A 70820-nucleotide genomic window follows, 5' to 3' on the forward strand; every position below is an offset into this window, starting at 1 on the left:
ACATTAAAATGTCAGACATTAAAAACTTCCCTAAACAGGGCTGCCTTCAGATGTCTTCTAAACTGTAAAGGCCAAACCAACATCCTGTTTAATCTACAGATAATAGTAATAAGGGCTACCTTTGAAGGTGACCCGGAAACTACAACTAATCCAGAATACGGCAGCTAGACTGGGGACTGGGAGTGGCCACCAAGACCATATATAAAACTGTCCTGAAAGACCTACACTGGCTCCCAGTATGTTTCCGAGCACAATTCAAAGTGTTGGTGCTGACCTTTAAAGCCCTAAACGGCCTCGGTCCTGTATACCTGAAGGAGCGTCTCCACCTCCATCGTTCTGCTCAGACACTGAGGTCCAGTTCCGAGAGCCTTCAGGCGGTTCCCTCGCTGCGAGAAGCAAAGGTACAGGGAACCAGGCAGAGGGCCTTCTCGGTAGTGGCGCCCGCCCTGTGGAACGCCCTCCCATCAGATGTCAAGGAAATAAACAACTATTTGATTTTTAGAAGACATCTGATGGCAGCCCTGTTTAGGGAAGTTTTTAATGTTTGATGTTTTATCGTGTTTTTAATATTCTTTTGGGAGCTGCCCAGAGTGGCTGGGGAAACCTAGCCAAATGGGTGGGGTATGAATGAATGAATAAATTTATTATTATTATTATTACCCCACCCATCTCTCTGGGTTTCCCAGTCTGATCCATTCAGCAACTTTCCCCCCACTGCTGTCCTGCAAACCAAAATATGCTAAACTCTCTCCTGTTCTTTCTGAGTCTACGGCTGCTTCCTTCCAGCTGGATCTGCATACATCATCCCAAAACACTTAACACGTGGCTCTGCCAAACTGCCTGGATGGTGTCCCGCTACCCCCGCTGCCCCCGCTTTTCATCCTCAAGACAAGGCAGAAAGAAGCTCGCTGCAGAAGCACCATCTCCTGGCTCCCTCTGAACCGCAGCAGATGGCAGGCCGGCAGGACGGCTTTCCACTTCAGTTCCACCGGCTCACACACTCCACCTGCCACGGTGACCCAGCCGCAACCAGGCCGGCCGATCTCTTTAGCTGAGAGCAGAGAGACAGGGCCACAAGGCTCAGAGTAGCATAGCAGAAGCGCCAGCCTTTAGGAAGGGCGGCAGCAGAGCGATGGAGACCCTGTAGAAAGTCCCACCTTCGACCCCCAACATCTCCAGGCAGGGCTGGGGGGAAACCTCCCTACCTGAAACCCTGGGGAGCTGCTGCCAGTCAGTGCAGACACCACTGATCTAGATGGGCCAGTTGTCTGCCTCAGTGTAAGGGAGCTTCCTCTGTTCAGCATTAGACACATGGACCCCAGGCGATGATAGCTCACCAACAGCAAACAAATAAATAAAACCTCTGTGTAGAAAGCAGTCTGCCTTTCAGGATCAGCTGCTGCCAGCAGAGGCAGGAAGAGGCCAGTTGCTCTCATGCCTCGCTTGTGGAAAACAGGATGTTGGGTTAGGATTCAGTAGGACTCTTCTCCCAACAACCGTGGAAGTGTAAGCCTACAAGAGATTTAAAGGTAAAGGGACCCCTGACCATTAGGTCCAGTCGTGACCTAATACAGCTTCCGGGTCATGCGGCCAGCATGACTAAGCCGCTTCTGGCGAACCAGAGCAGTGCACGGAAACACTGTTTACCTTCCCACCAGAGTGGTACCTATTTATCTACTTGCACTTTGACGTGCTTTTGAACTGCTAGGATGGCAGGAGCAGGGACTGAGCAACGGGAGCTCACCCCGTTACAGGGATCCGAACCGCCAACCTTCTGATCGGGAAGTCCTAGGCTCTGTGATTTAACCCACAGCGCCACTCGCGTCCCTACAAGAGGTGTAAACCACCTTTAAAAGCTGTAGGGAAAGATGTGGGCCCATTGACGATGAACCAAAAATCAAAGCACAATAGGTTTAAAGGTAAAAGGCAAAGGGCCCCCTGACCATTAGGTCCAGTTGTGGCCGACTCTGGGGTTGCGACGCTCATCTCGCTTTATTGGCCGAGGGAGCCGGCGTACAGCTTCCGGGTCATGTGGCCAGCAGGACTAAGCCGCTTCTGGCTGGCTTATCAGCGATGGGTTCCCTCTAACGTAAGCCAATTTAAAAAACCACAGAAGTCGTGTGTAAGAGCAATACCTTTATTAAGCCAAAAGATCGCAAAATATATCACGAGAGGTTTTGAGCTCTCCAGAACTCTTAACAAGGTTCTCATTCATAAACCTTCCCAAGAGGAATGTCTTTTTTTATAAAGAAAAGATGGAACCTGGTGTCAACATTTTTATAAGAACCTGCATTTAAAAACAAAAAAACTGCAACCTATCTAATTTGGAGGCATTATTCTAAAGGTCAAGCCCAGTTTTTAAGAGCTAATATAATCCATTCAATGCAACTGCTCCTTGTTTTTTCTTACAACCCTCCCATTCCTCATTCATCTATACAAGACCAGCATTGCTGTTTAGTCGTGTCCGACTCTTTGTGACCCCATGGACCAGAACACGCCAGGCACTCCTGTCTTCCACTGCCTCCCGCAGTTTGGTCAAACTCATGCTGGTAGCTTCGAGAACACTGTCCAACCATCTCGTCCTCTGTCGTCCCCTTCTCCTTGTGCCCTCCATCTTTCCCAACATCAGGGTCTTTTCCAGGGAGTCTTCTTCTCAAGAAGGCGGCCAAAGTCTTGGAGCCTCAACTTCAGGACCTGTTCTTCCAGTGAGCACTCAGGGCTGATTTCCTTCAGAATGGATAGGTTTGATCTTCTTGCAGTCCATGGGACTCTCAAGAGTCTCCATATTCACCTCTAATCTTATTTTCCAGAACTGGATTTTCCTTACTGCGCTTTGAAAGCACAGTGCAAACAAATAAATGCTTTATCAGCTCCTCCGCCCCCTGGGCCTCATTTTTGATCCTGCTGGGTAAACGCAAGTGGTGCACTCAAGTTTAACCAGGAATTGATGCTTCCGATTGTGATCCAGGGCTCGAAAACCTTACCAAGCCATCGTTTCTTACACCAACAGCATAGCAGAATGATGTGCCCAACAGATACACACACAAGCCTATCTCAGGCAGATAAACAAGAGGAATTAAAATATCACGGTATTAAAAAAAGAGGTTAAGTGTTACGTGGAGGGAGGGAGGGACAGAAATATTGTAATGGGTTGGGAAAACCCACCCACTTTCATATCTTACCTATTAATGCACATAGGAGGAAAGAGGAAGCAACTATCCTGAACGAGGGCTTTATTCTGCCCAGGGCTGCGCTCAGTAGAGGCTGGTGCATTAGGGCAGATGGGGCAATGCCATCCCAAAGCCTTATTTCTTACCACCAGCCCAGGGGGCAGCTCCCTCTTCTTTAGTCTCAGAGTTACCCCTGTAGACATCAGCCGTGGGGAGGGCAAAGAGCGCTAGGATCTGCTGGCTCTGCTTGCCATTGGCTCTCTGGCGCCATCTACCTTTGGGCTCCCTGCCTTCCACCCTATCGTTTTCTCTGGGCACCAGTCTTTGCGAGTGGCAAGGTGGAGGGATGTGGGCGGGCAACGAGAGGGGCCAGAGCCTCTCTTTCTCTCTCTGTCACCTTTCTTCCCTTCCAGCCTCCCCCCCCCACCCAAGGTGGCTGCTTAAATAAATAAATAAATTAAATAATTTATTATTTATACCCCGCCTGGGCAGCTTCCAACAGAACACTAAAACACAATAACCTATTAAACATTAAAAGCTTCCCTAAACAGGGCTGCCTTCAGTTGTCTTCTAAAAGTCTGGTAGTTGTTGTTCTCTTTGACATCTGGTGGGAGGGCGTTTCACAGGGCAGGTGCCACTACAGAGAAGGCCCTCTGCCTGGTTCCCTGTAACCTGGCTTCTTGCAGCGAGGGAACCGCCAGAAGGCCCTCGGCGCTGGACCTCAGTGTCCGGGCAGAACGATGGAGGTGAAGACGCTCCTCCAGGGAAAAGGCTGCTCCTGCCCGAGTAACAAAGCGATTGCTTGCAGAGGTCTTGGCTCCCCCCGCTCTCCTCCCCCCCCCCCGGCCATTTCAGCTTCTTCCCCCACCCTCCTTCCCAAATGAAATTAAGCACATAGATCCGCCTTAGAGAATCTCATGGGAGATGGTCTCCCCCCTCCCAAAAGAGGAACAAAAAAAACAAAAAGATGTTTGCTTTGCCCCCTCTCCCCTGGGAAAAGAAAAAAGAATCACACCAGCAAAACCAATACAGAAAACCTTTTTTTTATTATTATTATTTTCAGGCGGAATGTGGTGACTTCAGTTGTCAAACGATGGTATCTAGAGGGGCAATAAAAAGCAGACTTGCCAAAAAAGGGGGGAGGGGAGGAAATAACCTGAATTACAATAGTGGTGGGAGAAGGATCAGATTTGCCTTGAATAAATTTACATCTGTTTTTTATTATTATTTGCTCGCCAGCGCCTTCGCGACTAAGGAAGGATATGAACTGTGCGTCATGAGGGACAAAGTGGGGAGATGAGGGACGGAGGAGAGGTTGCCGCCTTTCGACAGAAAAAGAGTTTGCATAAAGAGAGCTCTCCCCAGTTAATTCCACTACAGCAACTGCCCAGACGTAACTGATGGGGAGGAGAAAAGCTGGTGGGGGCAAAATAAATCCCCAAAGCCTAGGATCCTTTGCATTTCAAATGCACCTTTAGAAAACGAAAAACCAAAAACAAAAGGCTGCTTGGAACATCAGGGGGAAGGATTCCACAAATAAGACAAACCACTGCCGACTCTATAGCAGCCAACACCTTGGAACTGGAGTTTTATATACATATATTTAAAAATTGAGGACTAGTAACTTAAAAGAAAGGGGGAGCGTGGGAATTCTCAGGTGTTAGAAGGAATCAAGGGATGACCCCATATTTCAACATTCACAGAAACCCGGTGGTATGTTTCTAGGCTGGGCCGCCACAGAGGCTACAGCTAGGACATACTTGCTTGAGTGACTGCTCCTCCGTGCCTTTTAATATTAAAAATTAAGGTGAGTCTGGCTGGCTCTCACGACAGCAGGTGTCAATACAGAACAGGGAGGAAAGGAGTTTGGGAGAATGTGGGGGAGCTGTGCGGTTTTAGCTTAGAATGACCTCAGAAAGGCTGGGCTGTCTTACTGGGAACCAGGCGAATTCAACAGCATTCCAAAGATTCGGGGAAAGGGGAAATTATCACACATACACCCCCCCCCCAATTAAAAAAACCCCGGAATTATACCATAACCTGGCGGTGCGATGGGTAAATGTTGTAGTGGCTCCAAAGGCAGAATTCTGAATTAAACAGAAAGGTAAGAGGAGGGGTTGGGTTATATATATCAGAAAATTAAATTCAAGTGAGGGGAAATCTCTGTGATGTTCCTAGAGTTCACCTTTATGCAAATCCATGGAGAGACAGAACTGCTGTGGAAAAGACAGTGTGTGTGCATAATTACCAGTTCCTCAATTCACAGCTTTTAAAAATGAAATAAAAGGAGGGGTTCAAAGAATTGATTTTTTAAAAAAGAAAAGAAAAGAGAGGACAAGGAAGACGGCCTTTTGACTAACCAGAAGGGGACAGAGATGGGGAGAGGGTGTTGTCACAAGACGAGCGTTGATGCTGGTGGAGCTCTCTCTTTCTCTCTCAGGTTTGCACACTCGGATCATGTCTTTGCAATGTTCGTTGATAAGAGTGGGGGGGGGAATTAAAGGGGAGGGAGACTCCCCCCCCCCCGCTCCTTCCCCAATGCTGCCAATTTAAATCGGAAGGCCTCGCGGCAAATCCATAACCCTAAGTTAACATTCCTGCTTCCATTTTTAAAAAAAGAATGCACACAACCTATGTTAATAAAAAAAATACCCCTTTCCTTTCACCCCTCCCCCCGCAGCCAAAAAAAAAAAAGGTAAAATAAAATAAAATAATAAAAATGCACAGCTTGCTAGACTTCGGACGGGCCAAAGGTCTTCTCTTCTTGGGGTTTGCAGATCCAGCTCCCGTAGCCCATCTCCTGCAGGGCCCAGAAGAATTGCCGCTTGGCACTCTGGTATGTGACGGCCGCTTCCTTGGCCTCCGAGTACACGGTCAGTTTCTGCAGGGCCTTGCGATCCATCTTGGCACAGAGCGATTGGAAGAGTGCAAACAGGTTCCTCTTGGAGACCCGGGACACGTCCAGTTTTGGTCTGAGGGGAGGAAGGAACGTAAAGGAAAAGGACTCCAGGAGGGAGCCTAAGTGTCTTGGTGTCCTCTTGGCTTTCCCACGGCAGTCGCCAGTGCTAGCAATTCAAACTGGACGACAGAAAGATAAGAATAGGCTTATCTTTCGTAAGAATGTGTCAAAACTGTTGGGGCCGTCCAGCTCGTATTACCTACACCAGTGACGGCCAAACTTGGCCCTCCAGCTGTTTTGGGACTACAGTTCCCACCACCCCTGGCCACTGGTCCTGTTAGCTAGGGATGATGGGAGTGGTAGTCCAAAAACAGCTGGAGGGGCAGGTTTGGCCACCCCTAACCTACACTGAAAGTATGTGCGAGGTTGGGTGTGTTCTCTGCTCTGCCTGGAGATGCCTGGGACCATCTTTGTGCAAAGGAAGTGTGTCTCCCCCGCCCCCAATCCACACCAGGCGGTGCTCTCCCCCCCCCCCCCAATTACTCACTTTTCTTATATCTCATCCAGTGTCAGTTTCGTTGCTGGCCCTGAGCATGTGGATGGAATATGCATGAAAACAAAGGCAGCCAAAAATCTGCTTCCCACACCCACTGGAAGCAGCGACCCAACCATGCCTGATGTTGCGGTTACCCCTCTACGCCTCCCCTCTGATAGCTGTGCCCCACTCTTACCCATCTACTTTGCCTTTTGTGCCATCCAGGACTTCAACTTCAGAGTCATCAGGGAGGCACCAGTTGACGCTGGATTCCTTTGTCTTCCCTGTCTGCCTTGCGGAGTCGTAGACGCTGACTCTGCCAACCTGTGTTGGCAGGCAGAGAGAGAGAAAGAGATAGCAAAGTTGAATATTCTGTGTGTGTGTGTGTGTGTGTGTGTGTGTGTGTGTGTATAAAGATAAAGGTATCCCTGATCGTTCGGTCCAGTTGCGGACGACTCTGGGGTTGCGGCGCTCATCTCGCTTTATTGGCCGAGGGAGCCGGCGTACAGCTTCCGGGTCATGTGGCCAGCATGACTAAGCCACTTCTGGCGAACCAGAGCAGCGCATGGAAAGGCCATTTACCTTCCCACCGGAGTGGTACCTATTTATCTACTTGCACTTTAACGTGCTTTCGAACTGCTAGGTGGGCAGGAGCTGGGACTGAACAACGGGAGCTCAATAACAAACAGTGTATCCAGTGGTTTTAACCAGGACCGAGTTTTCAACACTGCGATATATCACCAGCTAAACGTCATGTTAAGAGTGATATATCACGATCTCTGAAATAAGGATGGACCTAGGTAGAGGCACTGGCTGGCACTTTGCCTCCAACAGCAGAGGTAAGAACATGCCCTAGCAATCACTGACAGCCTTATCCTTCACGCATGTACTAATTCTCTTTTAAAGCCATTCAATTTGGTGCCTATTCCAAAGCAATCGTCTTCCAAAGCAACTACTCTATTCCAAACTTAAAAATGGAAAGCGTAATGCTGGTGGTCAACAAAAGAGGTTTAAAGACTGTCTCAAGGCAAATTTTTAAAAATGTAGTATAAACACCAACAATTGGGAAACACTTGCCTGCGAGTGCTCCAGTTGGAGAACAGCCTTTACCAAAGGTGTCATGGGCTTTGAAGACACTCGAACTCAGGGCACAAGGGAGAAACGTGGTAGGAGGAAGGGACGCTTTGGCAAATCCACACCATGATCAACTCGTGCCCGGAAACCAATGTCCCCACTGTGGAAGGACGTGTGGATCCAGAATTGGCTTCCACAGTCACTTACGGACTCATTGTTAAAACAGTGTTTATGGAAGACAATCTTACTTGGCTACGAATGATCGCCAAAGAAGATGATGATTCTGCCACATCTTGCAACAGCAAACTCAGCAGTCCATTGTGCAGAAGTACAGTGGTGCCTCGCAAGATGAAAAGAATCCGGTCTGTGATTCTCTTCGTCTAGCGATTTTTTCGTCTTGCGAAGCAAGCCCATTGACGGATTAGCGGATTAGTGCTATTAGCACTATTAGCAGTTTTTAGCGGCTTATCTGCTGATCGGATCAGCTGATAAGCGGCTTAGCAGCTTAGAAAAAGGGGGGGGGGAGGAAAAAAAACTAGCAGGAACTCGCAAGACATTGTCTTCTTGCGAAGCAAGCCCATAGGAAATTCGTTTTGCGAAGCACCTCCAAAACGGAAAACTCTTTCGTCTAGCGAGTTTTCCGTCTTGCGAGGCATTCGTCTTGCAGGGCACCACTGTACGTTATTTTGCCTGTCCTGAATCTTCCAACATTCAGGTTTGTTGGTTGGGGCCAGAGTCTGAATACTAAGGAGGGAGAAAAGACTCTCCTCCCATCAGTCCAATTTCTCTATAATGTCCCCCACTTACTTGCTTTCCCTCCTCCAAACTAGAATTATAGAATTGTAGCGTTGGAGAGCCATTCCCCAAGGGTTGTCTAGCCCAACCCCTGGCTATGCAGGAATCTCAGCTAGACCGTAAGTGACAAATATCGCAGTCGCATAGAGAAAGGGTCCAGACACCTATGCTTTGAGCACGACTGAACTATGGGAAGGTGGCATACAAATAATTGATGATGGAGGAGAAGGAGGAAGACAAGGAATTAAAACCGCAACGGGAATCAAAACAGCGGTTACCTCCGGGTGATTGACAAAATACGGCTCGGGGAGTCCGGACTGGAATGTGTTGCCGTCTCTTGACATGCGGCAGCAGATGGCACGCGTCAAGTGACCTTGACTGTACAAGTAGCCTGGAAAGAGAACACAAAATGAGGTTGATGGCGCAGGCATATTTTTTTTGAAAAAAAGGAGCACAGATCAGCTGCTTCATCAACATGAAGGGCACCACCATCTTTGGAAGGGCTAGCGGCAGCTGCATCTCGACAGGAAGGACAGAGGTTTAACACAAGTCTTGAGTACTTTGTTGCCTTTAAGACATTTATAGCCGGGGCCTGCTGTGTCCTTGTCATGAGACGGGGGCTTCAAAGGTCCCAAAAGAAGGAGGAGGAGGGGGGGAAACACCCAAATGAACATGCAGCAAAATCTCAACAGCCTCTTTTGCTTCCTATAGAGCAGGGATGGGAAAACTGGGCTATGTGGATGTTCTTGGGTTCCAGTTCCCATCAGCCCCCAGCCAGCAAGGCTAATGGGAGTTGTAGTACAGCAGCATTTAGAGAGAAGAAGAAGAGGAGGAGTTTGGATTTAATATCCCGCCTTTCACTCCCCTTCAGGAGTCTCAAAGCAGCTAACATTCTCCTTTCCCTTCCTCCCCCACAACAAACACTCTCTGAGGTGAGTGGGGCTGAGAGACTTCAGAGAAGTGTGACTGGCCCAAGGTCACCCAGCAGCTGCATGTGGAGGAGCGGAGACGCGAACCCGGTTCCCCAGATTACGAGACTACCGCTCTTAACCACTACACCACACTGGCTCTACAGGTTTCCCAACCACTGCCCTAAGGTGAGTCATTTGTGGCAGAATTGCGTCTCTGTGCTCTCGAGTCTTCTCACCGACTGTGCCCATTATTTTTTTTAACGACTACTGCTAATCAGATATTTTACTTGTGCTTTGCCATGCCAGGGCAGGTTACAACAGTTTAAATGTGCTGCATTAAAACTGGTTAAACCAAAGATTTTTTTGGGGGTCTCTCTATATATATGGACAACCCCCCCCCAAAAAACCCACAATTTATACACCACTTAATTTTTATTATCTCTAGGCAGTGTATACCAAGCCCAACAAATAGAATCAAGATAAAACCAGTTAACCAACTGTAAAATCAGAACGGTGAAAGAATGGCTGCTGGGATTTATTATTATTATTATTATTATTATTATTATTATTATTAAAGTCTCCAGCAGATGCCAAAAAGTTCAACAGGGAAGGGGCATCTCTTCCCAGAACTGGGCCAACCATATGGAACGTGCATCAACTTCTCCAAAAACCTAAGTGGCCAGGCAGGGATAGAAGGAATCAAGCACTCCTAAGCTATTCTGGACCGAAGTCATTAAGGATGCTGGAAATTAGTGTAGGAACCTTGAACTCAGCTTGGCAGCATCATGGCAGCCAGGGAAAGGTTTTTGAGCAATGCACTGGTGACAGTCTGCCCCCCATCAACAACAGGAAATGTTTCTCTGGTGTCAAAGCTGCCCAGGGGGTGGGGGGTGGAGAGAGGTGTGCCTTCTATGTACATGGAAAGCTGCACAGCCAAGGCACCAGGGCGCCTCTGCTAGGAGGGAATTCTGGGGCTACCACAGAGAAGGCTCCCTCTTCTCCCAGGCCAATACCGCCCTTCCCCTGCTGATCTTAGCATCCAAGAGGGTCTGCATCTCTGTAGCGAAGGAAGTGGTCTTTCAGACATCTTGGAATGGAGTGGGGTAAAGTAATAGGTGCTTTGGGGGGGGGGTTATAGCTGAGAAGGCAGGAGAAAAGAGATATGAGATCCCCACACCCAGCAACAGGGAGGATGGAGAGATCCCTTACCAAGCGTGACTGAGCGGAGATAAACAGGCTGCAGGAAGTGGGAGAGCAGCGCTCCCTGCAGGCCCAGCACATTCCAGCGCAGAATCTTGTCGCTGCAGGACATGGTGCGGAGACGCTCGCCATGCTGGATCCCGTCCCACGTTGGCACGATGTCGCTGGATTCCACCGGGATAGTGCCTTCCCCTGCAGGAAGAGAGGGAGCCAGTCGGGAGCTGCCTTTGCTGGAATGGCCCAAAGGCCACACAAACACCCATACTAGAGTCCAAGGATGGCAGTCTCCAGCTGCTGCTGCCAGACAGATGCTGCTGGATCTTCAGAGAGGAGGGCACGGGGGCCAGGGCTTCTTCCAGCACCTGATGTGTTCAAAAGGTATGCCGCCTCTGCACAGAGAGGTTCCATTCAGCTGTTAGTAAAAAGGTAAAGGGGCCCCTGACCATTAGGTCCAGTCGTGGCCGACTCTGGGGTTGCGGTGCTCATCTCGCTTTACTGGCCGAGGGAGCCGGCATACAGATTCCGGGTCATGTGGCCAGCATGACTAAGCCACTTCTGGCGAACCAGAGCAGCGCACGGAAACGCCGTTTACCTTCCCGCCGGAGTGGTACCTATTTATCTACTTGCACTTTGACGTGCTTTCGAACTGCTAGGTTGGCAGGAGCAGGGACCGAGCAACGGGAGCTCACCCCGTTGCGGGGATTCGAACCGCCGACCTTCTGATCGGCAAGTCCTAGGCTCTGTGGTTTAACCCACAGCGCCACCCGCGGCATAAAACAGGGCACACCCCTCCAGAGTTCCCTGAGCATTTCAGCCTGGCTGAAATAGTGTCCTGGGCAGAGGGGCAGCCAGAGGAGCCTTGCAATGCCAGTAGCAAAATGAACAACTACAGTGGTACCTCGGGTTACAGACGCTTCAGGTTACAGACTCCGCTAACCCAGAAATAGTACCTCGGGTTAAGAACTTTGCTTCCGGATGGGAACAGAAATCGCGCTCCAGCAGCGCGGCAGCAGCGGGAGGCCCCATTAGCTAAAGTGGTGTTTCAGGTTAAGAACAGTTTCAGGTTAAGAACGGAACTCCGGAACGAATTAAGTACTTAACCCAAGGTACCACTGTACAGTGGTACCTCTGGTTGTGAAAGTGATCCGTTCCAGAGGCCTGTTCGCAACCTGAAAAGCCCGCAACCTGAAGCACTGTATCTGCACAGGTGCGTGGCGCGATTTGGCGCTTCTGCGCATGCGCGAGCGGCGGAAACCGGAAGTAACCCTTTCCAGTGCTTCCGGGTCGCTGCGGGACGCAACCTGAAAAAACGTAACATGAAGCAAATGTAACATGAGGTATGACTGCAACGGGCCTGCCCACAAGACACTGACGCGAAAACCATGGACAAACTACGCAACAGAATGAAAAGACCACTATTTCCCCAGCCTTTTCCCTCCCCCTCTCTCCCCCCCTCCCCAGAATTGAAGGTGGAGATGCTATATGTACCTTTCCTTGCTTATCTGTATCACAAAAAAATTATCATATTTTTCGCCCCATAGGACGCACCAGCCCATAGGACGCACCAAGTTTTTTTGGGGGGGAAATAAAGGGGGAAAAAAATTATTTCCCCCCAGGCGCTTGTGGGGCCAGCAGCGGGGAGAAGCGCTCTTCTCCCTGCCGCCCGCCTTCAGACCAGGTCCGGGAACAGAAGGAAGACGCGCTGCGCCTCCCAGCTGTCCCCGGAGCTTGCGAGGCAGGCAGTGGGGAGAAGTGCTCTTCCTCTGCCGCCCGCCCTCAGACCCGGTCCGGGGACAGCGGGAAGACGCGCTGCGCCTCCCAGCTGTCCCCGGAGCTTGCGAGGCAGGCAGCGGGGAGAAGTGCTCTTCCTCTGCCGCCCGCCTTCAGACCTGGTCCAGGGACAGCGGGAAGACGCGCTGCGCCTCCCAGCTGTTCCCGGAGCTTGCGGGGCTGGCGGCGGGGAGAAGCACGCGTCTCCTCACCGTCAGTCTCCAAACCATATCGGGAGACAGCGGGATGGCGGCATTCCGCCTCCCCGCTGTCCCCGACCTTGTGGGGCTGGCGCTGGGGCTCTCCTGAAGCCTGGAAAGCGAGAGGGGTCGGTGCGCACCGACCCCTCTCACTCTCCAGGCTTCAGCGAAAGCCTGCATTCGCCCCATAGGACGCACACACATTTCCCCTTCATTTTTGGAGGGGGAAAAGTGCGTCCTATAGGGCGAAAAATACGGTAATTAAATAACCAATTTTAAAAAAGAGAAAATCACCGTTCCGTATTGCAACAGGCATTGGGCTGCATACAATGAAAAGAAGTTATTGCTGCTACTGGATGGACTGACTGACTGAGTATAAGGCAATTAGAAGGCTGGAAACTGTCTCCTTAAAAAAACTGCATACCGGAATACCCAACTGCACAGGTAAAAGCTGAAAAAGGGAAGCAACAAAACCCCAATGTTCCCCTGGCACTCACCGTTTTCAACTTTTGTGCGCAGCTTCCCCTGCTTGGGATTCTCGAAGAGCGGCTGGTGCTGGCCTTCGCCCACGGTGTTGGCCTGGTCGGTGCAGGATTTGTCAAAGAGAGCCCCGTCCCCACAAGGTGCCGTGCTAGGGGGCAGAAGAACAAGGCACACCCTGAACCTGAGAGGCTATTAAGAAATCTGCGTGGGCTGCTTTTCAGCAGGTCCCCCTGAAACAGCGCTCAAGCAAATTCTTAAAATGGCAATTTAAAAGGCATTGCGCTAAATGGCCCTTCTAGCCCACGGAGAGAGCAGCTCAGGTCCTACGGCCAAATGCAGAACTCCAGGCCTCTCTATCTGACCCCTGGGCAGTTCCACCTCCCTCACAGAGCTCACTACGGGGAAGCAGCCTTGGACGGGGCCTTTTCTGCGGCTGCCCCCAAGCTGCGGAATTCCCTCCCGAGAGAGGTGCGCCTGTCACCTTCACTAACATGGTTTTCATTGTATGCTGAAGACACACCTCTTTGCCCTGCCCTTTTGACACTTGAACGGTGTGTTTGGGGCGACCCCACCCTGTTCCTGCGACTGCAATTTGTTCTGAACTGCTCTTTAAATGGTTGCGACCTGCCCTGGGACCTTAAGGGGAGGGGCAGGAAATAAAATCAACGTCACACTGTCTGCCTGCTGTATGGAACACTTATTTACCCCTGCCCAACTCTTCCCTTTGCTGTTTTTTGGGTTCCCCGATAGCTCTTTCCCCGTGTTGCATTCAACATCCCCTGCAAAACGCAGCACAATCAGGCACACACACACCCCTCAGCCATCGTGCACCGCTGCACGCAGGTCAGGCCCCAGCTGGTGCTCACCTGATGTACAGGTGAAAAGTGATGTCGTCTTTGATCTTCAGCTTGCCATCCTCCAGGGGCTGGAAGATGCTGTCTTCGGGTGCCGAGGGGTCAAACTTCATGAGCTCTGTGTAGAGGAACCTGGAATAACACCACCACAATGTGAAGCGGTGCCCGGTCAACCTTCCTGGCCTTGGGACCCCATTCTGCACACGTTTACTTGGCCGTAAAGCCCCACATAGCAAGGCTGCCCCCCCCAAAGTAGGACTGCAATGTTTAATCAATCAGTTGTTTGGCTTTCCTTTCCCCCTCCTGCTCCTTGTTTAACTGCTTTTTAAACAGGTTTGCTGTTTTGAAATTTTAATGCTGGCTTTGGGAGGTTCTGGTGGCCTCGAAAGTGGGATGTGTTAAAATCTAAATAAATGATAAATAGGTGCTTCAAACCATCAGGAAGCAGTTTATAAAACAACTATTGCACGGTGTTAGGGTTTTACTGTATATTTCATCATTTTAAGGTATCATTATTCATACTTGCCAGTCACCACCCTGTAAAGAGGGGCAGACAGCGAAAGAGAAAAGGGGGTGCCTCACCCTCCACCAGCCTCTCTGTCCCCTCCCAAAATATTATATCTCTCAACAGAAAAAAACCCCAAGTTCCTCACCCCTGTGTGTTACAGATAAAGGTTGCCATCATTAAACATTCCATTCATTCACAATATCGCTCACAACGACCTGCAAGGTAGGACCAGTGCCTAGTATTCTCTCCTTGAACAGGGGCTGGGCACTCAACACGTGCCCCATTCTGGGCAGATCTCTTCTGAATGGCCTTGCTTGGCTTCCCGCTTCCGCCTCCTCACCTTATGAAACCCCTCCTGGAAATGATCTCCGCATGACAGTCATTGACCGTCTCCCCTTTCAGGCTCAGCTCCTCCCCTTTCACACAGCGATTCCCTGAGAGGCAAGGAGGAGAAAGAAAGCGGTCAGGAAAATACTGCATTAACAGACCCCGCGCAAAGGGCTTGGTGTGGACAAAAGGAGAGCCGAATTTGTTTACTTCCAGGTGGTTGTTGTGTGTGTGTTTTTAACAACAGACCAAGGAATCCTTGGCAGTTTGCTGGGACAAAGAGTTGTCACTCGCGAGCCGTCACTGAATATGAGCCTGCTGTAGAACCTGATGCCGTGCTACAGTTTACGTAATGCACTCCACAAATCCACATTGGAAAGCTGCGCAATATGGACTGTGCTTGCAAAGCCGTGTTTTACAACGAGAGCAAATCTATACGGACTGGCCTTCTGCAGCAGCTGAATTGCATTCCGGTTGTTCTATCCCCCTTGATTACTTATTTATTTATTAAACGAAAAGACGGCGGAGGCTAGTTTCCAATTTCATTCTGGGTTTGATTTTAAAACCCTCTTCATGAAAGAAAAACCACTCAAAACATAGGGCACTTATTCCCAGAGGAAGAGGCAGCTAGTGGTTTGTACAGGGTTTTCCCTGGCACCCATAAGCCCTTCCATGTGCTGCCCCTGGGGTCGCGAGATGAGTGCGGCTGTCTTTTCCTCCACTGAAAAGCACATGGAGCTGAAGGAGGAAGTTGGAAGAGTGATAACTCTTCCCCATTTCCTCTTTCAGCTTTCATAGAATCATAGAATCATAGAAGAGTTGGAAGAGACCACCAGGGCCATCGAGTCCAACCCCCTGCCAAGCAGGAAACCCCATCAGAGCACTCCTGACATATGGTTGTCAAGCCTCTGCTTAAAGACCTCCAAAGTAGGAGACTCCACCACACTCCTTGGCAGCAAATTCCACTGTCAAACAGCTCTTACTGTCAGGAAGTTCTTCCTAAGGTTTAGGTGGAATCTTCTTTCTTGTAGTTTGGATCCATTGCTCCGTGTCCGCTTCTCTGGAGCAGCAGAAAACAACCTTTCTCCCTCCTCTATGTGACATCCTTTTATATACTTGAACATGGCTATCATATCACCCCTTAACCTCCTCTTCTCCAGGCTAAACATGCCCAGCTCCCTTAGCCGTTCCTCATAAGGCATCGTTTCCAGTCCTTTGACCATTTTGGTTGCCCTCCTCTGGACACGTTCCAGTTTGTCAGTGTCCTTCTTGAATTGTGGTGCCCAGAACTGGACACAGTACTCTAGGTGAGGTCTGACCAGAGCAGAATACAGTGGCACTATTACTTCCCTTGATCTATGGGCTTTTCAAAGCTCATATTAATTCTGCTGGATCTGATTTCACTCAAGATTCCATTAATAGAACAGCAACAAGCAGGCAGGGTGCCTGCTCGGTCCATTTCCATCTGGCTTTTCTTTGGGGGGGGGGCGAGAACGAAGTGACCTGAGTGGGTGGTGTCCAAAAATAACCTGTTCCCCATGACCTTTTTTTTTTAAAAAAAGTTTTTGTTTAGAGCAAGATTTCCCAAACTTGGGTCTCCAGCAGTTTTTGGACTACAACTCCCATTCTCCCTAGTTAGAAGGAACCTGTGGTCAGGGACGACTGGAATTGTAGTTCCCAAACCGCCGGAGACCCAAGTTTGGGAAACACCAGTTTAGAGTCATTTAAATAAAGGGAAAGGGTAAAGGGACCTCTGACCATTAGGTCCAGTCACAGACGACTCTGGGGTTGCGGTGCTCATCTCGCTTTATTGGCCGAGGGAGCTGGTGTACAGCTTCCGGGTCATGTGGCCAGCATGACTAAGCAACTTCTGGCGAACCAGAGCAGCACACAGAAACGCCGTTCACCTTCCCACCAGAGTGGTACCTACTTATCTACTTTTACTTCATGCTTTCAAACTGCTAGGTTGGCAAGAGCAGGGAACGAGCAACGGCAGCTCACCCCGTTGTGGGGATTTGAACCGCCGACCTTCTGATCGGCAAGCCCTAGGGCTCTGTAGTTTAACCCACAGTGCCACCCGCATCCCTTAGAGTCACTTAGCCATGGCTAAATGGAGCTTTTAAGCAAGATTCTTCCCAGTTCCGATATGAGTAATCCCCCTGCCCGGACCAGAAGCGTCTCTTACCTGTTCCGATGCTCACCACGACCCCCAGGCCCTCTTGCCCTCGCCTCATGATGATGGCGGCCAGGATCTTGCGCCCGAGCAAGCTGTGCTGGATACGCGCGGTCAGGGTGTTGAACCGCTGGTGGCTCAGCATAGCGATCTGGTCGTGGAGTGTGCTTCCGCTCACGGGGAGCTGCGAGATGGAAGAAGAAGGAGGGGAGGCCGGGAGTTTTCACAGCCGAAGAACAAGGCCCAGGGGAGAGGGGAGAGAAGCAAACTGCAAGGAAGCCTCTCTGGACATTGCTGGACTTCAACTCCCATCAGCCCCAGCAAGAATGGCCAATGGCTCAGGGTGATGGGAGCAGTAGTTCAGCAACATCTACGGGTCCAAGGTCTTCTCATATGGCCCATTAACAGCGAAAGGAGAGGCAAGCGAGGGTGGCAGTGTTACCTCTGTGATGGTCAGGCCTTCGGAGTTCTCTGCCTTCTCCGTCTCCCCGATCAGAACCCGGAGCGCCGCGTCGGCAGCCTCCTGCTTGCCTTGCTTTTTGCTGTGCGCCGTGACGGCCGGGAACCAGCGGCCGCCCACTTTGGCTTGGAAGACGAATCTGCCAGGAGGAGGAAAATCAGCAGAGAAGGTGCAGGTTCAGTAACCGAGGGGCCCTGGGTGAGGTTGGCGCTATAAAATCAAGAGCCCCAGCAGGAAAACAATGCACAGGAAGAGCTTGAGAGAGTTGGAAAGGTCAGAAAGAATGCAGCAAGCTTGAGTAAAGCCCGAAAAGGGACTGGCTGGGTCCTACCCCCACCCTTGTTCTGTTTTTAAGATCAGCCTGCTAAGAGGCTGCTGGACGTCCACCAAGCAGGCTGGATCGCTACATCTCTCCAAAGGGGACACCTGAGGCCGTCCAGGTGTGGCTGGACAGGTGTTGGAAGCCTGACCTCGTCTGGGGGGCCCTAAGAGGTGCCCCGTCCTCAGCTTACAGTCCAGGGCAACCAGGTGGTAAATAATAATCGTAATACAGTGGTGCCCCGCAAGACGAATGCCTCGCAAGACGGAAAACTCGCTAGACGAAAGAGTTTTCCGTTTTGGAGGTGCTTCGCAAAACGAATCTCCTATGGGCTTGCTTCGCAAGACGACAATGTCTTGCGAGTTCCTGCTGGTTCCCCCCCCTTTTTCTAAGCCGCTTATCAGCTGATCCGATCAGCAGATAAGCCGCTAAAAGCCGCTAATAGCGCTAATCCGTCAATGGGCTTGCTTCGCAAGACGAAAAAACCGCTAGACGAAGAGGCACCACTGTAATAATAATTCAATTTCTTGCCACAAGGTCCCAGGGCAGGTTACAATGATTTGAAATACAATATTAAAAACAGTTTGAGAACAAATTATAGCCACAAGGACAGAGCAGGACATATTAACAGGAGAAAGCGGACCGAGAAACGTTTTTTCTCCCTCTCTTGTAAAAGGGGCATCCAAGAAAGCTGGATGTAAAAGGACTTCAGGCAACAGTGACAGAACTTGCTTCTGCAGGAGGGGGTGATGGCCACTGACCTGGATGGCTTTAGACGAGGATTGGACAAATTAATGCGGGATAAGGTTATCAAAGACCACGATGGCTATTCTCTGCCTCCACAGAGGCACCAGCTCCTGAAAACCACAAGAGAGGGTCCCCCCCTCCTTTCTTTCCATTTCCCTCTTTTTCCTTCCGTTCCTTTTTAGATTTTTAAAAGTGTTTCTTTCATTCTGGTGCATTATAAAAACACACCTTGCATTGAGTATGAACTTTCATATATCTGTGGACAAGTATCCAGAAAATAGAAGATGATAATCCAAGTCATACCTCGAGTTACAGACACTTCAGGTTGTGTTTTTTCATGTTATGGACGTGCTGAAACCTGGAAGTACCAGAACGGGTTACTTCTAGGTTTCAGCGGTCATGCAGGAGCGCTAAATTGCGCTTTGCACAGAAGTGGTGAATCGCAACCTGTGCGTGTGCAGACGCAGCGCTGTGGGTTGCGAACGCTGAAGGTTGTGAACATGCCTCCCACATGGATCACTGTTCACAACCCGAGCGTCCACTGTAATAATAATGAAAACCACAAGAGAGTTTCTCTTGTGCTTGGGTCCTCCTTTCGGGCTTTCCCTTGTGGTGTACGGCTGACCACTGTGAGAACAGGAGGCTGGATGAGCAGAGCTGCTGGCCTGATCCTGCAGCGAGAATCTCCTTATGTTTAATGGCCATCCTGCCTAGGGCAGTTCCCTAGTGGACCAGGAGGACTTATCGGCGATGCAGGCGAGCCCTTTCAGATACAGAAGTTCTGTAGCTCACCAGCGGAGCTCCCGCTTTGCACACAAGACTCCTATTCCCCCCGGGGTCTCTCTGGTTAAGAGAGATAAAGCAGCAGGGCTTGGGAAAGACCTTTAGACAGAACAGCCCCTGCCAGCCGGAAGATGACAATCGAATTGGAGACTAAGGGCCTGGGCTTTGTTTTCTATGTCCTGCAAGCAACACAAGGAAAGAACCCTCTAGCTGGCTGGGCAGAGAGCCACTCCGCCTACTCACTTGGGGTCGTGGGGTGGCCCAGTCTGATTGATCATCTTGAACTCAGCAGCAAAGCCATTGGCCCGGGCGTACTCCAGGAGGCCACTGACTGGGTTGGAGTTCAGGTACTTAATCAGCTCGCCGACACCCTTAGCGCTCGCGGCTTTTGCCTCTTCCACACTTGCAGGCTGGACACCAGGCACATCCGCAGGCTGGTCGCCCTGGGCCTCTGTCTGAAAAAGTCGCCAAGGAAACAGAGAGAGAAAGAGGCTGATGAGGAGGCTGGAGCGAGGCCAGGGAGCGTGGCGCACAGAGGAGGCCGGGAGACCTGTCTCCGTTCTCATTTCCATGACGTACTGAGCGTTTTCCATATTGCGATTTTACGTTGCGAACCGCGCAGAGATCTATGGGTATGGGGCGATCTATACCTTTAAGAAACAAGAAACAACAAGGATACCTGTTCAGGTAAGGTGCTGGTGTCCCCAGTGAGGCCCCTCATGGCGGCCTCGGCGGCCATCTGCTTCGCTCCCTTCTTGCTGTTCGATACCACGGCAGGGAAGATGCGTTCGCCCACTTTCACGCAGTACTTGAACCTGATCGAAGGAAAAGGGGAAGGCAGAGAGTTCATGGGCTTATTGAGACCAAAGGTAGAACACACAGAAAGCGGTTGCAGGAGGAAGGCAGGTGGGGCCTGGGGCATTTCCAGAACCCCCACTCCCTTTGAACAGAAAAAGGAGAGGAAGCCTGACCCCCCCCAAAAAAAAACACACACACCATGTTTCTTGATTTTAGTTCCTTTTAGGCAGACAAGCCACTGGACAGAGCCAATATCTTCCTCTGCATTTTGTGCAGAGCCCAGCACACTGCTAAATACTATAACCTAAACCAAGCTAGTCAAATATTATAACCTAGACTGTCCCCCTTCGAGATAACTGCTGCTTTTTTTGGGGGGGGGGAGCAAAGGCAAGGCTGATTCCAACCTACCTCAACCTGTGGCCCTCCAAAAATTGGAGGCCTACAACTACCATCATCCACGACCCGTTTGCCACGCTAGCTGGCGCTGATGGGAGCTGGAGTACAAAACACCTGGAGGGCACCCGGTTGACGAAAGCTGGTTAGCGGGCTGGGTGCTCTCATAACCTTTGGCCTCCAGGTGTGGCTGAACTACAGTCCCCATCATCCCTGCCCACGAGTCATGATGGCTAGAGCTGATAAGAACTGCGACACAGCCACATCTGGAGGGCCAAAGGCTTCCCACGCCTGCCCTAGTGAATGAAGGGGCTCAGGAGGGGCAATTAAAAGAGATTAAGCCAGGCCTCTTGAAGCAAGACCGCCAAGAATGTTTTTGATCTTTAGCAGTGAGCCCCGAGAGCTTTGTCTCTTGCACAGTCAAGAAACAGAACCCAGGGCAAAAAAACCAGAAGAATTTTTGTTAAGGATTGTAGGACAAGCCCTGCCAAGAAAAATAAAGAACTTATTTATGTATGCTACAACAGCGGCAAGAGTCTTGTTGGCACAAGGATGGAAGAATCGAGGAAATCCCAACGAAAGAACGGTGGCAAGAAAAATTGGTGAGCTATGCGGAATTGGCAAAACTGACATATAAACTGTGTGAAAAGGACAACAGTGACTTCAAGGAAGAATGGGAACTTTCTACAAATTACTTTAAAAGACAAGTTACAGATAGGTAGCCGTGTTGGTCTGCCATAGTCAAAATAAAAAAATTTCTTCCAGTAGCACCTTAAAGACCAACTAAGTTAGTTCTTGGTATGAGCTTTCGTGTGCATGCACACTTCTTCAGATACACTGAAACAGAAGTTGCCAGATCCTTCTATATAGAGAGAAGGTGGGGAGGGGTATTACTCAGAAGGGTGGTGGGAATGGGAGATTGGCAGATAGCTGAGATGAGCCTGTTGACGACTCTTAACTCTTAACGACTGCAATTTTTTTATTTTAAAAGACAACAAAATGATCTGGACTCCTTGGCAGGTTTTGAATACAGCACAAGGAGAAACAAGAGGTTTTCCCGGTGGTGACGATGTGCGTGCGTGAACATCCTCAAGGACTCTTGCAATAAATAAACAAGGCCTCCCTCCATCCTCACCCCCCAAAAAAAACCAAAGGTGGTGCCTGTGTCCTGGTCTATTCCCCAGAGAGCAACAGCAGCCTAGGGCTCCGCCACGCTGTGAGCTTCACACGCTTCTGAACGCGAGTCGCGACCTACTTGGGATCGTGGGGAGGGCCGTCCTGAGAGAGCAGCTGGAACTCGCAGATGCTCCCCGACTTCTGTGCGTATTCCATCAGGGCGCTGACGGGGTTCTTCCCAGAAAGCACATTCAGCTGTTGCGTTGTAGACAAAGCCTCTGACTCTGTCTGCTCAGGCTGGAGAGGGAAGGAAGGAAGGAAAAGAGGAGGAAATAAAGAAGGGGTTGTACCAGGACGCTGCAGAGTGGGGCTCTTTCTGCTGTTTTGTTTCAGTATCGCTCTCACTGAAGCACCATGTTGGTTTGGCAACTCAGGGCGGGGGGCACCAATGGGAAATTATCCTCCTGGTGCCCAGAAGAGGAAATAATAATAATAATAATAATAATAATAATAATAAATTTTATTTATACCCTGCCCTCCCCGGCCGGAGCCGGGCTCAGGGCAGCTAACACTAATAAAATTACAGTAAAAAACAAACCAAAAAAACCCCCACAATTTAAAATACAGGTTAAAATGCAATTTAAAATGCAAATGAAAGGATGGCTGTAAAAGCCAGCTGACCACCACCCTCAACAAAACTTCCACTGACCCCCAACCTCTCCCCAGAGGCAAAATTTTAGCTCACAGGGCTGCAGTTTCAGGCACCCTAGCCTGGGGAAAACCCTCCCCCACTGACTAGCCTGTTGCAGAACCCCAGGGGCTTGTGGATAATTTCCCAGGGGGTGGGGGAGAGACTACAGCAGGGGCGGGCAGACATCAGGCAAGACAGATCTATTTTGCTGTTTACTACAACCCCATGGTCTTCCTACCAGAGTCAGGTGCGAAGACCAACAGTGAAGAATTAAAAGGACAGGGTGCCTCATGCTCATGACCTTAGGATCTATTTTCAACAGTACTGAACTCGGCTCAAAATCCTTTCACACCCGAGTCCATACCTGGCTAGCTTTCTTCATTTTTGCAGCCTAATTTAAGGAGGTGGGGGGAAATCATTTTGCTATATATAATTAAACTTTTTATTGCACTAGCCATAGGCCACGGCATCATTCAGAAGGAGAACAAAAAACAAACAAACCCAAAAAACCCCCAAAACATAAAAGTCATCAGGCACCACACATACAATAAAACCACAGTCACAGCTACTAAAATTATTTGTTGCATTAAATAGAATAGAATAGCAGAAGATTCTCAGGAAAAGGTAAAGGGACCCCTGACCATTAAGTCCAGTTGTGGCTGACTCTGGGGTTGCAGCGCTCATCTCACTTTATTGGCCAAGGGAGCCGGCGTACAGCTTCCGGGTCATGTGGCCAGCAGGACTAAGCCGCTTCTGGTGAACCAGAGCAGCGCACGGAAACGCCATTTACCTTCCCGCCAGAGTGGTACCTATTTATCTACTTGCACTTTGACGTGCTTTCGAACTGCTAGGTTGGCAGGAGCCGGGACCAAGCAGCGGGAGCTCACCCCACCAAGGGGATTCGAACCGCCAACCTTCTGATCGGCAAGTCCTAGGCTCTGTGGTTTAACCCGCATCCCTTAGGATTCTCAGGTAAGTTGATTCTCAGGTAAGTTGTGCCAAATTAAATATCCGAATCCCCTTGTCATTTTGCTGTTGTTATCACTAAACAACACCCTTTCTGGGTTAACCTTGATGACTATGTTCTCCACGGACAGAGGCAGCATTCCCAACTATCGACTAAAAGGTAGGGATGCGTATGTGTGTATATACCACAGTTTCTCAGGAAACATCAAAATCGTTTACAACAACCATTAAGAAACAAAAACCATACCACCACCCCAAAAAAAACCTAACACAGATCTACCACCTAATTATTACAGATCAACAACAAGTAGAAGAAGCTGGGCCACTTCCATTGTGAGACCTCCAGACTGGATTATTGTAACTCGCTCTACGTGGGGCTGCCCTTGAGACTGACCCAGAAACTCCAGTGGGTGCAGAATGCCGCGGCGAGACTCCTTATGGGGTCTTCGCTGCGAGATCACATTCACCTGGTACTATACCAACTACACTGGCTCCCGGTGGAGTACAGGATCAGGTTTAAGGTGCTGGTTTTAACCTTTAAAGCCCTATACGGCCTAGGACCCTCGTACCTTTGGGACCGCCTCTCCTGGTATGCCCCACAGAGGAACCTACGGTCTGCAAATAAAAACATCCTGAAGGTCCCAGGCCTCAGAGAGGTTAGGCTGGCCTGAACTAGAGCCAGGGCCTTCTCGGCTGCGGCTCCAATCTGGTGGAACGCTCTGTCACAAGAGACTAGGGCCCTGCGGGACCTGACATCTTTCCGCAAGGCCTGCAAGACAGAGTTGTTCCACCAGGCCTTTGGTCAGGGCGCAGCCTGACTCCCTCCTCTGGCAACCTGCACAGAATTTTGCTTAATGGTTGCCATTAATTTGATTTTAATTAATTGTTATAATGAAATGTTTTAGAATGTTAGATTATTTGATTGTTTGATTATTTGATTGTTGTTAGCCGCCCTGAGCCCGGCTTTGGCTGGGGAGGGCGGGATATAAATAAAATTTTTTATTATTACTATTATTAAAATAAATCGATATGGAAATCGGATTGTGGTGGAGCCGCTTTGCACAGAAATGGCAGCTCCAGAGAGCTCCACTTTCGGCCCCTGCCTGCTACAGGGGTGGGTGGGGAGCCGCTCTCACCAGTTCTGCTTCGCTGAGAGAACTGTCCTCATATAAGGATTTCTCCAGGTCCATGCCGTCCTCCCCTTCGTGCTCGACTTCGCGCAAGAGGATCTTCATGGCGTGGGCGGCTGCTTCCTGCTTGGCCAACTTCTTGCTGCCTGCTTCCGCCGGGGGGAACCGGCGACCGTCGATCACCGCCTGGAATTTAAACCTTGACCAAAACACACAAGGCACAAAATGGTGAGGATGTGTGCTAATCAGTGAATCTGGCGCCATTATTTATCACATTTATGTCCAAGGAGCTTCAAGGCAGTGTACGTGCCCCTCATCCGACACCCAATTTATCCTCGCAGTGATAACCACACAGTTAGGCCCCGAGAGTGTGTGATTACCCAGTGGACGTCCCGGATGAGCAGGGATTTGAGCCTCGGCTTCTATGGTCCCAAGTCCGATGCTGACCACTACAGCACACTGGTTCTCCTTTCCAAGCCCTCTGCCTCGACAAATAGGTTTTGTTAGGAAGGGGTTATTGATGCGGGTGGCGCTGTGGGTTAAACTACAGAGCCTAGGATTTGCCGATCAGAAGGTTGGCGGTTCGAATCCTCGCAACGGGGTGAGCTCCCATTGCTCGGTCCCTGCTCCTGCCAACCTAGCAGCTCGAAAGCACGTCAAAGTGCAAGTAGATAACTAGGAACCGCTCCGGCTGGAAGGTAAACGGCGTTTCCATGCGCTGCTCTGGTTTGCCAGAAGCAGCTTAGTCATGCTGGCCACATGACCCGGAAGCTGTACGCCGGCTCCCTCGGCCAATAAAGCGAGATGAGCGCCGCAACCCCAGAGTTGGACACAACTGGACCTAATGGTCAGGGGTTTCTTTACCTTTTTTATTGGTGCAGCACTTACACCAGGGTGGCAGAACCAGCACTCGAGCATTGGCCATGCTGGCCAAGGCTGTGGGGGGCTGGGAGTCCCAATGAAAGCTGGAAGGCCAGAGATGTCCCCCATCACGCCTTTAGAGAACTCCTTCCTCCTTGCCTGATTTGTGAGCACAGCAAAGATTGTGGGGCATGCTCTAAAAGCTTGCTAGCCAGCTAGGCCTCTCTGTTCTAAGGAGCAGAACCCTTAGAAGCCGCCCAGCCCTCTTCTCTGGTTGTGCTGACAAAGAGGCTGCCAGGTGAATCATAGAATCGTAGAGTTGGAAGGGGCCCCCCAAAGCTCATCTAGCCCCACCCGCCGCAATGTAGGAGTATCAACATGTGATTCCCCTGTCCAATCTGAAACCAAACTGGACCCTGCTTTGACAAGGCGCTAGCAGTTCTCTTTCAGGGAAGCTGGACTGCCATTACAGATTTTATCTTTGGAGGAAGCCCCATCCCACCCCAAAAACTAAAACTCCCAAGGAACCCAGTTTCAAACTGTGGCAGCACTACAAGGAAGACAAGGAAGAAAAAGGCCCAGGTTGATGGTGGCAGGTGCTTGTTGGGGATGGGTAGGCAAACTAAGGATTGGGGGCCGGATGCGGCCCAATCGCCTTCTAAATCTGGCCCGCGGACGGTCCAGGAATCAGTGTGTTTTTACGTGAGTAGAATGTGTCCTTTTATTTAAAATGCATCTCTGGGTTATTTGTGGGGCATAGGAATTCGTTCATTTCCCCCCAGAAACTATGGTCTGAGGGACGGTGGACCGGCACCCTGCTGAAAAAGTTTGCTGACCCCTGTTGTTGGGGCTTGTATGGCTGAAGGTTGGGAGCCCAGCAGTAGGTGGCGCCACCCAATTCCTGCTTTGCCACAGTCACCCTCCCTGCTGAGATCTACAAGGGCAACACTGAGGCTAAGTGGGAGGAAGCCGACAGACGGGGCCATCCTCTGCAACAAATGAAAGAGGGGCAGGCAGGTGGGAGCTGGCTGAGGGGGCAGAATGAGATTGGCAGGGCAAAGCCCCATACATTTCAAGCGGACCAGCCTCCACTGGCCCAGGTAGCAACAGAGACTACAGAGCTAAATGCCCCCATAGCGGTTGCGGTTTCAAGCTCCCCGCTCCTTTGCTTGGGAAGAATCTGCTCTCATGGAAAAAAGTAGGCCAATTTTCCTGTCTAGCGGGTCTATTGATGTACCAGAGGGTGGCACACACACTCTGCTGGTGCCTAGAAAAGGCAAGGAGTGAGACAGAAAGAAAGAGACTCATGTGTGTGTGTGTGTGTTTCTAAAAACACAGTGGCTATAAAGAGCAGCCAAGCAAGAACGTAAAAATAAAATCCAACCCACCCAACTGTTCAGAGCGATGCGCCAGAGGGAGCGAAGAGGAACGCTCCGGGTCCCCCCCACATGGCAACAGATGCTCCCTGCCAGAAGCAGACAGCGTGGAACTCCTCCAGCCACACAGGAACTTATGGGGCATAATATTTGCCTAGTGCAAAACTACTAATTAGCCACACAGCGGGCTTGCCCCCCCCCCCCTTTGGAACTGCAGCTGAAGATTCGCTATTCTAAAGCCGAGGTGGAGGACCTCAGGCTTGGGGGCCCAAATGTCACCCTCCAGGCCTCTCTATCCGCCCCCCAGGACACTTCGCAGGCTGTACCCCCCTCCCCAGGCTGACCCACACACCCCCTTCCATGCACCCTCTTCAAGTGCTTTTGTCGGGACAGAATGTGCCTTTGAACTTCAACAACGCCTCTTGCTTGCCTGGATGATGTGGGTGGGAGGGTGTAGAAACGCCCCAATTTTCGCATGCCTTTTTCCTGCTCACTTTCACCTCTGGCTTCACCCACTGCTTGCACGTGGCCCCAGGAAGGCTGCCCACGGTGGAATGTGGCCCCCTCGGGCTGAAAAAGAGATTCCCCACCCTCCGCTCTAAAGGGGAGCACAGAGCTCATGCCAGGCACCGCTTTTCAAATTTGGAGACAGAGAGAGAGAGAGGAAGGAGAGATACATTCACCATGCAGGTGGTTTGGCTCTCCATTTTACTCTCGCTTAGCTGAGTCTTCCTCCTTCCCCCTGAGGCTTTCGCTGCCTGGCAGTGGGAAGCGATTCTTAAATTGCAAGTGGCTGTTTCGCAGGCCTGAAGGAGGAGATGTAGCGAGCAGAAACGAAACCTTCCTATTGCTGCCCATTCATGCTCGTTCCTCTGTCCTGCGCTCCCCAACTTCAGAGCCCTGAAGGCGGAAACCGATCGCCACACACACGATGATCAGGGTTTTGACACCAGCATCTCAGCATTATGCGGAGTTTTTAAAAGACGGCGAGTCCTTGCTCCACAGAGCTTACTAACTAAATTTAGACGGACTTGGGGCTGTGGGACATTATTAGATTATTCAGCAGAGACTGCTGTGTCATCACTCGAATTGTTAATATAAGAAGAATGCGTTTTGTAAAAGAAAGAAAGAACGAACAGAGAGTCCTGCATTTTAAGTATTAAAACAAACAGTCTTTCTTTCCTTTTTAAGGGAAGCCTTGATATATATCTCAGCTGCCTGCTTATTAAGAGGCTTTTGTAACCTACGGGGCAGAGTAATACGCAAAAGCAGTTGTGAAAGGAAGAGGGGCAACACACAATCTTAAACCAGTTGCAATCACACTAGCATTTTAACCAAATCACATCTCTTGCTTTAAAGAAAACTGCTCTTTTTAACGTCTGCAGTGACTTGTACAAGCCGAGGCAAATGCATTGAAATGTAACCTGAGCAAAAGTAATCCCCTTCTCCTTTTGGAGAAAACTTTTCTTTTTAACATATTTGCCAATGACCTGCACAGTCCAAGACAAACGCATAAACACTGAGCAAGCAAAATCCCCTTCCCCGGTAAGAACCCCCTCCCCAGAAAGCGCTCCCTCTCCCTCTCCTCTCTTACCGTGGCTCGTGTGACGGCCCGCTCTGCTTCAGCAAGACGAACTCGCAATGCTGGTACGTGTACTGGGTGTATTCAATCAAGCCGCTGACGGGGTTCTTCTTCTGGCACGCCATGAGCTTCTCCAAGGGAGTGCACAGGAAGGCCGTGTCGAACTGGGCCGCGTAGCTGGGGGAGAGCGGGGACTCCATGATGCACCGGGACTCCTCGTCCTGGTTGTTGATGGCATTCAGGTCCTCCGGGATGTCGTCGGTGGCCCACTTGCCGTTCTCAAAGTTGTCGTAGTTGGGGAACCAGTGGTACCGGGGCCGCTTGCGAGGAGGGGGGGCCGCCGCCCGGGGAGAGCAAGCGTCTCCCTGCTCCGCTGGCTCCGACGACACCTGCTGCCCGTTCTCGACGTTCTCCTCCTCACTCTCTAGAAGCGGCGGTGGCGGCGGTGGAGGAGGAGGCGGGGAAGGGGAAGGAAGAGGAGGAGCTGGCAAGCTGGCGGGCAGCTCCGGTTCCGCGCATGGGGTCGGAGGCTCGGGGTCCGCTTTTGGAGCAGGGGCGGCCACTTCCCTGACCTCTTCCGCCTTCTGCTTGTTCTGCATCCTCTTGCGCTTGTTGTCCGTGAGGGACCACTTGGGGGGGTTGGCATTCTCCTTGCACACCTCCCCCAGCTTCTCCAAGGACAGCAGGGTGGAGTTCACGTTCCGGGCCTTGGAGAGGCCGATGTTTTTGGCAAGGTCGTGCGCCGTCGAGTCCGCGACGCTGAACAGGTAGTTGCAGATCTTCTCCCTGACCTCGGCCATGGCGGCGGAATCAGGATAGTCCTCTGGGTCAGAGGCAGAGCTCTCTCCTCCTCCTCCTCCTCCTCCTCCTCCAACCCCAGGTACTGGGAATCGGCCCTGGCCCCTCTGGCTGGCGGAGTTCCCTTCTCTCAACGCTCCCTGGGACCTAGGGCTGTCTGCTAACCTCCACAACGGAGGGTGCTCCCCTATTTTGCACAACTGCCCTCGCGTAAGAAGCCTGTAGAGGTGATGATTGACCTCCTTCTTCTGCACTTCGAGTTTACGGGCAAGGCAGCGGGCAGATTCGGCCTCCCCAGGTCGGAGCTGCCCCAAGATCTCCAAGAGACGCTGTTCAACTCCTTGGCCGGAGAGCGTCAGGTGCCGTAAGTCTGTGATGAGCCCGTCAACTTCCCTCCTTGAACTGCCGCTGTACCTCGGCCGGGGGGGCTGGGGAGGCTGCTTCTGCTCCTGCCAGCTACTGTTGCAGGGAAGCCTCCTGGCTGCGCCCCAACTGCTGTGCTGGGAGCTCTGGGGAGGTGAGAAGGCGCCTGGACCTCGGCGGTAGCCCTGGTACAGTTGGGGTCGCTGCGCCCGGGGCTGCCACAGCGGGGCTTCGCCGAGCTGCCCGTTTAGGAAGAGGACCTGCCGCTGCCGAAAATCCTCGCTTCCCTGCGGGACAAGAGGACCGTTAAAGAAAGCTGGGTTAGAGAGGCCGCTATGTTTTGGGGGCACCTGATCTGAACCTCTGCCTCGAGTGACACCTCTGCTCATAGCGTGCTGCTGGGGCGCAGGGCTGGGGGCGGGCACATGGGCACCAGACGAGAGGCAGCTGCGGCTTGCTCTCACGGGGGCTGCTGCGCAGAGGCCTGGCAAAGAGAAAACAAGAGAACAGGGCACGTTTCAGACCTCGGATACACGCTCGGGGGAGCCGACGCAGTTCTACTGAAACCAGTCCCTCTGCCCCAGTTCCCAAAAGACAACACCTGACGACAGAAAGATGCTCCTGTCAGATAGAGCGGAAGCCTCCTGTACAGCTGCTGAAGACCTGCTCTCCCTTATCAGAGGAGGACACTGGCTTAAGGCACTAAGGTCAGGGGAGATCTACAGATGAGCCTGGGATGGAGAACGAGTCTTCTAAACACGGTTGAACGCAAGGTATGTTCAGCTTGATTCAGGGTTTCTTGGGCAACCAAGGGAGAGTTGTGCGACTTTACTTCCCAGCACATAGTAAAAGAGATTCAGGGGGAAAGAACGGAAGCACTTCTTCCCATCAGTTCAGAGTTAAACTATGGAATCCACTCCCCCAGGTGGCAGTGATAGACAAATTCAGGGAGAATGAGGCCATCGGTGGGAGGCAGCATGCCCTGAGTTAACAGTTGCTGCAAACTGCAGGTGCAGAGCTTTGCTAATGCACTCAGGTCCTGCTTGTGCGTCTCTCGTTGACATCTGTTCGGACACGGTGTGAACAAGACCAGGCAGCCCACTCTGAGCTCTCCTCATGTTCTTAAAAGGAAAACCACCCCATAGCCCACCTTTCCCTGTACAGCCATATTGCCTGTGTTTGTGGTGATATGGTTGGGGCCGGATTAAGAGTAGCTTCATAGCAGAATGGCAATTCCTAGGAGACCTTTAGAAAATAGTTAAGAGGAACAATCCTGGGGCAGAGTTAAGATTCCAGATGCCAGGATGAAAAACTTGCAAACCAAAATGACTGGGATTTCCCCCAGTCGATACATATGTGAGATTTTTGTCATTAAACCCAGCTGCAAATTGGGTTTGTCAGCAGAGTCTGTTTACATGGTTTCAGAGTCTATTTGGCTCAGTACAGCTGTAAAACTGACCACCACCTGGCCTTCAAAAGCCTTCTCTCCAAGAGGCAGATTTGGAAAAATCTATGACTGATGTTGGAGAGCCAAACTTTTTTTAAAAAAAAATAAAAACAACCACCTTGTTCTAACCCACAGAACCAACATAACAGTTACATCTTCCCTTCAGTCAATGAAAAAGAAATCCTTAAGAGGGGTAGCCATGTTAAGGCAATCCCAGCCGGGCCTATCCGAAAGCAAACTCCACTGAGTTCAACAGAACTTACTCCCAAGCAAGTGCTAGCAAGACTGCAGCCTGGCAATGAAATCCTTTTACATTCCTAGATGTACAGGATCACCCCACCAAGTTCACAGGGGCTTCGTCACCAGGAAAGCAGGTATAGTATTGTGGCTTCAGTATGTCACAGTACCCACAAAGAAAGAGACCTGTGGTGTTTTCAGACTCACAAATTGACTATGGTATGGAGCCATGGGGTGGGTTATTTTTCAAGGCACCACAACTCTTTCTGCAGCAACCAAATTAAGTGTCTTCTGCTCTCTGGGAGAACAGGAAGTTGCTTTATGAGAAGTCAGAACATTGGTCCAGCTAGCTCAGTAATGCCTACACCGACTGGCAGTGGCTCTCTGGGGTTTTGAAGCCCACAGAGAGGGAGCTATATTCCTTTCCAGAATACCCTCTGTTCAAACTCTAACTACCTCAATCTCAGGAGCTACAAGGGAACAAGGAAGGCGGGGGGGGGGGGTTGGTTGGTTGAGGGGTCACAGAGAGAATTCCAGGCATTTCAAGGGGAGGCAACTGGTAATACAGGTACAGCTAAGGGAAATCAGATAGTCTTACCTCTTTTTGTTCCACGCTGGTAAGAACCAGGCATTGCATAGATAGCAAGAAACGAAAAAAGAGGGGGAAAGCTCTGCGAAGAGAAGGCCTTCCCCAGAACAAGGAGGGGGCAAGGCAAGAGGAAAAAGAGGAGGTGTGTGTCCCCCACACTATGAGAGACACAGACACCCGGGGGTGGTAGGGAAGAAGGAAAGGCTCGCCACAAAGCAAGGACTCTGCAAGAATTACACAAACACCCCACTATCCTCCTCCCTTCTCTCTCCACAGTACAGCAGGCAGGCTGGATCACTCACTTAACATAACTGCCAGATAAGTTTCGCTTTCAATTCTCCGGAGGTCCAGCCTCCCTCTATGCTGTTCCGCCCAAGGAGTGTCTAGTTACAGACAGAGGGATGGGCCGGAGGTAAAGCCATTAGCTTTAGGTTGGGGGGGGGGAGAGAAACCGATGATGAGTGCTTCTTCCCCCTCTCTTGCAAGCTCATTGCAGCATTGCCTAGAAGTAAAAAAAGCCTAGAAAGGGAAAGCCCCACAGCCACTTACAGGAAAATACTTTTGGTTCCTTTTCATCACAGGCTGGTGGGAGGGACTGTTATCTGCGAGGCAGAAGGGAAAGCACTTACCAGAATCTCATGCTTCTCTAACTGGGAGATTCGTTCACTTCTAACTCTTCTTTCCTTTATCCCTTACCCAGAGCTGCCAGACCTCAGCTCAGCCTTCTCTGCTCCAACACTGCAACCAAAGAGGCACCGGCTTCCTGCAGTTTGGGGTATCTTTCTGCATCTCCTTAACAATACCTTTGGTCATTCCTAAACCAGCCTCAGTACTAAGTTCACACACCTCTATCTGCTTGTTTGTTTCGAAGGCTCCTGAGACACACGTACATCTATACGCAACAGCAATTGCCCATTTGCCTTCATGGAGTTGGCTCTTTTCAGCCATTGCTCACTGTACAGAGAGTATTGAGGAACCTGCCTAGTGAATGACCAGGTGAATGTATGAATGACTGCTCTGGCTTCACCTCCTATGGGTGCGTGTCATCTTGACAAATTACAATACACACAGCGCTACGATTCTCAGAGCGGTTTAACAATCAATTCCTTTTCCCAGGGAACTCTGGGAGGGGAATATGGGTTTCCTAACCCTCAGCACCCCTAACAAACAACCGTGTCCCAGGATTCTTTAGGGAGAAGCCACAACTGTTTAAATAGGGCTTTCAATGTATGGTGCAGATGAGGCCTGGATATGACAGAAGAGAAAACTGAATGGAAGTGACCTGCGCCCCCTCCCTCCAACTACCTCCTCTTAACATAGTCATAGGCCAGTCCAACATGCCCTCCAGATATTTTGGACTACAACTCCCATAAGCCAGCATGCTGGGTTAACACACATAATCGATACCTACAGATCTCAGACAGCCAACAGAGCAGAGGCGCCAGGAGCCATCCTAGAACCCCAAGTGAGAAGCATTAAGCGATGCAGGCGCGTAGCTCAAAACCGGGTCAAGGGCAGGTTGCAAATGGCACAGCATAAACTTTCCTCCTCGGATTGGTTAACAGGCTCAGATAACCCGCTCGCCTCTCCAGGTGCAAAACGAGACATGCACATGGTGACTGTGGAAGAGCTCGCCAGGTCAGTTCAATGGGGGGGGGGGCAGAACTGCACAGCTGTTGCATGGGATGAGGAACAGTGGGAAGCACCTGGTTCATCTTTGGCAAAGAAGCCACCCGAAAGAATTAAAAAACAAAAACAAAAAACAGCACTAAATTGAGCACCACGCATTTGTGACATGAACGTGAAAGGATTTTAAAACCTTACAGCGAATAGCTCTATGGCCAATAAAACACCCAATAATAACCAACACCGATGTGATATTATATACAGTGTCTGCCTTTCAGAGTGAAGTCACAAAGATCGTTGGGTATTCAGGCATATTCTATAGGACTCATTCTTGTAAGTTATGAATACAGTAGTACCTCGGGTTAAGAACTTAATTCATTCTGAAGGTCTGTTCTTAACCTGAAACTGTTCTTAACCTGAAGCACCACTTTAGCTAATGGGGCCTCCTGCTGCCGCCGCACCGCCGGAGCACGATTTCTGTTCTCATCCTGAAGCAAAATTCTTAACCTGAGGTATTATTTCTGGGTTAGCGAAGTCTGCAACCTGAAGTGTCTGTAACCTGAAGCGTCTGTAACCCGAGGTACCACTGTACATGGATCAAGAACCTTTGGGCCCTCTCCTCAATTCACCAACGTTAAGATTCAAAGCCCACCAGTGCTCTGCCCCATTAAAACACAAGTTATTCCCCACCCCACCCCCCAAAAAAATATATAGCAGCCTCAAGATACACTGGAAAGATTGGAGGCAGGTCTTTCCGGGAGGAAGGAAAGAGCTTAACTCTGGACTTGGTTAACCAAAAGGTGCCATTTCCCACCACTGCCTGGTGAGGCATTAAGACGATTGATTTTGCCATGGCCTGATGATTATCTGCTTGTGGTAACACTGAGGTGGGCTTTCTCAGTGGTGGCACCAGTCTTGTTTAATGCTCTACCTGCTGAAATAAAGGAGGCCCCATCAAGCACTGGCCTTCTACCAGCTCTTGAACATACACTTGTTCAGACAAACACTTCCCCACTTAAGACTCATGTTTTAATTGCGATGCTGCTTTGATGGGCTTGTTTACTATATAGTTTAATCGTGGATGTTTTAATGCAGCTGTTTTACAATGCATTCTAATTAATTGTGGGCAGCTGTGTCATTACTGGTTTTGTTGTCGTCGTTTCGCTGATGTCTTTATCTTTTTGTGAACCACCTTGGTATTTTCTGCTTCAAATGAAAGGTGATGTATAAATACTAACAACAACAACAACAACATTCTGGTTTCAGCCAGCAGCCTTCTCTCAGGCAGCTGTGACACATCAAAAGGAGATCTAAGCTTTTGCATGTGTTTGCAACATGTTCTTGAAACCAGCTAAGCATAAGTTGCGGGGGGGGGGATCTAAGTTACAAAAGGGGAGGAATTCACACTCCCAGTTTGCCCCTACCCTCTTCTAACACCCAGGGGGCCTAAACAGCACCACAGAAACTTACCAGCCACAGTTCAACTCACCTGTCTAGCCTGGCACTCTGAGAGCAGCCCCTCTGGCTCTGTTCAAACTGCCTGGTCACTTGAGCCGGGAAGGTGAAATTTCACCCCAGTGGCAGCTCTCACGCTGCGCTTTGCAACAAGGTTCAAGGGCGGTAACTTTATCCCAGAGGGAAAGTACGTGCCCAATATTCATGGCGTTGCCAAACATATTTCAATTATTTGGAGCCAACAACATCTCTTGTGGCAGCCAAGTCTGCAGTTCACACATATCCCATTTCCTGCCCGATTGAGAATACGCTTTGAAAAAGAAAGGGAAAAAAGCTTCCTTCTTTGGATTCTTAAATGAGGAAGGTCTCGGGCAGCATGGACACTGACTAAAGTGAAATGCACATCTCAACAACTTTCAAGGCCAAACTTAACAGTCTGCAAAATGCCGTGGCTGTTGACGGTAGCAGAGTCCAGAGGCTTTGTGCAAAATAAAATCAGCCATGCAAATAAGCCTACACACAACTACCCGGGAAGAACTCTCTCAAGGGCTCACAACTCTGTGGCAAAGAACTTGTGTTGCATCCTGAGGGTTCCAGGTTCCGTTCCCAACATCTGCAGTTAACAAAAAGGAATCACAGAACTGTAGAGTTGGGACTCAAAGGGTCATCCAGTCCAACCCCCTGCAACGCACCAATAACGGGTCTGGCAGTCTTTGCTGAGAGCTGCTGCCTTCAAAGTGAGAGGCCAATTCTCTAACTCGGGATAGAGGCAACTATACCGTTCAGCTCTCTTTTTGATGTGCATAATGAATGGGGCGCCTGCCGCAGGGCACTATCTCATCTCCAATGCGATTTAATTTCTATATGAAGCCGCTGGGAGCAGTCATTAGGAGTTTGGGGGCAAGGTGCCATCAGTATGCTGCTAACACTCGGCTCTATTTATCCAGGAGAGGCTATGCAAGGCCTAGAACAGCGCCCTGGACGCAGTGGTGAGATGGGATGTGGAGAAACAAGCCGAGCTTCAATCTTGGCAAGGCGGAGGCACTGTGGGCGAAGGGTTCCCAGGTCCAAGCAATTGGTCCATTCTTTTCCTGAAGGAGCAGGTTCACAGTCTGGGGCTGCTTCTGGATCCAGCTTTGTCCCTGGAGGTCCAGGTAACATGAATGGCTAGAAGTGAATTTTACCAACTGCAACTGGTTATGACAGCTGCAACCTGGACTGGGGAAGCTGGGCCACAGTGGTTCAGGCACTGGTTACTTCAAAACTGGATGGCTGCCGTGAGCTCTATGCGGGGCAATGCACGTGATCCAAAAGGAGCAGTTAGTTGCTTTATGGACGCTGATAGGAGTGATGCCCTCCTGGGCGGCTTATGTAGCAGGACAGATACAGATTGCATGGTATTCCCACCATCCAGGAAATTAGCCTGGTCCTCTACTTAACATGGATAAAAGTTACTGACAACAATTATCCCACAAATTAAGATTGCAGGGGTGGGAAGATTGAGCTCACCGCCTCCCCACTTGGCACAGCTATTCTCAACCACAGCAATAAACACTTGTGTTACATGCGGTGAGGCAATATCTTATTTATCTGTAACACATGCACAGAAACCAAAACAAGCATACATCAGATATTTAGTTGAAACTTGCTAGAATATAAATGAACCAGAAAAAGGGAAGGATCAGCACTTATGGCAGCTTCTGAAAAACATGAGTGGGCTGGGCTTGTTAATCTTCAGGCTGCCAGGCTTACGGAATTCACTGACTGTGGTTCGTGTCTCTTGAAAGAAATCACGATCAGTAAGCCAAGGAACTTTGCTTAAGAGAGAAATGAACCACAAGGGCTAGATAGTGCCTTACCGCACTGAGAAAAAAGATGGTCATGAGAAATCATGATATTCAAATGGAACCTCCATGTTCAGAGGCAGTCTACTTCTAAAAGGGTATTGCTGGGAGACTGACAGTGAGAGAAAGCTGTGGCTCTCCTGTCCTGCTTGTGGGCTTCCCTAGAGGCATCCGGAGGGCGCTATGAGGGACTGGGGATGCTAGATTAGATTGCCCCTTGGGCCCAATCCACAATGGCTCTTCTTAAATTATGATTGGCATGTAGAGGGCCAAGTTCCATCTCCCCAAGCAGCATCTTGTTGCAGTGCAGTACCATGGTTGTGGTGGTTGCTACAGCAACAGGTCTTGCTACCAGCCTACTTAGGAGGAGCGGGGGAAACCATCCTCCATCTTTCCCATGGAAGGAACGGTCTCTAGCTCAGCGGAAGAGCACCTGCTCTGCATGCAGAAGGTCCCAGGTTCAATCCCTGCCATCTACAGGCGGCACTGGGCATGTGCCCTGCCTGAGACCCTGGAAAGCCACTGTTGCCTATCTGTGTAGACCAGTGTTTCTCAAACTTGGGTCTCCAGCTGTTTTCAGATTATAATTCCCTTCATCCCTGACCACTGGTCCTACTAGCTAGGGATGATGGGAGTTGTAGTCCAAAAACAGCTGGAGACCCGAGTTTGGGAAACACTGATGTAGACAATTCTGAGCTAGACGGATTACTGGCCTGACTTGGTGTAAGACAGATTCCCGTGTTCCTAGGCTCTCTGTGAATTGGCTTTCCTGTAAAACTGATGGTTGACCAGGTTCCTATACCAACAGTGTTTTTATTCTCCAGTATATTGTCTTTACTGTCTAAATGTGTTTTTTCTGTAACTGCTTAATGCTGCTATTGGTTTTCGTGCTTGTTCTGTGTTAATTTTTATTTAGCTTCTCTTGCACCAACAACCGACAGTGACGGCTGTTAGGTTCCAAATAAATTAAATATCATGCTTTGGCCACATCAAGAGGAAGAGCGGCTACCTACAGCTTCAAGCTGCTCTTACAAGACAGCCACCCCCCGAAAGCCAAGAAACAAGCACGCACACATGTGCTTTTTAGCAGAGAAACTCTGCTGCATATGGTGTAGGTAGGGCAACAGGAAAGACAGCATAGCCTGAAAAATGCCTAGAAGTGTGGTCATCATTGCAACAACGATTTATACCCCACCTTTCAGGAAGCAATTCCTTCCATGATGGCTTACAAACAACATTAATGTTGCAAAACAATGATCATTGTGTAAAAGAGTTGTCAGGATCCTTGCCACAGAAAACTGGTGGTCAATACTTGTGTGAGGGGCGAAGGGAGCTGGGACAGGAGCCAGATTTGCTGGCATGTACACATTAGCGGCTTAAAACACAGTGGGAGTAGTTCCCCCTGTGCTTCAAGTTGCCTTTTTTAAGCAGCTGTATACACCACTACCAGGCTTGTTTCCCCGTGCCTGCAACTCATGCACCCCAAACTGCTACTCAATGAAACTGCCAACTGCACATAGGCTGTCATCTGCACATGCACAAGAAATGTCTGAAAAGTATACAACTCAGCATAGCAATATGTATTCAAATCAGATGGGAAATGCATCAAGCAACCGTGTTTCTCAAGAAAGCACATGGACACCAGCGGTGGGAGAGCGCTGGAGTAGGAGTAAGTGGCAATGTGTACGAAACCTTTGTCTGCCTCTGTGTTCTCACAGAACCTTTCCCACAGGACAGCCACTGGTAGACATAGGATTGCGGGGAGACTTCAAGGGGAGGGGTTAACACTGCATGCATTGGACTATAGCAAACACACCATGCTGTGGATTAATGTAAGCACAGGAGACACACTTTTTAATGTGTGCTTAGCCACTTTGGATTAATCTTTAGGAGGCAGAGATAAACAAGTCAATGTAAACAATCGAAGATGCATACCACACAACCATCAATGAGATACGAAAGATCCAAGTCCACTATAGTGAAGCTCATAACAAAAATAAACGGAACTACTCAGAATTTATACAGAGCACTTTAAAATAATGCTCACAAACAACCCTTTAAGGTGGGCCAGGATGGTTATCATCCTATTGTGTGTGCGTGCACTTAACCTTCACTGCTCCACTTTGCTACAACATACTGAGACAACATCTGAACAGAGTACTTCCAGGTTCACAACCCAGGCTTTTCACCATTAAGCTACACTAGTTCTCTAACATAGCCTACATTCCTTTCCCAAACTACAGCTGATTTTGTTAGCAACTAATGCAAACTGTGCTGTTTAATGGGCAGCTGCCCTGACCAGACCCACAGTACCCCCTTTTCCAATAAGGGCTGACTGCGTGTTTCTTCTGCGAAGCCTTCAACAAAGCAGAAAAACAACAACCCTCCCGATTTCCGGGGGTTGCTCCCTCTCCTAACAACTGACGTTCAAAGGTATACTGCTTCTCAACCCGGAGGTTCCGTTTCACAGATCACGCTGCAATCCTATGCCCCTCTCCGACGCGGGAGTTAATTCCACCGAGCTCCGCGAAATTCACTTCCGAGTAGGCATGCAACTGGATCGGGCTCGTCAAGAGACAGGCAGGTTGCATGCATGGCGTTTCCTGGTGCAGTTCTACGGAGGGGCACTGGTGCAGCCCCAGAGGAGAGGGGGGAAAGGGGGCTGGAGAGAGGCTTGTGCGGCCCTTGTGAAAATGCATGGGAAACGGGGCGCTTCTTCCAGGTCGGTGGAAAGCAGGACTTTGCACACACACATGCACCCCCCTCCGTGCCCCAATCCCCTTCCGAGCGAAGCTTGCCTTGGCCTGGCCTTACCTTACCTCCCCCCAAAAAACTACCCTGCGGGCACCGTCGACTGAAGCCGCCTCTATTGTGCAGGAGGGTCGCCGGCAAGGGCTGATGACGAAAGAACAGCAGCGCGGCAACACCAAGCACGTGATACCGGGGGGAACATGGGGAGTAGGAGGAAGTGAAGCCGGAGCCGCCTTCTTTGGAGAGGGCAGAAAACTCTCCGCTTCCACCCTTCGAAACCCTTTGGCGGAAGAGAGGAGAGGAGGAGGAAACCTCGGCGGAGCTTTCCCTAATCTCCCTCTTCCCAGGTACCGCCTCTTTGAAAAGGAGAGGGAAGGGAAGTTCAAAGAGCAGCATCAGGCATGGTTTAAGTTCATAGCTGTTTCCTTTTTTAATGGAAATTCCCTTATTCCGAGTAGGATTCCTCGCAAGAAAAGGGAAAGGTTGACAGCTATGTTTAAGTTGCTAACACAGCTACATGCCTATAAAGAAACCTTCCCTGTTAAACACACGTGGTGATGATGAACGACACGGGTATACATGGCTTTAGAAACGGATGGGACAAACTGAAATGGGAGTTTGGAGGGGGGTGTCTATTTTTATTTCTAAAAATAATGTGCGCCGTCTAGGGTTTGGAATCAGAAAACTGGAGCACTTGAGGGTTTACGTTCCTCGTTTAAACTGTGTGTACCTTACCATTGCATCAACTGAGTCTTAATTTAGCCAAATCCCTTGATGTCAGGGAATCTACTCTGGGCATAATACTTCGTTGGATACAATCCAATGCATTTAGGGTCAGGTTTCAAAATTAAATCAGGAACTGTTTTAACTCTTCCCCCCAAGTTACAATCTGCGAAGGTGCACTCCACACTTGGGGCAAGCCTACCTTGGGGGGGGGGTCCCCTACCCCACATCGACACCAGAGAGCAACCCGTCCTCCTAGGGGCTCCGACTGGGACCTAGAGAGGCTAAGCCCCTTGTAATGCTTGGGACAAATCCTGCCAACACCTGCAGTCCGGCCACGGAACCCAGAGAGCGGGACTTGTTGGAATGCAAGGGAGCAGCTTTTATGAATTTGTTTAAGAACATCAGAGGGGACCAGCTGGATCAAGTCAAAACCAAATCTTGGCCAATAATCCCTTCCCTGCAGCAGCCAACCTGGTGGTCCAGGCATAGAAAGCTGCCCTACGCTGAATCAGACCATTTGTCTGTCTTGCTCAATTCTGTGTCTACACTCGTGGTTCAAATAATAAATAAATAATTTCCCACTGACTACTTCGAAGTTGCTGAGGGGCTTGGCGAATTGCTTCATGCGTGTTGTAGCAATGTAATGTGCTATGCTAGATGCGGTATGATTTTTAATGGCATTTTCTCCTTATATGATTGTATTTTAAGTCTATTCCACAGGATTCAAATTGCAATACAATGTAAGAAATAACGAAGCCACGGAAACACAATTTAAAAGCAACTGTGAATATTTAATGGGATGGATCTGCCATCCTCCCAGACCACCTGAATGAAGTATGCGGACCACTGGTAGTCCATAGACCACAGTCTGCAAACTCCTGGTCGACACTGACTTGCAGTGGCTCTCCAGGATTTCAGAGAGGGTTCTCTCCAAGCCTTACCTGAAGAAACCGGGGATTGAACCTGGAGCATTCACAATGCAAAACAGATTTTTCAACACTGAGCTGCAGCCCCTCCTTCTCTGGGAGGCACAATAAGCAGTGCCTTAATGGGCAATACAGTGGTACCTCGGGTTAAGTACTTAATTTGTCCTGGAGGTCCGTTCTTAACATGAAACTGTTCTTAACCTGAAGCACCACTTTAGCTAATGGGGCCTCCTGCTGCCAACGCGCCTCCGGAGCCCAATTTCTGTTCTTATCCTGAAGCAAAGTTCTTAACCTGAAGCACTATTTTTGGGTTAGCGGAGTGTGTAACCTGAAGTGTATGTAACCTGAAGCGTATGTAACCCGAGGTACCACTGTACCCTAATGCAAGGATGTCTTCCATTTCTTTTTCTTTCTTTTTTACACACACAAAGGCACACAGCATCCCACATCAGTGCAGCAGAGGGCCCCTACAGCAATCAGAGGGCTGAACTAAGTTTGGAGATCTATCAGGATAGTCACAAACAGGGAATGAAGGCTATTCCTCTCTGCTGCTGCTGATCCCCAGCAGTGGGTCATCAGAGACTGCCTCTGAATGTGGAGGTTCCATTTGATTCAGTTAGCATAGTACAGACAGCCTTCATGTGTGCTTCATCCGCTTTTCCTTTCCACTGCCGCCGTAGCCCCCCCCCCCACATCAAATTCCACACATTAATTAGGTGCCATATTTAAAACTACCCATTCGCACTCCAGTTTCCTTCTGGCACTCTGTAAAGATAACTGGTGCTACACGTGAAGCGGGTGCAATAAAAAGAAAGCTTCCCTCAGAGGAATTGAGAGATCAATAGAATCATCACTGTATCCCATTACACACACTCTGCAGGTTGGTACAATTGAGGCTTGTAAGAAGCCACCTGCTGGTCTGCCCTTTATGAGGCAGAAGCCAATAATATAAAACATTCTAAAGTACAGGAGCCTTTGCCAACTTGGTGCCCTCCAGATTGGCGAAGCGCGTTTTTACAAGCGGTTGATGCACCTTTAAACAGCATACACTGGAAGGCTTGGCAGCTGGACTACCAAAGTCATTTGCATGTTATTCACTTTGGATATCTTTGTCTAGCGTTGCTGTTTTAGGAGGCTGGTTCCAAGGCACAGTGGCTTTGATGCATCTAGAACTAACACATAATCTTAAGAATCAGAGAGGGACCAACAAGTGAAACTCAAGGCGTGCTCCACAGCAAAACAAAACAAGCCACAGAGCTCTTCACCATTTAGCCCACTGAAAGCAGGAACAACTGAGGCACATGGCCAACACCAAGGGGGATTAGAGACTGCAGTCAGTATCTGTTTGGGAAACTCACACAAGCCACTCAGAGTTCCTCAGAGGAAAAGCAAGATGGAGAAGAAAGTTCTAACTGACGCATGAGCAAGCCACCATGGAGAAAGGGTGTCTCCACCCACACTGTGGTCCATGTCCAATCACACTGGGAAGTAACTCTGTAGGATTTCTCCCCTGATTCTCCTCTTCCACCATTTCATCTTGCTTGTTCACGCACCTCTTGCTCCGGCCAGAGAGGATAAGCAATCAGGGACATTTCAAGCTCTCCATATTCCTACCAGCCTAACTCCGAAGTGAAACGGAAATAGGAACAGAAAGCTACACATTTCAGCAACAGACGGAAAACCCCAAGGCTCTCCATGCAGTGGGATGAACACTGAGAACCAATCAGTCATTACTACCACCCTAGACTATTTATAGTCACCAGCAAAGAGGCCAGTCAAGTCCTCACCCAGGAGGAAGCAACACATAATAAGAGTTAACACATCCGAGAGGTGAGGAGAGACCTATTAAGCAAATGATTTTTGGTGAGCAACACACACTGAGATTCAGAGAGGAAGGTGGAAAGAAAAGGCACCCCCCTTTTTTGCTTTTAATGTTATTGCAGAGGCTGACAATTGGGAAAAGCAGCATGGATTCCAATTTCAATTAAGCTCTGATCTGCAGGCAGGCCTCTCTCATGAAGCACAGATAACTGCCTGCAGAAATGAAGGCGATTAAATCAAAATATACTGGGGCGGGGGTAAGAGGGGGGCCATTAAAGAACAGGGGTAAGCATAGTATAGCTTTTCAGGGAATAACATTTCAACTGCACACATTTGCAATATATATATATGAATTACAGCAGGTGCGGTTGAACTACAGCTCCCTGCCTCCCCCCTCTGCCTGTTAGACATACTTGCTAGGGCTGATGGAAGCTTTATTTACTTTTAAACTTTTATCAGGCCCTTCCTCCCAAAGAAGCTCGGGGATACTCAGCAACAGCTGGAAGTCCAAATGTTCCCCACTCCTGAACTGCAGCCTGATTAAATCATGCATGTCTGCACCACTCTTTCATTTTGAACAGTTTACTGCGGCTCACTCAGCCTTGCATTTAAGCGCTGGCCTGACAGCCAGAGGCAATAAGGAATTCCATGCAGGCAGATGAGCTGGTTGGCAGAGAAAGACTGGAGGGCTCTGTTCCTCTCCAGAGCCCAGCACAGAAACCAAGTGGACCACCACACACCAAGCCCCCAGCGCAGAAGTGAAACATGCTGCTGTGAGAGCGATGGAGTTCTCTGTCACTCTTTGCCAGCCCCATGCATGTTACTAACTTTGGCGGGCTGGATTTGCTAGTCACAAAAGGGGCAAGTCGGGCATGGACCACTGGACATCTTATTTCACACTACGCTGGCTTTAGAGATTTCACCAGGTACCTCCTGTGGAATTCCATGCAAACATCAGCAACCATAAGGGCTGGAAACTTTTACTTTTTAAAGTCCAGCTGCTTGCAAAGTTGAATTCTGCAGCCAGTACCACAGTCTGTACTCTCAAAGAAATATGGGGCACACAGTCTGTATTAGAACTGTTTGAAGGCTCCAATACACTGCATTCTGTCCCCCATCAGCATTAAGATCATCTCTTTCTAGTCAACCACAGTTAAGCATCATGTGGGCACTGATGCTAACCATACTGAACAGCAACAAGAAAACATATTGTTTTCAAGTCATGACTCAATAATAAGCATATCCCTTCCTTCAAAATAAAAGGACACCTTGTATTTAACAGTTCATCTGGTTGCATAGGCAACCTGGAATTCCATACAGGAAAGTGATCAGGTTGGAAATGAAGGGACATGTCACTCCATTCCTCCTCCTCCAGCCTTTGTGGTTCCTATGCATAGAGGAAAGAAAATATTTTCCTCTGCAACCATATTGGAAAGGCAGCGGGCTGGCAGAGGGGAGGACTGGGTGAACCATCCTACTCCAACATCCCACTTGATAGAAGTCTGTCTTTTTCTTGCTTTCCTTCTTTCTAAAACCACCCTAGCAGCACAATTGTAACTCCATCTAATCAGAAGCAAAGCCTCTTTAATTCAATGGGGCCAGTTCCATAGTAGATGGGGTCAGGGCTCAAGCCTAAGAGGCTAGTGGCCTGCAATTCCATGCTTCCTGAGGAGGAGGCCATTAAGGTTTCTGGGGTTAGTGAGCAGCCCCAGGTTTTAAACCATCTCCTTTCCATTTTCTCTAGAGTGAGGTGTGGGGAGAAAGGCATGCAACACCCACCCCACTCTCACCTGCAGCTTTCTTCTCATTTTATCTGCAGCGGCGAGCGCTGAGGTATAATGAGCAGGTGGAAAGGAGGACAGCAATAGGCAAACTCGGCCCTCCAGATGTTTTGGGACTAAAACTCCCATGATCCCTAGCTAACAGGACCAGTGGTCAGGGATGATGGGAGTTGTAGTCCCAAAACATCTGGAGGGCCAAGTCTGCCTATGCCTGATCCACACCTTGCATTTGTGAAGAGGCTGCATCCTAATGTTTTAATGTTGTATCTTTTAAACTGTATTTTAATCAACTTGTTTTTATTATTGGTTGTTAGCTGCCCTGAGCCTGGTCTTGGTTGGGGAGGGCGGGGTATAAATAAAAAATTATTATTATTATTATTTAAAGCACACCCAATGCACATTTAAAGAGCACAGGACTCCCAACAGTCCTGGGAACTATAGTTTCCCCTCACAGGTCTACGATTCCCAGTACCCGTCACAAACTACCATTCCTGGGGTTATTTGGGGGGGGGGGTTGTCATGTGCTTTAAATGGCGTGGCTCTGCCCTTGAATAGCGCAACCCTGCGTGTGTACACTCGGAAGTCAGGCCCACTGAATTCAGGTAAGGGAATGCAGGATTGCAAGCTAACTAACTGTGCAATTCCCCACATGAGCAAGCCTCACGGGGCTGCGCTCCCAGGTTAAGCGTGCACAGGATCCGCTGGCTGGATTTCTCTGCAGGGCCCCGATCCCCCCCCCCCCAAAAAAATAAGGAAGCGCGAGGCAGACAAGAGATGACAACGTGAGACAACCCCTCCCGCCCCTCTCATCGCCCACCCACCTCTCCCATCCTCTCCTCTTGTGCAACGCGAACCTCCGCCTTCCCCGCCCCTTTGGCTTACTGAGCGCATCGTCGCTTAAGACGCAGAGAACACCGGCTCGCAGTTGGCGCGCATGCGCGAAGCAGAACGCCGCCGAGTCTATCGGGGGAAAAAGCGGCGCACTGCTCGCCTGGTAAAGGGGGGCGGGGAAAGCGTCGCTCGGCCGCGCATGCGCGCCGGGCGCCAGCTTCCTCTCACAGCAGGGCAGTGCGCACGCGCGGGGCGAAGCGCCGCTTTCCCGCCCAGCGCCCGCCGCTTTCCCCCTCCCGCGCTCTCCTCCCGCTCCTTTTCCCTCAGCCGGAGGCTTCTCGGAGGCTCCTTACCCGCTCGGCCGCTTTCCGCCCCGGAGCTCGGCCGCCCCTCAGCGGCGACTGTTGGGCCCGCCGCGAACTGCCCCCCTCAGCGGTCCGCTTTCTCCTTTTTTCTGCTCAGTGCCGCCGTGCTGGGCGCAGAGTGGTGCCGTCACGCGAGGCGCGACCGGCGGCGGATGCAGCGACGTCACGTGACCCGGGCTTGCCCTGGCGTCACGTGACGGGCCCTTCACCTAGGTAGGGGAAGCTGTCTTCGCTGGCTGTGCGTATGAGAGAGAACCCTCCATAGTCAGAGGCAGTGTACCATTGTGAAAGGCAGGGGAGCGAGAGAGCAGGAGCCATTTTTAAAAAATGTATTTTTAATTTTTAATTTTATTTCTAAATCTCCCCCTTCCAAGGATTCTCAAAAGGGCTCACATGCCATTGTATCTAAACTGTAGTCGCACTTTAGAACCTTTGAAAGCAATGGACAGGGTTAATTTAGGCGCAGTAATTTCAGTGGGTGTAGGGAGTCTTCTGTTCTCATGAGGTGGCCAAAGGATTGAAGCCTCAGCTTCAGGATCTGTCCTTCCAGTGAGCACTCAGGGCTGATTTCCTTCAGAATGGAGAGGTTTGATGGGCTGCAAGAAGATCAAACCTATTCATTCTGAAGGAAATCAGCCCTGAGTGCTCACTGGAAGGACAGATCCTGAAGCTGAGGCTCCAATACTCTGGCCACCTCATGAGAAGAGAAGACTCCCTGGAAAAGACCCTGATGCTGGGAAAGATGGAGGGCACAAGGAGAAGGGGACGGCAGAGGACGAGATGGTTGGACAGTGTTCTCGAAGCTACCAACATGAGTTTGACCAAACTGCAGGAGGGAGTGGAAGACAGGAGTGCCTGGCGTGCTCTGGTCCAGGGGGTCACGAAGAGTCGGACACGACTAAACAAGAACAACTCTTGAGTATGATTTAGCTGGGTACATCCCAAGCCAATAATGATGGTAATATAAAAAATCATTGTTACTAGGCTGCAGCATTTTTAATTGATTTATTGGTTGGATTCCCCCCTTTTTAAAAAAAAATACAATATCCTTTTATCTAAAAGCTTTCACCTTCACACAATTAAAATTGTCTGCTTGTTCATCTGTACATTTAATTTCCCTCCCTCACTGTTCTCCCCGATGTTATCCTCACAGCAACCCTGTGAGGTGGGTTAGGCTGAGAGGCAGTGAGTGGCCTAACCCAGTGAGTTACATGGCTGAGTGGTGGATTTGAACATTTGTCTAAGAACATGGAAAAGCCTGTTGGGTCAGGCCAATGGCCCATTTAGTCCAGCATCGTGTTCACAAAGTGACCTGCCCAGTCTCTCCCAGGTCTCAATCTTCCCTTCCAACCACTACCAAAATAACTACCAAACTTTTAGGAGACATCTGAAGGCAGCCCTGTTTAGGGAAGCTTTTAATGTTTAATAGGTTATTGTATTTTAGTGTTCTGTTGGAAGCTGCCCAGAGTGGCTGGGGAAACCCAGCCAGATGGGCGGGGTATAAATAAATTATTATTGTTGTTGTTGTTGTTGTTGTTATTCCACACTGTTATATCACAGTGCTCAAAGCAATATCATAAAAACTTGCCTTCTTTGGGCCTTTAGCTCTATAAATTTAGAGCATTTGTACCTTTGTTCTTCCCTCTAAAAAGCTCACAGAGCCGCTTATGTAAAATCAATTAAAACAAGACAGGTTCTGCCCTCAGGCTTAACAATCTTTTAAGAAGAATAAAACGGAACCATTGGCAAGATTTCAAAATGTCCTGAACTTAGAAGCCTTTAAAAGCCTGAGATGGGCAGGGTGGGGAAGGCAACCTACCTAATTAATTGGGGCAGATTAAAAAAATATATATTATTGTTAGTTTGGGGACTTATTCTGTATGCTTGAGTCCCTTCTAATCCCTGGGTTCCTGGATCCAGTCAGGGTTAAAATCTAACGGAGGATTCCATTGCTGAACTAGTCAAGAAAGTTTGTGAATTAATGCCCCTGCCCCTAAGGACCGCTTTGTGCTAGAGGGCAAATGGGGGGGGGGGTGGCTCCCCTCCCTTCCCTGGCTGGTATTGAAAAATTAAAAAGCCAGAGTGTGTGAACCGAGAGCAGGCTAGAAGCAGGCAGAAGCTGGGAGTCAGAGGCAGGTTTGACTTCTGCTGGAATCCTAGACTTGACAACATGGATAACTCAGTTGGTTAGAGCAGGGGTCAGAAAACTTTTTCAGCAGGGAGCCAGTCCACTGTCCCTCAGACCTTGTGGGGGGCCGGACTATATTTTGAAATAAAAAAGGAATGAATTCCTATGCCCTACAAATAACCCAGAGATGCCTTTTAAATAAAAGGACACATTCTACTCATGTAAAAACACGCTGATTTCTGGACTGTCTGCGGGCTGGATTGAGAAGGCGATTGGGCTGGATCCAGCCCCTGGGCCTTAGTTTGCCTAGCCATGGGTTAGAGCGTGGTGCTGATAATGCCATGGTTGCAGGTTCAATTCCCATATGGGACAGCTGCATATTCCTGCATTGCCGGAGCTTAGACTATATCAGGGGTAGTCAACCTTTTTATACCTACTGCCCACTAATGCATCTTTCTTGAGGATAAAATTTCCTTACTGCCCACCAGTGCTCGATGGAAGGAGGATTCAGCTTGTGCTGTAGAACCCTCTACTGCCCACTAGAATCCTGAAACGCCCACTAGTGGGTGGTAGGGACCAGGCTGACAACCCCTGGACTAGATGATCCTCAGGGTCCCTTCCAACTTTACAGTTCTGGGATCTATGAACTATAGGAGAAGGAAGACTATTTGGCGGGTTGTTGCTGTGAGCTCCTCCATCGTAGGCTCAGGTTATATATGTGTGTAAATAAACCGTATATCATAAAGACACCACAGTCTCTGCTGCACCTCATTCCAAGGAAATCGAACCCAGAATCCCTGAAACCTCACACGGCTCAGAGATTGGGGTGGCGTGCAAGAATATTGTTTTTTAGTAGAATGTCTTATTAAATTTGCAGCAGGCAATGCTGTCCTCAAATAAGTGGTTTCCTCTCCTGGTATGCCAGGATCTGCTAGTTGGCTCTTGATGAGAAATTAACTCAGCAGTGCAGAAGAAATTTGCACAGAGAAATTCTCAGAAACATGGCTCCAGTTGATTACTTATGCAAATACAAAACACAATATGGTAGGAGATGTTTTGCTCCAGATTTAAGTGAACACTTTCAAAATGATGCAGCTGGTAGGGAATAAAATAATTCCTGACAATACAGGACAAGTTCTCCAAGACTGAGCGGCCTTTTGTACTTCTTCAGCGAATGGAGAATATGCACGGGCAGCAGCTGTCACGGGAGTCTGCCGGTCAGTAATCACACAGTTCAAAGATGGAGTTAACTCTTTATTAGAATACCACAATCTCCACAGACTTGATTGAGCAGAGCGGCTCATTCCCGGGGTCTTCCTCCATGATAATCAGTCGCCAAGACTGAAAGTCCCCGCCTCCTTAGAGCTTTTCGCAAACAGCCAGAGACTGCGCCTTTCAGCCAACCTCTCCTCTGCCCTTTCCATGCCTCTTCTGGTTCAGGGAGACAAGGAGCAGGGAAGCTTGTCACAGCAGGTAATGGGAGACACCCAAGACTCTTCACCAGCCAGACTCATCTCTGCCTCTTGGCCTCCCTCATCCCACTCTCCTACTTCAGCATCTGCCTCCAGTTCTGGACTCCTCTCTGCCACCGACTTGCCCCGCTCACTAAGCCCTCTTACCTCTTCATTTTACGCCTCCACTTCCCAGTCTTCTCCCTCTCCCCCCTCTGACCTCTCTGTTAGTTTCTGTTTGTGCCACTGTGCAGTGCTTGGAGTCACAAGACTCTGTTTACATTCCAGAGACATTCCAGGCTGTTGGAAGTCTCACGGAAGACGGGAGACGGATGTGAAGTTTACTGGTTTCCGGTTCCTTTGTTTTCCAGTTGCTCTCTGCTCTCACAGAGAGAGGATGATTTCTTTTCTGTCTGCGTAGTTAGGAAAATAAAGCATAGCAATGTAGCTCATAAATCTCGTCACTACTGCTGCTTTGATACTCTGCTGAATGGGGAAACGTGCTTGGAGCCTCATCAAAGGCTCAGGTCGTTAATTATCGTCGGAGGAGATTCCGAAGGCTCAACCGAAGGATGAGCTTTATCAGCTCAGTCGTAGCAGAGATTCCGGCACTCTCATCATCTTCCCACCACCCATCCCCAGGCTCCGAGCCTTCTTCCCTTGGGGATTCCCCAGCTGGTTCCTCCCACCATTGCTCTGTGTCCAACCAGTCCATGACACCTCAGGGTACCCCCCCTTTTCTGGAGACAATACTGCCTGAAACTGTGGTGAGCTGCTGCTGCCAGTCAGTGTAGACAACACTGATCTAAATGGACCAGTGGTCTGACTCAGGAGTTTCCTGCACACCTCCAAAGCTGCTGGGTTCCCCCCGGAGCTTGTAAGCACATCCTCCTAATTGCTTTCAGTGTTGAGATGAGCTGCTGTTTATTTCAGCTGATTCCCAATTTAAATTCTCCTGATGCTGCTTTCCAGGAATGTGAAGGTGGAGCCATCTATTTTAATTTTAAAATGGAAGCTTGAGTGGCGGCAGGGAAGGGGCGGGGGGGGGGAGAGACGGACAGAAAGGACTCCGTCTCCAATGTAAATTGGATTCGCCATTCTTTCTGTCTGTCTGTCTTGTCTTCCCTCCCTCCCCCGAGGTAAATCCCTTTTAATTTGATTAGGACAAAAATTCCTGGCGCTAAGCAGATTGAGCTTGTCAGCTGCTCTGCTGCTTTCCCCCCCTGTAACTAAGGGAATGTAATTTACCATCTGGCAAGGAGATCAAAATGCATTGAGGCAGCCCGCTGCTGGCAAGGAAGAAGAAGATGCCTTGCGACAGCATCTTTTCTGGCGTGGTGGACCATGTAAGAGGGCGAGCTTCCTTTACAGCATGGGTGAGGGACCTTTTTCTACAGCCCAAGGGCCACATAACTTCATGGATGATCATCTGGGGGCCACATTCCAGTGGTGGGCAGGGCCATTGGGGAAAGTGGCCCAAGTGATGGATGTGATGCTGACCTCTCTGTCCACGTGCAAAATGTAGTTAAAACCAAGGCTGTTTTGAAAGGTTCGGTCAGCCATTTTGATTCAAAATGGCGTCCGGTTGTATCAATACGTTGACAAAATGCCTGCTCTTTGATCCTGGGAACCATCATGCCAAATCTGGATAGCTAAAGAGGTGTCAAGCTGCATAGAAAAACTTTCCAAAATATACAGTCGACTCCGAAGTCACACACATTTAACTTGCGCAGTTGTGACTTTGCACAGTTGAAGGATGGACAATTGGAATGACACAAATTAAATGCACTCAAGCAGGGGCGAACGAAGGCATCGTGACACCCGGGGCAGGGCATCGTGACGCAGGGCGCATGTATGGCGTCGCTATATATGACACATGTGCCGTATGAAGCGACGCCACACATGCGCTATACCTAGCGGTTTGCCGGCGATGGGGTGCCGGGATCCTATGCTCACAGCTGCAGCTGCGAACAGAGGATCGTCTACATGCATCTGTAGTGGTGACAGAGGGATCCCACCGCCGTTCATACGGCGCTCAAGTGGCGCCGACAGCAAACCACTATGTATAGCGCATGTGCATTACGTACAGTGCATGCGTGCAACGCCACACATACACTGTACATCCTCCAGGATCCTCTGCTTGCGGCTGCAGCTGCAAACAGAGGATCTTCAACAGCGGCTGTGTGATGGCTGCTCGTGCCGCCACAGCGAGGAGAGCCCCTGCAGGGTGCCTTTTTGTCACACACACCCCAGACATGGCACCGGGGGCGCCCCCCCGCAACCCCGTTGTAACACCACTGCATGCAAGACAGGGAACTTAAAAGCTCTCTCTGTGCTGGGTTTTCCCAGTGCCAAAATAGCTTTTCAGCTCTCTGCCTCTGAACTCACAGGCCTTCCAAGTCGCCCAATTTTCCAGGGGCAGCCCCAGATTTACAGAAGCCGTCATGGTTTCTGATTTGATCGCAGAATGTCCCACTTTTCCTTAAAGGGTAAAGGGACCCCTGACCATTAGGTCCAGTCACAGACGACTCCGGGGTTGTGGCGCTCATCTCACTCTATAGGCTGAGGAAGCTGGCGTTTGTCCGCAGACTTATTTCAGGTCATGTGGCCAGCATGACTAAGCTGCTTCTGGCAAACCAGAGCAGCGCATGGAAATGCCGTTTACCCTCCCGCCAGAGCGGTACCTATTTATCTACTTGCACTTTGATGTGCTTTCGAACTGCTAGGTTGGCAGGAGCTGGGACCGAGCAACGGGAGCTCACCCTGTCGTGGGGATTCGAACCGCCAACCTTCTGATCGGCAAGTCCTAGGCTCTGTGGTTTAACCCACAGAGCCACCCGCGTCCCGTCACTTTTCCTTAGGACGTCCCTATTTTCATCGGAGAAACGTGGGGAGTTCTGTGACCCCGAGCCAAGGAGATAAGTAACTATAGAACCTTTAGTAGACACCTGAAGGCGTGTATAGGGAGGTTTTTTTAAACTGTTTAATGTTTTACTATATTTTTCTATATGTTGGAAGCTGCCCAGAGTGGCTGAGGCAACCCAGTCAGATAGGCAGGTGGTTATTATTATTATTATTATTATTATTATTATTATTATTATTATTAAATAGGACATCCCTATTTTCATTGGAGAAATATTGGAAGGTATGCACTCATGAGATCTCGGATGGCCTTGTGAGAGCATCTCAGAAATCAGGTAGGCAAGGCAAAGAGCTTAAAAGCTCTCCACCTTGCTTGGAAGATAAAGGTGGCTATGTGATGGTCATAGGAGCCAACTCCTAGGTGCCATGGGGGGGGGGGGTTCCGGCCCCTGCAATAAAATAATTGAGGGGGGCGGGGGGGCCCCAAGTTGATGGGCATCGTCACTCAAATGATGTGTGTGCACTACATCATGTGATCAATTTGTGGGGCGGGGCTTACCCTGGCCTCCACAATATTTTCTTCAAGTTGGCACCCCTGGTGGTGGCAGTTCCAAGGTGTGGTTCGGGTATACGAATGTTCGCGTATGCGCAGTGTTGCAGGAACCCCACCCCCAATCATTCAGTTTGTACAAACACGACACACACACACACTCACACACACACACGACATAAGCGACGTTTCTGTTATAAATTCATAGTAAATCAACCATACATCGGATTTACACTGGTCCACTTTTATTTTACTCCATGAAGGAAGGACTATCAAAGGGAGATGGTTTGATACAGGACGGCCATAATCCCTTAACCATTCCAGCACATACACAGGAGCCCTACCCAGTTGGCATGACAACCTTGATGGTCCCAGACAGAAAACCATCCAGGTCACAAAGGACTTGCATATGGGAGTGGATTCAACATGGACTGGAACAAAGAACAATGATCAGCTCTTCCCTCTGGGGGCAGGAAACTGCAAACTCCCCTCTGTCACCTGGAAAGTACTCATGGGGAGGGGGAAAGGGGGAACCAGCCAGGTGACAGGACACTCAGGTTACCTCCACAACTCCTCCCTCAACCCCTCCTTTTTGTGATGTAGTCTTAGGGGTGTAGTTTGGGGGATTAGTAACTAATAAAAGTTGGGGTCTTCTTTTGTTCTGGACTTCCATTTTGCTTCATCTTGTTGCGGGTGGGAGTCCTGTCGCGACAGTATCCCATAAAGGCCAAGGCTGCTGTTTTGCTCCAAGTTATCCTGGTTGGTGTCTTTGTTTTTGTCCAAGGGAGCCCTCAGATTTTTCTGTTAACACAGTATCCCTGGAATGTAACCCCCCTCATGCAAGATGCGAATGTATTGTGCTGTCTATGCTATATGCGCCTGTAAAACCACCTGTCGGAAGTGTCTCTCCTCCTTTTGATCACTGATCATCACTGCGCAAACACGCCTGGGGTTGGATATTAATTTCCTTACCGTTCCCAAGAGGCTCTTCTTGGCTGAGTTGTGTATCTCTCTGAAATTATCTGTACGGGGGCCTTTATGAGGCTGTATTTCATCCACGGATGGCATACAATGCTACTTCGCGCAGGGAACCAAGTAATTAAGGCCAGCTTACAAGTCCCCTGATTTATGGGCACCCAGGGCTGCTCTCCAGCGCCCGTCAATACGAAGCGAGCAACACGGAGCCGGGAGCCACCCCAGACACTATCTGTTTCATTAAACAAGGAACTGCCACAAAAGAAACAACAACTTTAATATCCTCTTGGTGCCGCCAAGCATTAATAGCGTCGGCACTCATTCCCCGGGACTGAAATTGGCAAGACGCTTGTTAATATATCTGACGGACGGAGCTATTGCCAGAGCCCTGTTCTTCAAACTCATCTGTTTGCATGCAAAGTTACAGATACTTCCACCTTCACCGGCAACTCATGGTGGTTTAGACCAGGGGTCAGCAAACTTTTTCAGCAGGGGGCCGGTCCACTGTCCCTCAGACCTTGGAGGGACTGGACTATATTTTGAAAAAAAATAAATGAATGAATGAATTCCTATGCCCCACAAATAACCCAGAGATGCATTTTAAATAAAAGCACACATTCTACTCATGTAAAAACACGCTGATTCCCGGACTGTCTGTGGGACAGATTTAGAAGGTGATTGGCCCGGATACGGCCCCCAGGCCATAGTTTGCCAGGTTTTTACTGGCCCTGGAGTGCTGCTGGGCAGTCGGCTGGGTGGCCAGGCAATCTCGCTCCCGGCTCGATTTGGGTCACCGGGGGGGGGGGGGTTCAGTGGTTTCCATAGTTGACACGCTGGGCGTCCCTGGTTCCCCTTCAGCAGTGGCAGCGGCAGTCTCAGCAGCCTGGAGCCAGCCTGGTAGCGCAGTTGGCTCTGGCTGGCTTCAGGAGCTGCTTGCTGCCGTGGTGCCCGCCATTTTGCCACACCAGAAGTCCCCATATGATGTGTCTTGTGCCCTTGAACCAATCACACAACATTCATTCCCTACTAATAAATCTACAACACTTAAAATATAAATCCGGGGACATTAAATGAAATCCGGGGGCATTCCGGGGACGGATTTTGTCTGGGGACGGATATGTAAATCCAGGGACTGTCCCCAGGAAACGGGGACGTCTGGTAACCATATGTTAGGATCCCAGAAACCCCTGTGAAGAGGGATAGATAGTTAAACCACACTGGGAACTGTAGCTCTATGAAAGGGATAGGGGTAGCCTAACATCTCTACCACTGAGCTATAGTCCATCTGCTATAAATCCAATAAGATTCCAGACCTCATGTTTCTGAGAAAAAGGAATGGTTTGAACAGAAACAAAGGAAGCCACTTTCTACTGAGTCAGACCCTTGGGTCCACCTATATTATTATTATTATTATTATTATTAATACCCCGCCCATCTGGCTCGGTTCCCCCAGCCACTCTGGGCGGCTTCCAACAGAATATTAAAATACAATAACCTATTAAACATTAAAAACTTCCCTAAACAAGGCTGCCTTCAGATGTCTTCTAAAAGTCTGGTAGTTGTTTTTCTCTTTGACATCTGGTGGGAGGGCGTTCCACAGGGAGGGCGCCACTACCGAGAAGGCCCTCTGCCTGGTTCCCTGTAACTTGGCTTTTTGCAGTGAGGGAACCGCCAGAAGGCCCTCAGCACTGGACCTCAGTGTCTGGGCAGAACGATGGGAGTGGAGACGCTCCTTCAGGTATACTGGGCCGAGGCCATTTAGGGCTTTAAAGGTCAGCACCAACACTTTGAATTGTGCTCGGAAACGTACTGGGAGCCAATGTAGGTCTTTCAAGACCGGTGTTACATGGTCTCGGCGGCCGCTCCCAGTCACCAGTCTAGCTGCCGCATTCTGGATTAGTTGTAGTTTCTGGGTCGCCTTCAAAGGTAGCCCCATGTAAAGCGCATTGCAGTAGTCCAAGCGGGAGATAACTAGAGCATGCACCACTCTGGCGAGACAGTCTGCGGGCAGGGAGGGTCTCAGCCTGCGGACCAGGTGGAGCTGATAAACAGCTGCGCTGGACACATTGGTATTGCCTGCATTGTCTGGTAGCATCAGCTGTCCAGGGTTTCAGACAGGGAGTCCTACCTGGAAATGGCAAGGACTGAACTTGGGACCTTTTGCATGCAAAACAGATTCTCCACTACTATTCTTCAGATGCTGCTGGACTACAACTCCCATCATCCCTGGCCAATGGCTGAGGATGATGGGTGTTGGAGTACAGCAACATCTGGGTTCCCACCCACCTCTGCTTTAAAAGGGCCCATCTCACCTTGCTCCCTCTTAGGTACCATCTCATAGAGGTGCATAGGATGGCCTGGTCCTCCCCCCCCCCCAAGACCAGAGCTGCACATATCTCGCATGGCCATCAGGGGGCAGCATCAGACAGGCCAGCGACTTTTCCCTACCATCTGATCCTCTTCCTCAGGATTAATTGCTTCTGCCCCCTCGATCTTTATTTCATTTTTTAAAAAAATTACAGAAAAAAAGGAATAGATTAATCCTAAACCACATATACTAAGAGGAAAAAAATAAAAAATACATAAAAGAAACTTTTTGAAATTATAAAAAAGAAGGGGGAAAAAACAAAGAGAGAAGATATTTATCAAATACACAACATTATTTAAGGAGTACAAACCTTAATTTGAATATTCTATACACAAAATTCCTACAGAGGAGTTATCTTCTTATTTCTTTCCTTCTTCTTTTGTTTGTGCCCCTTGTATGTTTATTGACTTCCCTCTATCTCTTTGCGGCTTCATCACAATTATTACAGTTAAATAATCTGTATTCTATTGTTTTTAAATAATAATAAAAATTCCCTTATATCTGTGAACTTAATCTAGGCACAACCGAGTGTTATTGTTGGAACTGTATTTTGCCAGGTAGTTTTTAAAGCAACCCCATTCTTTTTTTAACCTTTTCACCTGAGGGTTCTTGCTTACCTGTTTGTTTCATTGGCTCCATTTAAAGTCATGGAATTGTAGAGGTGGAAGGGACCACGAGGTGCCATCTAGTCCAACCCCCTGCAGTGCAGGAGTCCTACCCACAGCCGTCGCTGGGTGGGCTTGAACCAGTGGCGTAGCGTGGGGGGTGCAGGGGGGGCCGGCCGCACCGGGCGCAACATCTGGGGGTTAGGGTTAGGGGGCGCAAATCCACGGGTTAGGGGGCACAAATTACTTGCCTTGCCCCGGGTGCTGACAACCCACGCTACGCCACTGGCTTGAACCACCAGCTTTCTGGTTAACAACCAGATGCACGGGTCCATTGTGCCGCTCGATGGATTGTACTTGACCCCTGAAGCCCTAAGTTGGGGGTGGGCAGCACCCAAGCATGCCTCACGGATGTGGCCCAGTGGTAAGCACAGCAAGATATTTGGCACCAGCTTGGCTGAGGGGGTGGCTACAAAGGGGCATATAAGACGTCATGTCTTAGGGACTCCACTCTGGATTTCTGCAGGGTTTACTCTGCCTGGTTCCCTGTAACTTGGGTTCTCACAGTGAGGGAACTGCCAGAAGGCCCTCAGTGCTGGACCTCAGTGTCCGGGCTAGATGATGGGGGTGGAGACGCTCCTTCAGGTATACTGGACCGAGGCCGTTTAGGGCTTTAAAGGTCAGCAGCAACACTTTGAATTGTGCTCGGAAACATACCGGGAGCCAGTGTAGGTCTTTCAAGACCGGTGTTATATGGTCTTGGCGGCCGCTCCCAGTCACCAGTCTAGCTGCCGCATTCTGGATTAGTTGTAGTTTCTGGGTCACCTTCAAAGGTAGCCCCACATAGAGCGCATTGCAGTAGTCCAAGCGGGAGATAACCAGAGCATGCACCACTCTGGCGAGGCAGTCCGTGGGCAGGTAGGGTCTCAGCCTGCGTACCAGATGGAGCTGATAAACAGCTGCCCTGGACACAGAACTGACCTGCACCTCCATGGACAAGTTACCCCATTCAGGACCAGGGAGTCCTCCACACCAGCCCGCCTCCAGGTGGAAAAGCCCCATCTGCCTCTACCAGGGTATCAGACAGCGGACATTCCCATCTCTACCTGGAGATGCTGGGGAGGGAACCCGGGAGCAAGATGCTCTACAACCAAACTACAGTTCCTCTCCAACATAATGCATCTCAATGAATATCCGAAGTTCAGAGCATCCCCCCCATCTAGTCCAGCATTGTCAGCTCTGGCAGGCAGTGTCTCTCCAAGGTTTGAAGCAGACTCCGGTCTGTCTCATCTTTAATTCATTTTATTATTATTTTTCAAAACTGGGGATCACAGGAATCGAGCCAAACAGGTGTAATGATTTAAGTACGTTTGAAATTTAATTTAAAATCTCATCATGGTGGGTTACATTCTTTTGTGTTCTGTTAATGGTTTTTCGGCAGTAATTTTGTATTGCTTCATCAATGAAAAGCAATATTATTATTTTTTTAAAAAGGATGTTGGAAAGCCCCTCTGTACCCTCACTCTCTCCCCCGCCCCTCACCCTTTAACTCAGACAGGAACTAGGATTTTAACCAACTATGTAACTGACAAATCTCATGATCCCCCATTTATTGCATCTTAAATCTTCTGAGCAAACAAAATGAAACATTTTATGGGCTCGTGACTCAGCTCAGAAGAGGGGTGGGGAGCGAGGCTCAGCTGGAAGCCGCTGGCTGTTTCTCAAAGAGAGGGGTCCTGCGGCTTATGGCTGTGTGCATAATTTGAAACCTCTCCTCCTTCCAGTCCTAAGCACTTGAGTGAGGCACCAATGCAGTCTGTGCATGCCCAGAGGCAACCTCTTATTCATATGCACTTAAGACATGCTCCATTTGTTTTCAACTGGGGTTAAAAGCCTTTATGGGGACTCCTCTCTTTCAGAACTGAGTCACTGTTTCCAGCAGAATCTCACTGCCCACCCCTTTCTTCCTAGCTGAGTCCCTGCTGCCCTCACTGGATGAACCAGAACCCCCCCCCCAAAAAAAAATCTCCACTTTCGTTGTTTTTTTTTAAGGTGACTTTCCAGCATTTCTTCTTTTTTTTGCAAATTATTTTTTTTTAATTTTCAGTAAACATACATACATTAATAAATTACACATATATAGGTTACATATTTAACTTAGGCTCTATCATGCCTCTGACTTCCCTCCATTTCTTTGGAAAGTATCAAATAAAGTTCTAATATCACATACTTTATATATCATATTATCAGCTACACGCTGTAAGAGTTATTCCAACCCTACCAGTGTCTTCAAAATTTACAATTGTTTCTTAAATAAATCGAATATTTACTCCAATTTTCTTGAAACTTTCCAGCATTTCTAGAACCTCAGCTATGAGACAAAATGTGCAGACAGTATTCTCTTTATTATTATTATTATTATTATTATTATTATTATTATTATTATTAATTTCATACAAAATTATAACAAGACATATTATCCAAAAACATATCATCTTTATTTCACCCCCCCATTTTTCCTCCCTCCCCCTCCCACACAGAACTCCACCCTCCACCCCACCCCCGACTTCCCTCAGTTCCAGTCTTTGGTTTCTCTAATAATGCTATTTTCTGCATGTTACAAAGTTGTATAGATCCTCAAACTATTTAGCTGATTATTATCAATAAAAAGTTTGTGAATGTTTATTCAAAACCTGCCAAGGAGTCCAGTTCACTTTGTTGCGTCTTCAGATACTTTGTAAAGGGTTCCCATTCATCCTTAAAGTCACAGTTATCCTTGTCCCGTAGCTTGTATGTCAGTTTTGCCAGTTCTGCGTAGTCCATCAAATTTTCTTGCCATGATTCTTTAGTTGGGGTTTCTTCAGTCTTCCATCCTTGTGCTACCAGAACTCTCGCGGCCGTTGTCGTATACATGAAGATGTTTTTTCAACTTTTTTGGCAGGTCTTCCCCTACAATCCCCACCAAAAATGCCTTGGGTTTTTAAACAAATGTTAAATGGAACATTTTCTTCAATTCGTTGTATATCATTTCCCAAAATTTTGTAATTACCTTACAATCCCGCCACATATGATACAATGTCCCCTCCTTTTCCTTATGTTGTAAATAAAAATATGCCCTTTTCCCTTATGGGGTATCCAAGAGCCCATTTAGAGTCCTTACATAGGTTCCCTATTGGTAGAAGAGAATAACAGAGGCCAACCAGAGAATATTGAGAAGCAAAGCAGCTAGTAAGCTTGATCTTTATTGATCTGTTACAGCAGGGTACTCCCCTCACACGCAGCAGAGGAGGAGGACCCCCAAAAATGCTGTGCAAGGGCTTATAAAGACTTTTGAAATTCCCATCCTGTAGATCAAGACCACCCCCAGAAACATTATACATACATCACAGAAGAGGTGTAACCTAAGACCACCCCTCAGAAAAGGCGGTCTAAAACAGAACATTTGCATGTTGTTTTCTCCTGTCGCTTGTTTATTTCCTGTCTGGCAGGTCACTTGATTGGATTTCTTGGGGAGCCTGGCCAGTCTTTTGTAATGATATGGCTCACACCCTTATTCAAACACAGATTAAGACAGGATTTGTGAAGGAAGAGACAATGGGGAGGCTTTTCCACTTTGACCTTGCAGAGAAAACATTTGGTCAGTTTAGGAATCAAAATGGTTCCAGGTTGGTCTTCCTGTGTTGATCTATGTATGTGCGATTATGAACATTACCAGATATCGAAGACCATAAATTCTTATCAGACTTACACTTCCAACATATATTTGAACTAGTTTTGTACATTTCCCCTAACTGCACTGGTGTTGTGTACCATCTGTACATCATCTTCATGTAATTCTCCTTCAATAGGGAACAATCGGTAAATTTTAAGTCAGTTTTCCATAATTTTTCCCAATCTTCCGTCATAATGTTGTGACGTGCAGACAGTATTCTCAGTTGTGTGTGAGAGAAAAAATAGCTTGTTGCAGCGCACTGCCAGTGTTTCATTTTCTCCCCTCCCCTCCCTGGAAAAAGATCCATCCAGCTCAGGCTTTTCCTCTTCTACCTCCACGAGGGCTAGAAGCTTGCCTTCTGGAAGCCAAAGATGAGGATGCCAAGAAGCCAGCTCTTGCCATCAGGCTGTAAATGAGTTCAGCTTCCAATTCTGTCTCAACGCAAGAGCCTGTGAGCAGTTACATGAGAGAGTTCTTTGATCTTCAGTTCTTATGAATGAGACACCCTTAGGGACCTGGTTTCTCCCAATGGTTAGCTGTGGTTTTTCTGCAGCATGCCCAGGCAAGCTCTTTCTTACCCACAATCCCTGCCACCCTACAAAAGAATTGCAGGCCTTTGCTGGGCTCCAAACCCATTAGCTGACTTCAGATAGCCCCAGGTGCAGATGGTGGCTTCTTTTGATCATCTCTTGCCCGAGGCAAGATCTAGGCAGCGACATTTTAAATACCAAGCGCTGGCTGTTCACTTCCTTCCTAGACTCGCTTTTCCCCCACCGCGTTTAGATTTTGTATGTGCTACGGGACTGCGGCCACATCTGCACCATTGCAGGAATTTATGTATAGGTTGGGGGGTTGCCCCCCCAGCAGATATCATGCACATGCAGCCCACTACCAAATCAGCACAATCGCTTTTGTGCCTTTTGTGATTTGTCCCCACAAAACACTTCATCACAGTTTCTTCCTATCTATTCAAAGGGCCTCTACTGCACGATGGGATGCGGGTGGCGCTGTGGGTTAAACCACAGAGCCTAGGACTTGCCAATCCGAAGGTCGGCGGTTCGAATCCCCGTGACGGGGTGAGCTCCCTTTGCTCGGTCCCTGCTCCTGCCAACCTAGCAGTTCCAAAGCACATCAAAGTGCAAATAGATAAATAGGTACCACTCCGGCAGGAAGGTAAACGGTGTTTCTGTGCGCTGCTCTGGTTCGCCAGAAGCAGCTTAGTCATGCTGGCCCCATGACCTAGAAGCTGTACACCGGCTCCCTCGGCCAATAAAGTGAGATGAGCACTGCAACCCCAGAGTCGGTCACGACTGGACCTAATGGTCAGGCGTCCCTTTACCTTTACCTGCTGCACGATACCAAATGTAACAATTCACTGATAAATGTATCTATGTACTGGCTCAAAGGGAAAACTTCAGAAATTCATATAGACATGTGAGTTCAGCTACTCAGCAGCCCCTCTGCCTGAGTGATAATCCCTGGCATCCTGATACCTGAGTTCCAGACAGGTAGCCATTCCAGAAATAACAAACCCAGATGAAAACAAAAGGGTGTGATTAACTTGGCTGGGAAACAGGGAAATGTAAGTATCTTTTTTGTTACACTTGATGGGTGTTTGGTGGAGGGCAAGGGGAACCATGGGGCAGGGTCCAGGATGCTCAGATTACTGCCACCAGACCTCCCCTTTCATGATGTAACAATGATGTATTAGTGATGTAGTTTGGGGGTGTGTGACATAGGGATTAGCAGCTAATAAAAGTTTGGGTTCTCTTTTGTTCGGGGCTTCCATCTTGTTTCACCTTGTGGCAGGTGGGAGTCCTGTCGCGACACTCTTCAATAAAGACCAAGCCTACTGGCTGCTGTTTATTCTGGTATTCCTGGCTGGTGTCCTTGTTTTTTGTCCAAGGGAGCCCTCAGATTTCTCTGTTAACAGCACGAAACGCGGAAAGGTCTGTGATACCACTTTAAGCACCCATGGCTTCACTCAAAAAGAGTCATGGGAACCGTGGTTTGTTAAAGGTGCTGAGAGATTTTAGGAGGAGAAGCCCCCTTTGATTTTCCTTGCAAAGCAACAGTTCCCAGAAAGGTTGAAAACAGTCAATCCAGCTTCCCAAGGAATTGTCGCTCTGCTTTTTAAATGCATGGTGCAAATGTGGCCTGTGTCTCCTTTGGTAGGGAGTGACATGTTCCAGCACTGGATAGAGCCAGCCTATCTGAAGCAGGGATGAAGGAGGAATTTGATTTAGTAAGAGGTAAAGGGGCCCCTGACCATTAGGTCCAGTCGTGACCGACTCTGAGGTTGCAGCGCTCATCTCGCTTTATTGGCCGAGGGAGCCGGCGCACAGTTTCTGGGCCATGTGGCCAGCATGACTAAGCCACTTCTGGCGAACCAGAGCAGCGCACGGAAATGCCATTTACCTTCCCGCTGGAGCGGTACATATTTATCTACTTGCACTTTGATGTGCTTTCGAACTGCTAGGTTGGCAGGAGCAGGGACCGAGCAACGGGAGCTCACTCCATCGCGGGGATTCGAACCGCTGACCTTCTGATCGGCAAGTCCTAGGCTCTGTGGTTTAACCCACAGCGCCACCTGCGTCATTTAGTAGTAGGCATTTAAAGGCAAGCATGATTGACACCTTTCAAAGCAGGAAGTGGACTGAAAAGCAAAAATGGTACCCGGCAGTAGGTGGCGCTAGAGCCAAACCTGACCCTATACTCCACCGGGAGCCAGTGCAACTGGTAAAGCACTGGGTGAATAGGCTCCCATGGCAGGGAGCCCAATGGCCCATCTAGTCATAGAATCAAAGAGTTGGAGAGTTGGAAGGGACCCTGAAGGTTCTCTAGTCTAACCCTCTGCAACGCTGGAATATGCATTTGTCAAACTTGCAAGCTTGGCACCATGCTCTAATCAACTGAGCTATTTTCCAGCATCATGTTGTCACAGTGGCCAGCCGGATGCCTCAACGGGAAACTTGCAAGCGAAACCCATGGCTTCTCCACTCCTGGGGCTTCCAGCAACTGGTATTCAGAAAGATTGCCGCCTCTAAACATGGCAGCAGAACTGAGCCGTTATGGCTAGTAGCCATTGATCGCCCTTTGATGAAGAGATGGCGGTTCTTGAGGCCTCAGCTGTCCAATCACGGTTGCTGTATCCCATCTGCCAACGCCGGCTGCCAGCCCGACAAAGGCCCCCCAACCCATTTGTCTTTCATATGAAAAATGCCACGGTGCTTTTCAGCCAAGCCAAGGCGGTTTGTGTATGTGCGCTGGGGAAGGAGGCAGGCTGCCTTTTTGCTTCCTTCTCTCCCCGCTCACCTCGAGAGACCAGTAATTGCCGCTGACATTTCAACCAAGAATAGATTCAACACCTGCTTGAGGCTTTTTTCTCCTTTCCCCCCTCTCCCTTTTCATTTTCAAAGCCCGGTATCCATCACTCATTCCTTTCAACAGCAATGGAGAAAAAGCAGAAAGGACTTGGCAGATCTGCGCCATCGGAAAACCATTTTGTAGAATAATAGACTTGTAGAGTTCCGGAAGGGGCCACGAGGGTCATCTAGTCCAACCCCCTGCAATGCAGGGATCTTTTGCTCAACGTGGGGCTCGAACCCACTGCCCTGAGATAGAGAGTCAATGCACAGCAGGAGATATGCAGTCTCTCACTTATTCTGGTTTGCTTGAAAGCTCCATGTGAGAAGAGGGCTGATTCCGAGGGTCATGTACTCAAACGTGTGGGGCCCAGGTGGACCCCAGGGAGAACCTAAGAAGACCCCTGCTGGATCAGGCCAGTGGATCATCTAGTCATTGGGGGTTATAGGAAGCCCTGAACACATATTTTTTAGATGTCCCTTGAGGCACGTAGAGAAACCATTGACCCCCTGCTGGTGAGGCTTGCTGACCTCCCGGCAAAGCAAAAATTCGATATTCTCCTGTTAGGCAAAGACCGCAAGACGAACCGGATTGTGGCCAGATTCTGCGCACAGATCTGTAGGCGCAGACCACCACCCGATTCAATCTAGTTTGCTAAGAAAACTCTCAAACCCGGATCCACGGGCGACTTTGGGCCATTTCTCTAAAGCAGTCTATTTTAAAGTTTTTATGTGTTTACATGCCTATCGCACTTTTAAACTTAAAATCCACTGTTGTACATTGTTTTAAATGTTTGTTTTGCTATTGGGATTGTGGTTCCATTTGTGTTTCTCAAGCTGGTCTCTGACCGTAATAAATTTCATTTCATGTCATCTAGTCTAGCATCCTGTTCTTCTTGGTAGCAAAACAGATAGATATGGGAAACCCACAAGCGGGACCCAAGGACAACAGCAGTCTCAGCATCTGGTACTCAGGGACTGCTGCCTTCAACCGTGGAGGGAGAACATAGCCATTTTGGCTTGAAGCAGTCGGTAGCCTTCCCCTCCATGTGTTTGCCTAATCCTCTTAATCTAAGTTGGCGGTCATCACTGTCTCCGGTGGGAGTGAGTTCCACAGTTTCAATCTGAACAGTGTGAAGTTCTTTATCTGTCCTGAACCTTCCAACATCCAGCTTCATTCGGCTTACCTCTCTTGCCCTGACCTAGCCACTGTGATCCACGCGACGGTCACCTCCAGACTGGATTATTGTAACTCGCTCTACGTGGGGCTGCCCTTGAGACTGACCCAGAAACTCCAGCGGGTGCAGAATGCTGCGGCAAGACTCCTTACGGGGTCCTCGCTGCGAGATCACATTCACCCGGTGCTATACCAGCTGCACTGGCTCCCGGTGGGGTACAGGATCAGGTTTAAGGTGCTGGTTTTAACCTTTAAAGCCCTATATGGCCTAGGACCCTCGTACCTATGGGACCGCCTCTCCTGGTATGTCCCACAGAGGAACTTACGGTCTTCAAACAAAAACATCTTGGAGGTCCTGGGCCACAGGGAGGTTAGGCTGGCCTCAACCAGAGCCAGGGCTTTTTCGGCCGTGGCCCCGATCTGGTGGAACACTCTGTCACAAGAGACTAGGGCCCTGCAGGACTTGACATCTTTCCACAGGGCCTGCAAGACAGAGCTGTTCCACCAGGCCTTTGGCCAAGGCACAGCCTTTCTCCCTCCTTTGGCAATCCTCACAGAACTCTAGCCTAATGGTTGCCATCAATTTGATTTGAATTAATTTTATAATGAAATGATTTTAGAATGTTGTACTATTTAATTGTTGTTAGCTGCCCTGAGCCCGGCTTCGGCTGGGGAGGGCGGGATATAAATAAAATTTATTATTATTATTGTTATATTGCATGTCCATGAGTTCTAGTGCTGCAACAGAGAAAAACTTTCCTCTACCCTCTTTGTCCTCGCCATGCCTAATTCTATAAACTTCTAACATGCCTACCCACCTTTTCTCTAAACTAAGAAGTCCTGACTGTTGAAACCTTCCCTCATAGGGCAGTTGTTTCATCCCCTACATCGCTTTGGCTACCCTTTAGTGAATCTTTTACAGCTCTACAATATTCTTTCCAAGGCGAGGTGAAAGGGGATGGGGTTTAGGGAACAGGCCTGGAACAGAAGACAACCAGCAGCAAGCGGATAAAAACAAGAGCTTCAGCTACAAGCAGCAACTATTTCAGGACCAGAGACAGCTCCCAAGGGATGCAGATGTTGCTGCGGCCAAGGTTATACTTTGACCAGCTTCTTAGATCACCAATCAGGATCCAATGATGACCAGAGCTCTAAAGGGACCCCTGACCATTAGGTCCAGTCGTGACCGAATCTGGGATTGCAGCACTCATCTTGCTTTACTGGCCGAGGGAGCTGACGCACAGCTTCTGGGTCATGTGGCCAGCATGACTAAGCCGCTTCTGGCAAACCAGAGCAGCGCACGGAAATGCTGTTTACCTTCCCGCCAGAGTGGTACCTATTTATCTACTTGCACTTTGACGTGCTTTCAAACTGCTAGGTTGGCAGGAGTAGGGACCAAGCAACGGGAGCTCACCCTGTCGCATGGATTCGAACTGCTGAGCATCTGATCGGCAAGTCTTAGGCTCTGTGGTTTAACTCACAGCGCCACCCGCGTCCCGCTGACCACAGCTCTACCCCTCAAATAAAGCTGTAAGGGATTCAAAGGGGAGCGGCCCTGACAGCTGCACACCTCATTGTTTGGCCTTGAGTTGCAGCTTTTTGGCCTCCAGCAGAGATGTGGAGGATAGCAAGCAGCTCTTGAGTGATGGGTGGAATAATTCTGTGTCCTTTCTTAAAATGCCCACTTCCTGATTAACTAACAGTTCTCTTCCACAAATATATATGGGGCAAGGAGTCATCTCTCACCGTTCCTGTCTGGGACTGATGGGAGCTGGGGAGTCCAATCGGTTTCCCCAATCTTGGTCCATGGTCTCTTTCTACATCCATTGAGAGAGGAGATGTCAAGGTGGGAGTTGGGCGCAGGTCAGCAATAACTCACAAGGGTGAAGTTAACTCTTTATTCAAAGAAAGAGAACAGCTCAGGCTAATGAGCACAGCAACTCTTCCCAGAAAGCCTTGCCCCAATGAGGCACTTGCGAGGACTGGCAGTCCATGCCTTCCAAGAGCTCCCTAAGTCTCCTCCTCCTCCAGGTCCTTCCCTTGCAACCCAAGACTACTTCGCCTTGTCTGTCTTTGCTTCGCCCCCTTTAATATGCCTCTGCAGGTTCTAGGAGATGGACAGATGGGGACTGGTCATAGCAGGAGGGGGAGACTCCCTGGCTTCTTCAGCAACCTGCCTCCACGCCCCTCTCGAGCCTCCGCTTCTGCATCCGCTTCTGCACTGCTCTCTGCCACAGCCTCTTCCTGCTCACTATGCCCTGTTGCCTCTTCAGCTTCCAACACCTCCTCCTCCTAGCCTGCTCCCTCTGACCACTTATCGTCATCCCACCACCAAGCCCCTGGTTCTGAGTCTTCTTCCCTTTGGGATTCCCCAGCTGGTTGCTCCCATCACTTCACTCCTCTGCATCCAGACAGTCCATGACAGGAGATGACTCTTGACTAGAGAATATAGTCAAGACTCTTGACCTGCAGAGGTGTCACAAGTACTCAGGGGTGGATGGGAAAGGCACTCTGCATATTCTCAAGAGACACGTTGTTTTATTAACATGCCCAACTACTGAGGCCGAGCGATGAGGTTCTGCTCAGTGTGCATAGGAGCAAAATAGCTCCCCTTTTCCCTGCAGTTAGCTCTTGTGTTAGACCTGGGCTCCAGAACCTGTGACCCTCGTCCAGATATTGCTTCAGCTCCCATCAGGCCCACAGCCAAAGTCCAAGATCTGCAACTACACTAGACAGCGTGAGATCATTGCCTCAAGCAGATGGTTTTGGAGATCATGAATGGGCAGCAAATTGTCAATCCAAGGCTGCAATCCTAACCTGTCATCTGGGAATAGGCACCACTGAATCCAACAGGCCTTACATCTGAGGAGACATAATGTACTTTGCTCTAATGTGTGTGGTTGGGGTGTGTGTGTGTTTGTGTGTTGGGGGGGGGGTTGATCAATACTGTGAAAAGCGGATTAGTCTCTCCTCGTGACTTCCATTCTTGGTGCAGAGGTCTCCCCGAGGGCAAACCAGTGCGATGAATGAGCTTCCCATAATCCGACATCTCCATTCAGCCTTCCCAGGCGAATCGGCTCACTGCAGCGGTAATATTCCGGTTCTAAATTTATTACAGAGTCTTAAACATTCACGTCGTCTCCCTCGCTCTCCCTGCCTGCTGCCTGATTTAAATTTAAATCCAATTCTTCCTGAGCGGAGGCGTTCCTTTGGTTCTGGAGAGACAATGGGCACCCCCAAACTCCTGCTGTTTTTCAGGTGGGATTCAGTCGTGGGCCAGGAATATCGGGTTCTGTGCAACTGAAGTCGGTGGGGAGGTCTTGCACATCACACCCGCTCCCCCACCCCAAATGAAAACACTTCATGATAACTATAAAGGTAAAGGTAAAGGGACCCCTGACCATTAGGTCCAGTCGTGGCCGACTCTGGGGTTGCAGCGCTCATCTCGCTTTATTGGCCAAGGGAGCCGGTGTACAGCTTCCGGATCATGTGGCCAGCATGATTAAGCCGCTTCTGGCAAACCAGAGCAGTGCACGGAAACGCCATTTACCTTCCCGCCGGAGCAGTACCTATTTATCTACTTGCACTTTGATGTGCTTTCGAACTGCTAGGTGGGCAGAAGCAGGGACCGAGCAACGGGAGCTCACCCCATCGCGGGGATTTGAACCGCCGACCTTCTGATTGGCAAGTCCTAGACTCTGTGGTTTAACCCACAGAGCCACCCGCATCCCATATGATACCAATGTTATTAACTCAGATCAAACCAGGACTTCAGCAAAGTAGGGAGATAGTTTGGCATCTCCATCCAATATCTAGGTACCCCTAATTGTTTCTGCAACACTTCAGCAGTTGGACTGTTCGTCAGCATTCTGTGACTCCCCCTCCACTGATTGACAGCCAAGGCAAACTTTCTGCAGTGAGGAAATGACAGGGAATATGCACTCAAAAGTGCAAGACTTGCCTCAGTGCAACATCGTCTAAGCACCCCACAATCTCATCTGAATGGGTGCTGCTTAAGTAGCAAACATCATCTAATCTCCTTGCAGACAAATGAGATTAGTGGTCAATAAAGCTGGTCATCCGGAAAGGCCAGTGAAGGATCGGGGGGTGGGGGGTGGAACAGGGAGATATTTGGTCTGGATCGTTTTTTGGTAGAGCTGCCTGGTCCACCTGCTTGCCATGTTCCCCCTTTTCCTTTCAGGGTGGAGTGTCATTCATCTATTGAGGATGCTCTGGATTTCCTGAGCAGAGGGTTGGACCAAGAGGGAATAAGTAGAAGAGGGAGAGATCTTTCCCAGTCCAAAGGCCGCATCCTCCCAGACTCAGCCTTCCGGGGGCCAGCAGCAAAAAGCAGGCCAAGCGAGAGATAGGCTTCAGTTGAACCAGGCAAATGCCAGAGGTTTCAATATAGCTCTCCGCTTGCTTCTCAACCCAGGTGATCAAGAGATACTATGGAACTTCAAGGACACATTTCAGCCAGGCTGGAGGGCTTTGAGTAAGTCGGGGGACGGGTGTGGTCTGGGAAAGAGCCCTGGGGGCCATGTAAAGGTAAAGGGACCCCTGACCATTAGGTCCAGTCGTGACCGACTCTGGGGTTGCGGCGCTCATCTCGCTTTATTGGCCGAGGGAGCCGGCGTACAGCTTCCGGGTCATGTGGCCAGCATGACAAAGCCGCTTGTGGCGAACCAGAGCAGCGCACGGAAACGCCATTTACCTTCCCGCTGCAGCGATACCTATTTTATCTACATGCACTTTTGGGCCTGTTTTCGAATTGCCAGGTTGGCAGGAGCAGGGACCGAGCAACGGGAGCTCACCCCGTTGCGGGGATTCGAACCGCTGACCTTCTGATCAGCAAGCCCTATGCTCTGTGGTTTAACCCACAGCGCCACCCGCATCCAGAGGCCTAAAGGGGCACGTCTGATTCCCAGACCTGAGCTTCCCCAGCCCTTCAACCAAGGCCCTTCCCACTCCACAAAGTTTCAGCCTGTGAAGATTTAAGCAGCAGTGCCAGAACAAAGAGACTAGCGAATGTTTTACTCTGCAGTCGGTGTAGCTTGAGCCTCGAGGAAGCACAGGCAGTGGTTATTTCCGAGTCCCTGGGGGGACCATTACTCTCTTTTCTCCATCCCACACATGCCAACCATTATTTGCAGCCTGGGAAATCTCTTTTTTTCATCTGCAGAACCAGGATCTGAGCACAGGATCTTTGGGGAGGTTTTTCGCAGAGCCAGTTCTTGGAGAGATTCAAGATTAAATTGGGGGGGGGAGAAGGGGAACCGGGGCTTTGTTTGGAAATACTTTATGCTAACTACACCAATGTTATTAAGCCAGGTGGCTGAAGTGTGGAGGGGGTGGGGAGTTTTGACATGTTTACCTAGTATCTAGGGACACTTCTTCATCTCCGCAACACTTCAGAAGTTGGAATGTGCATCAGCGTTCCGTGACTCCTCAGTGAAAAAGCCAGCCGCTAAGGTAGGCTCAGGGACACCAGTGGCGCTGTGGGTTAAACCACAGAGCCTAGGACTTGCCGATCAGAAGGTCGGCAGTTCAAATCCCCGCGACGGGGTGAGCTCCCATTGCTCAGTCCCTGCTCCTGCCAACCTAGCAGTTCAAAAGCACGTCAAAGTGCAAGTAGATAAATAGGTACCACTCCGGCGGGAAGGTAAATGGCATTTCCATGCACTGCTCTGGCTTGCCAGAAGCGGCTTCGTCATGCTGGCCACATGACCCGGAAGCTGTACGCCGACTCCCTCAGCCAATAAAGCGAGATGAGCGCTGCAACCCCAGAGTCGTCCACGACTGAACCTAATGGTCAGGGGTCCCTTTACCTTTAAGGTAGGCTCATTTGAATCAGCTGAAGGCACAGGTCAAGCTATGGCGGTTTCAGAATATGCACCTGGCCTTTGACTTGAGCTGTTCATTTATTTATTTTTGAACTCCCTTCTT

General features: G+C 49.5%; 1 protein-coding gene and 1 long non-coding RNA gene across 11 annotated transcripts; one reads left to right on the forward strand and one right to left on the reverse strand.

The window, feature by feature from the left end:
* Positions 1–4155: 4155 nt before the first annotated feature.
* On the forward strand, positions 4156–5479 carry LOC310694359. The gene is made up of 2 exons (XR_014519619.1): positions 4156–4883; positions 4920–5479. It is a non-coding gene; the product is annotated as an uncharacterized lncRNA (long non-coding RNA).
* A 10-nt stretch (positions 5480–5489) lies between these two features.
* ADAR (adenosine deaminase RNA specific) lies at positions 5490–45846 on the reverse strand. Of its 10 annotated transcripts, none has more exons than XM_083476958.1 (15): positions 45670–45846; positions 28134–29569; positions 24309–24501; positions 21655–21812; positions 19888–20023; positions 19452–19663; positions 17342–17498; positions 16912–17083; positions 14740–14833; positions 13904–14023; positions 13052–13185; positions 10594–10776; positions 8752–8864; positions 6801–6928; positions 5490–6142 (listed from the first exon to the last, which is right to left on the reverse strand). In XM_083476958.1, the coding sequence occupies exons 2-15, from the start codon at positions 28919–28921 to the stop codon at positions 5902–5904; spliced, it is 2829 nt and encodes a 942-aa protein (XP_083333084.1). In that variant the 5' UTR covers positions 28922–29569; positions 45670–45846; the 3' UTR covers positions 5490–5901. The 10 variants fall into 10 exon arrangements, with proteins under 10 accessions (XP_083333084.1, XP_083333086.1, XP_083333089.1 ...); XM_083476960.1 differs by having other exon boundaries at positions 28134–29766; positions 45670–45840; XM_083476963.1 differs by lacking the exon at positions 45670–45846 and adding an exon at positions 45368–45455 and having other exon boundaries at positions 28134–29766.
* Positions 45847–70820: the final 24974 nt, after the last annotated feature.

The sequence above is a fragment of the Podarcis liolepis genome (assembly GCF_965112155.1).
Source record: "Podarcis liolepis genome assembly, chromosome: 15".
Classification (NCBI taxonomy): domain Eukaryota; kingdom Metazoa; phylum Chordata; class Lepidosauria; order Squamata; family Lacertidae; genus Podarcis; species Podarcis liolepis.

What these genes read in the sequence shown, in the direction of transcription:
- ADAR (XM_083476957.1), bottom strand. Translation starts at nt 45,376, where the DNA reads ATGCGCTCAGTAAGCCAAAGGGGCGGGGAAGGCGGAGGTTCGCGTTGC. An exon ending in CTCTCAGCGAAGCAGAACTG is followed by an intron (nt 21,813 to 24,308) that starts GTGAGAGCGGCT and finishes TTCCCTCTCCAG; the next exon opens with CCTGAGCAGACAGAGTCAGA. An exon ending in AAGGCCTGACCATCACAGAG is followed by an intron (nt 17,084 to 17,341) that starts GTAACACTGCCA and finishes TCCATCTCGCAG; the next exon opens with CTCCCCGTGAGCGGAAGCAC.